This window comes from Elgaria multicarinata, chromosome 3 (genome assembly GCF_023053635.1).
Source record: "Elgaria multicarinata webbii isolate HBS135686 ecotype San Diego chromosome 3, rElgMul1.1.pri, whole genome shotgun sequence".
Classification (NCBI taxonomy): Eukaryota; Metazoa; Chordata; class Lepidosauria; order Squamata; family Anguidae; genus Elgaria; species Elgaria multicarinata.
Window position 1 is genome coordinate 22,143,003 of NC_086173.1, and position 72,089 is coordinate 22,215,091.

The window sequence follows — 72,089 nt, forward strand, 5'->3', positions numbered from 1 at the left end:
TTGAGCCCTTGAGAAAGAGAACAGAAACTGAACAAATTGTCCTAGTCCTGGTGGCAGACCATACTTGCTTAAGGCTGCAACTCATAAATAAATCTCATTAAGTTGAACTGAGCTTCTTCCCACGTAAGTGTATATAGGATTGCAGCCTAATTAAGCTCCGTTCTGTTTAGAAATTAACACTTGGTAAACTCCAGTAGGGAAAACCATCAGACTATGTACATTGATGATAAATAATTCAGCTGCAAAACTTCTCCAATGCCAGGATCCAGAATATAGGGGCAGTGATCCAACCCAAGTTAAACACTTTTAAGCCCCATTGATTTCAAAAGCAGAAACTTAAAAGCACACACTCAACTTTCTCATTCAAATCAATTGGACATAAAAGTCCTTAATTTAGCGGGATTGTGCCCAAAGTGCAAGAATACAGAGGATTGCTACTGTCCCCCCACTCATGGGTAGAGGCGCTTCAAACAGCTATATGATAGACAAAAATTCAACAGGTGTAGTTGTCTTTGGCTGTCAAGTGAACCGCCCAGAGAGTTTCAGCTATTGGGCAGTATAAAAATGTAATAAATAAATAAATAAAGTGGGTTGGGGAGGTAGAGAGGTACAGAAGCCCTTTGCTTCCCATTCCATTCAGGGGGTGGTTAAAAGGTGGCAACCCTTAAACCCTATACGAAGCAACAATGAAGTCGAGAGTGCCTCTGAGCATGTCACGACTAACCCCCTTCCCCCTGCCGACCCCCCCCCCCCCGAGCTCACGGCGCCTCCCCTTTGCCGGTTTTCCCAGTCCACCCTCGTCGCCTGAGATCCGGAGCGCTCGCTTGGTTCCGTTTCCTTTGGCAAAGGAGGCCGTGACCCCTTTCTCTGTTGACAATAGCCTGGGAACTGCCGCTCGCCTGTGTCCCAGATGGGACCGTGCCAGCCGGGGGGCTTTCTTCCTCCTGCTGTCCTTCTCCCCACCTCTGCGTGGGGGCCGAGGCGGGGGCGGCTGCTGCAGTGTGCGAAGCGAGCGCGGAGCGCGGCCTGCCTTTCCTCCTCCTCCCTCCTCTTCCTCCTCCTCCTCCTCCGGCTCCGCCTCTCCTTGCCCATGTGCGGCCGCGGAGCTGATGTCATCGCTTCGGCTGCCTGAAATGTGTGTCAGTGGGGCATGCCTTTGATTCTGTCACATGCAGGCTACACATGAGCCAGCCACTAAGGCACGCCAGATCCGAACTCCCCCGCTCCCTCCTGGCAGGGAAACAGGAGCGGCTAATCCCCGAGTTGAACAAGCAAAAAGCAGCAGCAGCAGCAACCCTCACCCACATATATACAAATCAAGGGAGAGAGGACGCCGAGGGAGGAAAGGAAGGTGGGGAGAGACTCTTTAGCTCTCTGTGTGTTTTTAACCGAGCCTTTGCTTCGAAGCACGTGGAAGTCGCAGTAGGCAGCACACACACACACAAAAAAAACCCAACTCGCTGGTTTCTGGAACCTTAAACCATTTTGCACAGCGGGCAGCTCAGGAGCAAGCAGGCACACGCATCCAAGGGGGAAAGCCGCAGAGGGTTCCCTTCGCGCATACCCTACTCGCTCCCGATCATTCTTCGTATTGATTTCTTGCCTGCTTTCGGGAGTCCAGCCGTATACTCAACTCTGTTTTTTTGCCACCTTCAACGCGATTTCTTTTTTGCAATCCGCGAGAGAACGAGCCCAGGTTGCATTAACAACGGAAGAAGGGCGCAGAAAGATAAGAGACACACGATGGATAACAATTCTGGTAAGCCGCCGACCTTTCCATTCTGCTGCGAACTCATACGTGTAGCTGGAAGTGGGTGGATGGGCGCCAAAAGAGCGAGCGCGAGGGAAAAGAGAGAGGGAGAAGAGAGAGAAATGCACCAGGGGGTGACTTGTAACTCGTCTGCAGCGCTTTCGAATTTCCTTTGCGTTGTGTTATATTATAGTAGGGTTTTGCGTTCTTCGTCTCCTTCTCGCCTAAAATCCTAGCTAGGATTGCTATCCTGTTTCTGCTACAACACAGGAAGAAGAGCATAAGCATAAGTGTGGGATTTAGTTCATTTCCCTTTATATATTTTTTTAAAAAGCTACAGAAAGAAATCCTTTCTTGCGCTATTTTTAGATGGTAGGTATTTTCCCGAAGCGTAAATGACTGGCTTTTGAATGAATTTATAGAGCAGCTTTTATTGATGATGATGATGATGATGATGATGATGATTTGCATGAATAGAAGAAAAGAAAAACAGAAAGATGATTTCTGTTGATATTGAAATGATTGTTTAAGTGGAGAGGGAGAGAGAAACATCCAGCCAGAATAATATGCATGGGCTGACAAAGAAGAAGAAAGAAAATTATTGGTGCAATGTTGAATATATTTAGAAGGAGGCTGCAGATATATCTCCAGGAGAACTGGACAGGAGGGTGGGATGTGTGCTTAACATCACTACTTGTTTAAAATTAAACAGGGGTCACAGTAGTTTTGATAAATTTCATGGATTTACATCACATGGGTGCCACTGGATTTTTACACCTCAGTAAACCCAGCAACATTTGATGGATTATTCTGGAAAACCGCCACTCATTTCTATTTTATTCTCAGCTGGTGTGCAAAGAAGAACAATTGCTGCATACCACTTTCATTTAGTACCAGGTTTACGTGTGTGTGTGTGTGTGTGTGTGTGTGTGTGTGTGAGAGAGAGAGAGAGAGAGAGAGAGAGAGGGAGAGAGAGAGAGAGAGAGGGAGGGAGGGAGGTTAGTTGGGGTCAGCAAGTCCCAAGAGGGTTGAGTGCTGTGGAATGTCAGAGAAAATGGTAGTGACTGATATTTTAAATGGGAAGTTGGGTTTGCTGCTCAGCACTGGGTTAAATGCTCATTTGAACGGAGGAAGGTGAGATCAGGTGAACCACCATTCCCAGGTAAACCAGGGATGTGGCCCAATTCAGACAACCGCCTTTCGATAAGTAAGAGATGAGCAGTCCTCTGGAGACCATCCAACCTGGACTGGTAGGGGATTCTTTACAGAGTAGCTTTCCCCTCCATCATACCCTCTTAAATGTGTTGGACTATTGGGGATGCTGGGTGTTGTAGTCCAACACGATCTGTCTGGGAATGCTAGGAGTTATAGTCCAAAAATCTCGAGGGCACCAGGTTCAAGAAGGCTGCTATAGAGCCTCAGGTAACGATCTTTTCCCAGCAGCTAGAGTTCTTTTAACTGAAGATGGTAAGAATAGAACCTGAGACTTCCTTTATGGAAATCCTTTGCTTTATCCTTTTACAACCAGAGAGCTGTGTTTATTCCACCACTGCAACACACAAGTGCAGAAACTGAAATCTGACACAGAGTTTAACATCCTGAAAATATTTGCTTTCTGTTTTAAAAAAGACAAGTTTCTAGCCCTTAATGAAGATAGGCTTGTTGGTGTATGGATCAGGAAGTGGGGCTTCTGTCACCTCCACGGCTCTCTTTTTGATTAGCAGGAGTTGATAAATTATGCAGAAATAAATAGGTGCATTTTGCTCAATTTGCATAATTTATGCAGGTTACAAGATATATACCTGTTCTTGGTGCATATTTAGGATTACCTTAACGTATAATCATTATGTATTTATTTATTCTTTCATTTCCATTTGTTTAGTGCAGATTAACCAGAAACCTGACTATGGCATCCTGTGAGGATGTCTTCCATGTTTGGTTTCTCAAACCTGCAACAAACCTATGGAATATAAAAGAGAATTTGCATAAGAAGTCCTCTGGTCCACACAATCCTTGTGGTGGTGGGGTGACTATGACCCTATGACTCTGATTGGAAGGTTGCAAAGCCTCGGCTGCCCTCTGTGTTCTTCTTCCTCTTCCTAAATCGTCTGTAAGAAGCTTTTACACTGTAGGGTGGGGGAAGCATTTCATAGCATTAGAGTGCAACAGATCCGTTAACCCCCAGACATTCCCTGATGGCCACAAGACCCAGTGTGGTGTACTTAGCTGAGGGCTAGAACAAGCTGATTGAAGTTCAAATGTTGCTCGGGAATGAAGAGAACTTGTGAAAGTCACACTCTCAACCTAACCTACCTCACAGGGTTGTCATGAGGATTAAAGGGAAGAACCCTCTCCGTGTCTTGAGAGAGGAATAAATAAATAATATTTCTTGTATTTTATACAATATAAACACACACACACACACACACGAATATCGGAAGCTGCTTTATAGTGAATCAGACCATCGGTCCATCTAGTCCAGTACTGCCAACACTGACTGGCAGTGGCTCCCCTGGGTTACAGGCAGGATTGTTTTCCTGCAGCCCTACCTGCAGATGCCAGAGATTGAACCCGGAACCTTCTGCATGTAAAACAGGTGCTCTACCACAGAGCCACAGCTGTTCCCAATACATAAATATATGTATTTATGAATGAAATCATAAAAAGAACAGGGGTGTCTCTAATCCCAGGAGCACTTGGCATCACTGGTGAAAAGGAGGAAGCCACCACTATTCTAGAGCCACTTCAAGTGTGAGACAAAAATATTGTTAGAAGCCAGCATATTCGAGTTTGGAGGCAGTGTGCAAGGCCATGCGGTGACGTTGCACAAAGTCATGTTGACTTTGAAATTGCTGAAGTGTAACATCACTTTGGAGAAGGAGATACACCATGCCTGTTCAATCAGGGCAATGCAGTGTTCAAACACAGTGGTCTCCTTACAGTGTGTTGTGCTCTGACATCACACTGGCCTCTTGAAGTTCTTTGTTATAGCAGGAGGCCACTATGATGATTCATTGTGAAATGTTGACATTGCCACTCTCTTGACGCTGTGCTGCATTTGCAGAGAGGTCACTTCTATAGTTTGGTGTTAACATCATGTTTGTGCTACAGTGATAAAAACATCTAAGCTTTATCAAGTGCCTAGAGCAGTGTGTTTGTGTTGGGGGAGAGGTGCAACTTTAAATGTGTACCATTGGAGTCTTTGGGAGCAATGCCCACTGAGGACTAAATGAGACCTGGACACCCATTACAGGTTCTTTCCCCACCCACCCCCACACACTGCACAACTGCAGTTAACATAATTACCCATGCTGCAGTGTGAGTTGCCATGTCCTCCAACTTGCAGTAGGGGGTTGTGGGGTAGCTGAGAAGTCACCTCCACCACTCCGGGTTCGGAGGACACAGCGACCCACTCTGCATCGTGGGTAATTATGTAAATCACGGTTGCGCAGGGGTGGGAAAGAACCCACGATGTGGGTTCTTTTGCCTCTGCAATTGTCCAAATGCATTCTCTCTCTGTGTGTGTGTGTCTGCCTTTCCCTTTAAGGCAGGAATGTCCAACTTTGGTATTATTCAGGACATTCTATTCAATCTAGTGCCCTCCAGATGTTTTGAATGACAGCTCCCATAATCCTGAACCATTGGGTCATTCTGGCTAGGGCTGATGGGCATTCTGCAAAACATCTGGAGGGCACCAGGTTGCCTACCCTTGCTTCAAACAGTGGGCTAGGAGCTGAAAGTGCATCTTACCACGTAAACCAATTCCATCATAAAGCTGCTTCTACCTACGAATAAAGGCTTCCCAATTATGGAGCATGATACTTATCATTATTTTTGCTAAGCTGGCTGACTTTGAATTTGTTGTTGTTGTTGTTGTTGTTTGTCATTATTATTTTGGATTTTTTGTAAGCTGACTTGAGTTGGCCCATGTATTTAGAAAGGTGGAGTATACCTTTCACCTCTGAATGCAACCAGTCAATTAATTAAATCATTCTTCCACAACCTGGTGCCCTAGATGTGTGGGACTGCATCACCCCAGCCAGCATACCCAATGGGAAGTGCAGTCCAGCATATCTGGAAGACATCAGGTTGGAGAAGGGTAAATCGGATGCCTTCAGGCATAGCCGGTGGACTTTACATACAAAACTCAAACCGAGAGTTAGCATTAAGAACAGGAGTATCTGCATTTCTTCTTACAGCATTAACAATTTCACTTTTCCTTGTAACTGTGGTTAGATGCATTTTCCTTTTGTTTCTTTTAACCATACTTCAAACTTGAATTTCCTCGGAGGGGGAAGTATGGCTTATTATCCTGACACCCACCCACCCCCACTGCTCATCCCAGCCTGCCAAGCATCTGAGGTTGCATGCTGTGAGACGTTGGCTCTCTCCTTCTGCTGGCCACATGGACCAGCATCCATCTCCCTAATCTGTCTGATGGGAGTGACAGTCCTGTCGGGTCCCTTGCATGGATGATCCTGGGTAGGCCTGCCTGTGACTGCTGATTGTGTGGTGCTAACCTGACTGTGCATTCTCCGTACTGAGCCACTGCAGCCCTTGCAAATGCAAGTGCCCAGGGTTTTCTCCAGCTAATCACTGCTTGAGGAAGATTTCTGGATGACTTGAAAGCCACTGACAAGGAAGGTTGCAAAAAGTAACAGGTGGTGTTTTGCCCATCACTGCTTCATCTCTTGGTTGCTGCATACTATTCAGCTGGCAAAAGCCCAGAGCCCCTGTCCGTAAAAAAGCTGACAATCGCAACTGGCGTGCATGCAAAGGAATACTCTGTCCTTAAGTATCTACAGTCTGGCTTCTGTTTAGTAGGTCTTTGTGCCATTACTCGCAGAGGTGTTGGATTAGAATCTTCCTGAAATCAATTAGCAACCTATGCTCTGACAAGCGGCATGAGGTATGTTAGCTAGCATCACTGGAGAATTGACCGCCCACTGCCAGGGAAATTGATCAGGTAGAGGACAAGCATGTAGAATTGATTCGTGTCTCATCATGTTCAGTTTAGATTAACTTCCTTTAGAGCTGCGACAAAATTGCGGGGAACCAAACAGCAAAGGCCTTGGTGCGATGATCAGCAACTAGAGCCATCTGCAGCCCATTTCAGGTGGAACACAGGGGCAAGGGGCCAAGTAACTCCTCTGCCCTCCCCTTTTCTCATTTGCTGCCTTCTGGGGTGAATGAACATCCGGTGGCTGTCTTATAGCAATTGTATCTGTGGCCCTATGTTGGGGTGGGCAACTTGGTGCCTCCAGATGTTTTAGACTACAACTTCTATCAGCCCTAGCCAGCATGGCCAATGGTGAGGGGGCATGGGAGTTGAAGGCCAAAACATCTGGAGGCCACAAGGTGCCCACTCCTACACTATACTCAATTTTAATTGAGACACGATCATTTTTTGGCCTACAGCTTCACTCATAAGAACAGAAAAGGTGCTTATCCCCCCTTCCTTGGATTTTTATGTGACATCCCAGCCAATGGCTCATCGGGAAGTTGATCATGCAGCCTTACTACCTGGGGAGGGGGCATGTATGGGGAGGAGGTGTTGAGTTGTGTAACAAAATACACTTTGGGCCCCAGACCATAGTCTGGAAAACATAGCAGCCCCTGACAATGTAAAGGTTGGCCATTCAGTGGTGAAATGTTGCCCATTTTTAACCAGAAAGTGTTGCAGCCGTTAAAAAAAAATCTAAACTGTGTTTTACTGACTCAATCACAATGGTCATTACCCTTCTGCATGCCAAAGAAATATACAAATTAAATTGCATTGTTCTGGCCCAGCTGTATTTTGCACCAAGGGTTCTGCACAGAGTTCTTGTTTGCACCAGGGCTTCCCCATTCATTTCAAAGGAATCAAAACTGCCGCTCCAATTGGAATTAATGAAGAAGCATTTGAATCACAGGACTCTCATTCAGAGCGCCTATGCTTAAGATATGTCCCATTTGTGTCCAAAGCATTGTTTTCTGCATTTTATTAGTGTGTGAAAACCTGTCTCATAGGCTGTGCTATTTTGGGCATGCAGCCAATGATCTGCTGCTGTGTTTGCATATCCTTATTCACTTGGAGACATCCAGGTTGCCATAATCAGTTGTCTCCGTACACAGCACTCATCTCATGATGAAAATTAGCTAGAGGTTGGCCCGTTGCCCATAGATACCCGATCACCAGGTGATAAACAGTGCAGATAAATAGTCTTTATATTAACCAAGCTGAAGAGAATTTGAGATGCAATACTAGATTGCAAAAAGATAATTGAAGCCCCTCCAACTACTAGAAACTACCTAAAACTATGTGATTTGGCTTCGGTTGGCTTTTATAAACTAGTACAGCATCTAAAATTAATTTCCAGCTTGGTTAATAGTATCTCTCTGTGATCCACTGGGAGAAGGGACCAGTGTGTTTCAACCAGGATGGAAACAGGTCTAAGTAACAGCTGTATTTTAGATTTCCAAAATGTGGGATTCAACTTTCCCCCTTTCTCGTTCCCAGCATAAATCTGGATTTTGAAGCTAGTGTTGTTTGCTTCTGTGTGAATTATGCAGACAAGGACATTGATGGACTATATTTCGCAACTTCCCTTTGAATACAAGAACCCTTTGTTTTTCTGCTTTTCTCTTGGCCATTAATTTTACAGCTTGGGGGTGCTTCCAGATGGAGGGTTTATAGTACTGACAATTAGAAGGCATTGTGCAGTTCTTCCATCCTTTTCTTCTTGACAGATTTTCCACAGGAAGTAAAAAGACAGAAGAAGTGGTGGGAAAACACAGAATTACAAGCGGATGACAACTTTATCTGGATCCCCATATAATTCTTGAATGAGGCACGACAGTATCATGATAAAAGCCTCATCTGAAAGAACTTCTGGAGCTGGTGCTGCAGTAGTTACAGTGATCAGAGGCAATAATAGATGGAGCTTCTGTATCTTTAATGGTTGTGTGGAAGAGGGAATTTTGCCACCTGCAGCATATCTCATTCCTGCTGTATGATGTGTAAAGGTGTAGCATTCCTGTACTCTGTTGTTGGGCTGGGCAGACTTCAGGCTTGCAGATCTACTTTGTTTTTATTAGAACCCCAAGCTTCACCAAGCACAGCCAGCTGCAAAAGACATCCACTAGGAATTAAAGAATTCCGAGCCCAGGGATTTGTTTTGAGTACCAGAACTGAACGGAGCTCCTTGCAAATATCCTTGCCTTGTTACCCCCTACTCCCAGCTTTCTTCATTCCAGCAATATAATTTAGGATGGAGAGAGGAGTCATTTTCTTACTATTATGTTAAATAATTTGGAGTTGGAAATCCTTGCCAATTTACTGCAAATTACCCAGAGATCTACTAGTAGATCAAGCACACTCCTGCTCGGTTGTATCTCATCAAATTAGTAGCTGGGTGTGAACAGATTCTTAATCACAAGGAAGAGTTGAGAAACAAGGGCAATCCGTTTTGATGTTTGTACATTTCTGTAATCCACACAAAATCCCCAGTCAAGAGGGCAGGGCTCCTGCAGCTTTAACTGTTGTGATGAAAAAGGAATTTCACCAGGTGTGGCATGCATACAAATGACACCTGCTGAAACAGGTAATACAAGACCCCTACCCTCATTTCAATATGGTCACCCTATTGTTGTAAGGATAAATTGAAGAAGATCAGGTATGCCACCTTGGGCTCCTTGATGGAAAAGGCAGAGTATAAATAGCTAAATAAATATCATGACTTCCCCAAAAGAATCCTAAGAATTGTAGTTTGGTGAGGGTGATGAGTATGCTGTGATAGAGAGCCTTAGCCTATCTCACAAAACTACAATTCCCACAGTTCCCTACAGGGAAGGAATGATTCTCAAACTAGGTTAAGCCTGGGCTATAGATATCCAATTATCACGTTGCAGTTTCCAATGTTTGCCTGGTGAGAATAAGATCATCTGTGTATTTGTAATGGCTGTACCTACACAGAGCACTCCAACCTGAGGCGCTCCTTCTTTTTCTTCATTTGCTAAGTAAATTTTACTCTGTAATAGCCTACCCTGCACTGGCTAAAAAATAATGCATTTGCACAATAACTCTTTCTTTCTTAAATACAAGAGTGTTTAACAGGGCATCTATATAGTGCTGCTTTTCCTACTGATACCCCTGCAAACCCTCAGCATTGCTGCTGCAAAGCAGCAATGGTAGCGTTATATGGCAGGAGTGAGCCTGGAAAATTCACCTATGGCAAATAAGTATCAAGTCTGGGTGACAAGGCAGGAAAGTTTCGTAAATTGGATGAAATTTATGTATTATTTATTGATCCAACAACCCTCTTCAGTTTACAAAACTTTCTCTGCCTGGTTGCCTGAGCTAGACACATATTCATCATAGGTGAATGACTATTTATAAGCCTTCCTTGGTTTCTCATTCCCATTTGGGGCTAGGAGGAGTGGGGGTGGGGGTGTTGTACAACTGAAAAGGGAATTGGTTCTGCAGTAAAAAAATTCCCCTCCGAACTCAGTCCTTCGCCACCTCATCCTGCCCTTTCTCCTGTTGTGATGACTTTGACCTACTTCACTGTCTGCAGGCCTCGACGGCACTTTCACAGGTGCCAGAGAGACTGAGATCAAAGCTAAAATGTATTGCAGCAGGCAGGAAATGCTGGTCTAGGAGCAAAAGCACAACTCAGATAGGGCGTGGGCTTGTGGCTTGGCTGAGTTTCTTTGATTGTAGAGCAGCCTCTACCTTTGCAGGAGATGCTTTCACTTCTTGATCCCTGCCAGTGTTTAGGCATTAGAAAATAGCTTTGCTGGAGGTGGAGGTGGGGTGGGGATAGAGAGGGAAAGGAGTAATTATAACCTGGTTTTTCTCTTTTGATGCCTGCTACCTGTTGGACTGAACCTTGCCTATTCAAACAAAGATATTACCTGTCCATTTAAAAAACAAAAACCATGGGGTGCATACAAAGCTGTAGTTCTCAAACCCTAATTTGGAAGCAGCAAAGTCTTTTGGGTGCAACACCAGGGTTTACAGATACAAGACCAAGAGACAAAGGGGGTGGTTTGCCCAAGTCCACTCAAGTGGTGAACACATTGCTGAGGGCCAAAGTACACATTACAGACAGATATGCATAATATAACCCCAATGCCTGCTTCTCCTAGGTCATCCTTCCACAACCTGGTGACCTCCAGATATGTTGGGTTACAACTCCTGGCACTCCCAGCATCTGAAGGGCACCAGGATGGGGAAGGCTGTTCTAGGTAAAGCAGCTTTCTTTGCGTGTGTGTGTGTGTGTGTGTAATTTGTAGTAGGGAAGGATAGGGCAGGGGTGCTTAACCATTTTCTAACTTCCAGTTTTCTGCGGCAGCCCCCCTGCCCCACCGAAGCTGCTTCCCCTGCCTTGCTCTTGGCGGTGGGTGAGAAAGAGGCAAATAGATTGTGTGTATGCGGGGTGGGGGGGATTAAAATCACAAAATCAGCAGTTAATAATAAAATATGTATTTCTTACCCACCTCTCCCTCTGGATCAAGGTGGGGAACAACATTAAATACAATATAATACATAAAACTAGTTAAAAGAGCATATAAAACGAATACAATATTAAAACAACAATCACAACATCTTAAAATTCATAGGTTTAAAATTCATCTGGGTAGGCCTGCCAGAAGAGAGTAGTCTTTATGGGGAAGGGTTAAATATCCCTGTTACTTCTGCATTGCAAATCGCCCCCTCCTGAATCTGCTTTGCCTAAGAGCAGCAGTGGTGTGGATTTTATTACACATGCTTCTGTACATGTAGCAATGTGTTCACTGTCAGGGTTTTGTTTTTTAATTTTCAGTTTTGCCCCAAGGATGGGGCCTGGATAATAATGTCGAGCTGACCCAAATCTGCATGTGGTGAATCAGTTGCCTAGATGGCTCATCACAAACTGAGTTTGCCAACAAACCTGCAATGCAGTGTGTGAAATTTCTACCCACTGCATCACGGGACTAGTCAGAAAACAGGTTAACCAGAACCAGATTCAAACCATGTTGAATTCTTCTCTCCCCACTCTCTGCAATTGGTCTAAAACCAAGCCCAAATATTAGCATTGGTGATGGACCCTCTCTCTCTCTCTCTCTCTCTCTCTCTCTCTCTCTCTCTCACACACACACACACACACACACACACACACACACACACACCACATCACATCACATCACATCACATCACATCAGCAGTAGAGGGTCCCATATATAATACCTGGTATCCCTAAGTAGGGCTGGGAAAACCCTTGTCTGAAATCTGGAGAGCCACTGCCAATCAGTGTAACCAATAAATGCTTAGCTCGATCGTCTGACTCAGTATAGGACAGAATCTTATTATGTAACTCTTAATTCTGAAATGTCCCAGTTTTTTAGGACTGAACAGAATAAACACTACTGTTTTGGGGTGATGTGGGGATAACCCTGGCTTCTGGCACTTTGATCTAGCCTTTAGAATAAAACAAATCAAAACAAACAAACACTGAATCCCGAGAAACCTAGATACTTCTAAATATGTAACTTGACGGTTCTTTGGCCCTGTTTGTGTTCTGTCCCTGTGCCCATCTCTTCCCGCTCACCCCCACCCTGCTCTCTGCGAAGCAAACAAATATTTTTGAGATCACATTCGGTATCTTTATTTCCCAGGCTCCTGGCCTATTCTGGGAGCGCTGCTGCAGTTCCAACAAGCCCACAGATGCACTCTGATTTGTTTAACCTACTTAAAGCCAAAAACCCCGAGCTGCTCTTTCCTCTCCTGCCCCTCCCATCCCTGTTCCACTGATGAAGGAACGTGCAGGCAGATTAAAGCCTGCACGAGTAGCTAGTGTCTCCTGGCAGGCTCCAGCTAAGACCCTAGCTAGACTCGTGTTCCGTTTCTGGGTAATCTTATTTATTGACACATCATTTTGCAAAAGAAACATCAGCTCCTTCTCATTATGGGAGCACCGCTCCTTCTTCTGAAGGACATTACCTGGGGCCCAGATGTGCTGGTTCTAAAGTGTGGGGAGGGGAGAGGGAAAGGAAATGGGGGGCATTTAGATGTTGTCCTCAATTCTGTACTGATTTCTCTTGGCTGGGTTTTGCTCCAACTAAACAATGATAAGCAAGGCAGCACCATGAATAGCTATGAGGTTTTTCCTTCCACACGGGAAGCATTGTGTGCTTGATCAAATATGGATGGACTTCTCTACTAAAAACAGCTTCCCCTTGTTATTGGCCGGAATTGTGTGGAAGATCCATCTCTCTGTACGTTGCTTCTAGTGAGTCTGTTGTGACTCCATACAATCAGATTACTAATGTCCCCTTAGGAAGGTCAAAGGTGTTTTTTGTTGGTTGGTTTTGGCAGGAAGCACCTGCCAGTGTAGCATGGCGCTGCTTTGTAGGTTTACAGCAGTCCCATCATGGGTGGACAATAGGTAGGACTTGTAATGCTTCATTCAGCACCAAGCAGTTTTTCCTTATTTGAGAAAATGTGTGGTATGAGTGCCTTTTTTGGCTAAAGGGTGGGATAAAAGTGCTAATAATAATAATAATAATAATAATAATAATAATAATAATAATGGATATCTTAGATATAGGGATCTCTTTGTGCATCAAGAAATATGGAACATACGAGGGGGGCGGGGGAAGGACTATCTTTTTTGTAGCTTATCCCAGTGTAAAAAGGATACATGGATTAAAAGGGGTGCATTTGAATTTTGTAGGTTTCCATCAAAGTTGGGTGGCCAATCTTTTCAGCCTAGCCCCAAAGATTAGAAAGCCTCTCTAACACAGTACAAGAAAAGTGGACGTTCTCCCAGTTTTGGCAGTCAACGTTTTAATCTGATCTGCCAAAGCTTTTGCACTTTATTTTGTCCGCCATCAGAGCAATCCTGCCACTAAGTAGGTCATTATATTCCCCATTTTACATAAAGGAGAACTGCGGCTCAAAAGTAGTGACCCGTCTAAAACCTAATCTGCCATACTAAACTAATTTGCAATGTTTGATCCTTCTGATAGAAACCAGGGCCAGCATTAGAAGCTCAAGTTCACACCTGCTCCGGTTCTTAAATTTGGAACCAGGAATTTCCCTCTTAAAAATTGGCTGGGGCTGCCTTTCCTATAGATCAGCTATGCAGGCAAAATTTGAGTCATGTTGACTGACGGAGATAGAAAGGATTTATGCAGTCAGCTTCAAAGTGATTCTGATAAGCAAGCCCAAAATAGGGTCATTGCTTGTAACTTCAGAGGGAGGAGGAAATTGGGTTTCACTGCTTTTCCAAAAAGGGGGGGGGGCAGTGGGTGGGAGGACAGCAGCTTCCTGGCCTGGATTCTGAAATATACCAGGACTCCCCCAGCTGTTAGCTGCTTCATAGGCAGCACAGAGCTTTACAAAACATGCACAAGAGCCAGTTGCTGAATTCGCTTTTGTTCAGGTGAATTCAGGTCACCAGGTACAAGCAACTGCAGCAGTCGTTTTCAGCACAATGGTTCTGGAGGGTACCTTGGATTGATTTCTGGAGCGCCTGGGAAATGCGTACTGCAGCAGTTCTTCCTACTACAACACGTAAAGTGGCACAGCTGAAATCACTGTTTGGTAGAGGTTCAAGGATTGCCAGTGTGGGCTGTGATTGCCTCTCCACCCCCACCCCGCTGCGGAGAGAAACCAACTGCAGTGTCAGCAGCATGGACACGGTGACAAGTGCTGATGGATGAAGCTGCATGCAACGCAGTCGCTAATAATGCCACTCTTGAGGGGAGGGCTGTGCAGTGGGAGGTTGCTGCTGCTGATGGTGCCAATTTGGCTGCAAATAGCTGCCATAAAATAAAACTTCTGATTTTAAAACTCTTGCAAGTGTGTGTGTGTCATGAGGAGCTGTTAAGGCACAGGAGAAGCAGCATCTGTTTCTATTCCTCTGCCACTGACCTGGAGCATTTAGCTTGTTTTAGGCATTTCATATGAACTGGAGGTTTTCCCAGACCAACACACAAACCACTATGCCACATTGATTCTGGCTTAAGAGGTCATAGGAACACAGGGAGCTGCTTTTTAATGAGTCAGATCATTGTTCCATCTAGCCCAGTACTGTCAACACTGACAGGCAGCAATGGCTCTTCGGGGTTTCAGGCAATATTCTTTCCTCGCCCTACCTGAAGATGCTCAGGATTGAAACTGGGACCTTCTGGATGTAAAGCAGGGGCTCTACCACTGAGCTACGGCCCCTCCAAAAATGTTTGAATTTCACCTCCCTGGGCCTGATTCCAGTTCCATATTGAACACAGGCAATTGCAAATGTGGTACTGCAGGTGACAGGAAAAGCCCTCTTTTGCATTTCCCAAATCTGTAATTTAAATGTAAAGCTTAATGTTGGGCTAGAATGTATATTTGATTATAAAATGATGCAAGCAATGCAATGTACAGACACAGCATGAGAGAGGCTCAGAGCTGTTCTAGTGTCATGTGTAAAAAAGGCCTTACAGCATACACTGTCTCTGCACTATCACACCACATAGGAAGAGCCTAGTTTGAATCTCTGCCTTTCATCTTACAGCCGTTCCAACCTCCTTTCCCCCAGCTCCATGCTTTTTGTTACATCTTGCCTGATGAAGAGATCTCAAACACTTGCACATTTTTTTTGTATCCTCTATGTTGGCCTTATGAAGGTATTGCCCTAATAAGGATTTTGGCATTTTTCTTATGGCCAACACAGCTACCTTTCTTTTTTGTCAAACTGGTTTGACTCTCATAGCTGCCCCCTGAAGGGATCCTGGAAACTGCAGTTTTGTGAGGTGGTTCAGAGAATTCTCTATTAATGCCCAGCCTTTGCAATAAGCTACAATTTCCAGAATTCTTAGTATGTAAGGTGGGCAAGTTAAATCTTTTTAAAACCTCCCAGAGAACTTAGCTATGGGACAGTATAAAAATGTATTTAATAACAACAGCTAAGCTAACAATTGAGGTTGCAGTCTAGTGAAATATTACTATCCAAACCACTCAGGCTGCTTCATAGGAAGGTGCCTTATACTAGGTCAGATTATTTGTCCTTCTACTTATTTATTTATTTATTTATTACATTTCTATACCGCCCAATAGCCGGAGCTCTCTGGGCGGTTCTACTCTGGTTTTCCCCAGGCTCAAGCAGAGAGGTCTTTGTCACCTTTCTGCTACCTGATTATTATTTTTTAACTGGAGATACCTGGGACCTTCTATATGCAAACCATATGCTCTACCACTGAACTAGGACCTCTCCTCATCAAGCTTTCAGAATTCATAAGGTTTAAAGCAACTACTGCCTTTAAAGAAGAAGCAAAATCCATTAAAATTGCTGGGTCTGACACATGGAAAGGTATTTAGGACCAAGCTGCACGTTTGTAGCACAGAAGCAGAATACTCAGCACAAGTGGTCTGCATTTTCATCTTGGGGTTTAGTCCCCTTTCTCCTAGAACTGGTGCAGTAGCCAGACTAGCACTTGATCAGTAGGCACCCATTGGTGGTTTCTCTGCTCTAGGGCTAGTGCTTGGGAGCAAGTATCCCCTTATAGGAGATGGGAAACAGAAGCATACCTGGCAAGCTTTTAAACTTAAAGCTCTCAAGTAAGGGGCCAGGCCTTGATAATGGGACCGTTTACATGTAACAGTGTGGGCTAATTAAACTATGGTTTGCTGCAGCGCATGCTAGGGACATTCTGCAGCCATTTTGTATATTATTCACTGTCTGATTGGAGGTTGTTGCTATGTGATGTCTGAACAGGACATTTTAGGTTAATCATGAGTTAAACAACCCACTGTTAACCCAACTACTAATGTAAACTAGCCCACGATTTGCTGCTGTTACGTGCAAACCGGGTCAATGTGAAATACACTGGCAAAAATTCACTGAGAGTAAATTTAGTAGTAACTTAGGTTATTGTAGCAACCATTCCTTCTGTTGCTGCTGCCCCCTTACTTCATTTTTGATTTTTGTGTTTTTTGTTCCCCCTACCTCCCCCCCACCCCGGATATCCTTTGATGAAGTCTCTCTACTGATCTTTCCATGCTTTCTGTTCAAACGTGCTTCCTTGTCTTTAGGCTGGCTTGTTAAACAATAGCACTATTCTTGTAGGCTGGCAGCTTTACAATGATTTTTATAGGTACAATCATTTTGTGGGGTTGCGAAACAGCAGTGGGGTGAGCAAGAGGGCTGTGTCATGATAACAAGCACCAGAAAAAAAAGTTCAGGCTCTGCCTCTGTGAGACCTGGAAGTAGCTTGGATGGAGGGAAAGAAGGACCAATATGAATTGAGGTCTCTATATGGGTGAATAGGTTGAAATGAGCTTATTCAGTATACTTCAAAACCAGTAGTTGGCAACCAATTTTGGGGCTTTGTGAAAAGCTGAATGGTATATGTACAGCTTTTTAATATATCCCATAAATAAAGTTCAGAGTAGGAGATAGTGTCATTTTACTGTGCGCTGTGGTACATATCCAGCCCACTGTGCTTTTGTGTAGTTTTGCCTTGTGTAATAGCTGAGGCAGCAGCATACCACAGCATAGCAAAGGAGGGCATGACAACAGGCCCTGCCTCCTGTTTCTGTCAAAGTGCAGCACAAACCCCTGTTGCTCGTTTTACTTCTGGCACCCACGCTGCACAGTTTGGCCATGTTTTAAAACAGTGGTCTTCAACCTTCAGGAAACCCAACTTTGGAAGCTTAAGACTTAAAAATTACACTGTTAGCATAAATTGCCACAAATCTATATGAGAGAGAGAGAAATATGGCTCCCAAATAGAACCATGACAGAATCTCCAAATTTAATATCTGCAAGAAAAATTCTTAGGTGATTTAGCAGAACCAAAAAGCTACATAGGTAGTCCTGGAGGGTAGCCAGTACAAATCTGATACACAGCAACAACTTCTTTTCATGCAGAGGAAATAGGTACTGTACTTATTAAATAGATGAAGTTGAAAGATGCAATGTAGCACCACAAATTGCATAGATGTACCATGAACTTTCCAGAGAAATGTTGACCTGGTTATCTAGAAGCAATGAGGACAATGGGGCATACACCAGAACTCTAGGGTACTATTTCCAGCTCTGCAGGGAAAATGGAGTAACAATACTTGGAATTAAGACTCCTGAATTCTCTCTCACTGCTCATTCTCCTTGTATATGTACAGTAAAGGTGAATGTTGTATGTTCAGTAGGAATGGGGAGGGAAGGCTTTTTAAAATGGGTGGGGAGGAGAGCGGCTCCATCTTACCCGTTCCTTGTTTGCAGCTGCAGTCTGAGCAAGAACTCCTGCTGCCCAGACTTAGTTATGAAATTGCTTCTTCCAGAAGTTGTTGCTAGCTCAGTGGGGTGGGGGACATACTCATATACAGAGTACAGTGTTTCTGAACGTTGCAATTACCACAACTGTTTAGCAAATTAAACACTGCAGCAGTTAGTTTTTGCCTAGAGAGGACTAATGTCTTAACTTGAACAAGTGCTCAATAGGGTTTTGACCAAGCACTTCATTTCAATATAAACCCGAGGGCTATATTCAGTGCAGTGCAGTGCAGTGCGTGCGCGCACACACACATATGTGTGTGTGTGTGTGTGTGTACACACAAAAACAAATGTGCACCACCTGTTAAACGCACACTCAGTAGCAAACTCGGGTTTCCTTAAGGGGTGAAAATGTGCTCTTCAGACAACCAGGGTTAGCATGAGTACACGGCCAATCCCCTGGCATTTATGTTCACAACAACCCTGTGAGGTACACCCAGCTGAAAGATGGCAAGTTGCTCAAGGCCTCCATAGCAGAATGGGGAATTGGGCCTGGCTCTCCCCAGTCCAAATCTGACACTCAGAGCTTTCCCCAACTTGGCACCCTCCACAAGCTTCTGGCTACAACTCCAGCCATCCTAGTTGAGGATGGTGGAAATTGTATTCCAACGCATTTGGGGGGCACCAAGTTGGGGGAGGCTGCTCTACCCTAATATCTCTCTATATTCATATACAAAAAAAGAGCATGTAAAAAAATAATGATCATTGGCCAGCATTAACATTCCTGCTTTTTTAAAAAAACCCTTTTTTGCTTTTACCCAATTCCTAAAAGAGGTTTCCCCTTACGGCTCTGGCCCTCCCCCGCTTTGAAACGAATTCCGGGGCACCGTGACCTGGTTCTTCGCAGTGGGGCGGGAGGTGGGGTTGCCCAAAGCCGAAGATACCCAGAACTGCCCCACTCTTGGCAGTGAATCTGAACCAAAACGCACAAGCGTTTATTTTTAGCGCCTGCCAATAGCTGCAGGAGAAAACATCGAGGCGTGGGGGGGGGGGGGGAGAGAGAGAGAGAGGAAGGAGGGGGGGGGAAGAAGAGAGCTCCGGTTCCCAGCTCCGCTTCGCCTCCAATGGGGTCAGCGCCTCACGTGTCCGCCTCTCGCTGCCGCTGAACGAGTGTCAGGAACAAGCAACGTGCTGGAGCGCTGCCAAGGCGGGGTGGGGAGACACCTGACTCGCTGCTCACATGGCCCGGGCGGCACAGATAATTCTGGCTGCAGGCGGCAGCTCTTGCACGCGAACCGCCGGGGACGCGAAGCATTGCAACCGGGGGGGGGGGGGGGGAGAGACCCGCCGCACCCTTTCTTCGCTCATTCGGCCGCGGGGTTGCATGGCAGCCAGGAGGCGGGCCTGTTTACACGTTAGCCTGTTGAAGAGAATCGCCATTCCCAGCCTGCAGCACTTGCAACATTTTTTTTTAAAGAAAGGGCGCCTTCGAGCGTGTGCAGAGTGTCCTCCGCCGGAATGATGACAGTCGTCTTCCCGTAAACGTATATTTACAGGAATATAGGGGGAGGGGTAATGAAGCAGATAGAAACATACACAGCAGCCCATTAAATAACAATTGGAAGGTGAAGGTGACAATTATGTATAAACTCTCCCAGCAGCTATAACTGACTAGGAATCAGGCCCAGAAAACTAATGCCAGTGTAACTTGGGATGCTTCCAGATGTGGCTTTTATTGTGCAATTGGCTTCCCTTATTTATGAAATTTTACGGGTGGTCCAGGCAATGTTGTTTTCAACTTGTAATTCTCCTGTGTTTTCTCATGGCTGCTTCTGGGGTTTTTCTTTCCCCCCCCAAAAAAAACATAAAGGAGAGAAAGATGGAATAGTTGCACAATGCCTTTTGATGGGTAGTGCCAGGAGCCCTTTTTCTGGAAACACCCTTGGTTTCGTGCTCAGCTGATGACTTTATTCCTTACTAAGAAGAAAAGGGCAGTGCAATCATGTGTAAATCAGAAGTAAATCCTATTAATTTCAGTGGGACTTACTCCTGGATAAGCTTGCATTGAATTCACACAGCTGAAAGAGGTATGAAGGAGGTGGCAGAGACACAAGATGGTATAATGGACTGCACTGTACCACTTACATTTAGAGATGAGAAGAGCCTCCCCACCCCCACACACATTAAAAATAACTGCATTAAAAATAAGAACCCATAAAGCAATTTTATTATCTTTTCTGCACTATAACTTAAATGCCCTTGATTTCAGTATGCATATGCTTAATGCCCCCATTGGAATAAATGAGAAAAGTGCTTAACTCTGGCTGGGCTTTTCTTTTGCGAAAAGTAATATACTTGTATGTTTTCAGGGCATCATTCAATGCCCTTTCCCTGCATTTCTTTTTTGAGGGAGGTTAATATTTATTTATTTATTTATTTATTTAGAATATTTATATACCGCTCCTCATTGAAAAAATTTCGGAGCGGTGATATACCAGGCATAGCCATAATGAGGCTATGCATTTTCAGTTTTCAACCTATTTATGCTGCCTACTAGCGCATGGCGTTTCATAGCAGAAGGGCACTACGTTTTCCAGTCCCTCTAGTGTCAGTAGTTTTTAAGCATACAAGGTGTCTAAGAGTCAATGGCTCTTGACTGAGTGAAAGTGCCAACAGTTGTTTTTGCTGCTAATCGATAGTTCAGTCCCACTCCCCAACCCTCCAAAAACCCTTGAGGGCATTGCAAGTATTCAAAAGGAGTTATAAAAGGTGATTTATGACTGATATTTCTGAATCTCATTTTGAGTATATGAAGCTTTCTTAAGGCAATATTCTACCCCGCCCAATACTATCTACTGTGACTAGCAGAAGAACATACGTACATAAGAGGAGCCCTGCTGGATCAGACCAAGGGTCCATCTAGTCCAGCACTCTGTTCACACAGTGGCCAACCAGCCATCAGCCAGGGACCAACGAGGCAGGACATGGTGCCACAGCACCCGCCCACCCATGTTCTCCAGCAACTGGTGCATATAGTCTTACTGCCTCTGATACTGGAGATAGCACATAGCTATCAGAACTAGTAGCCATTGATAGCCTTCTCCTCCAGGAATTTATCCAGCCCCTTTTTAAAGCCTTTCCTAGCTTTGCTATCATTTAACTGGACATTGCCAGGGATCAAACCTGGAACGTTCTGCATGCAAAGGACGTGCTCTGCTGCTAAACTATCTCATCTGACAGAGGTGGGATTGACTCTGATATGGTACTAGAGCACACATCTCTCCACATAGCAAATGCTCTCCTCTCCTTCAGATGGTGCAAGGAGGAGAAAAATAAGGCATTCTTGCATCTTCTGTTGTAGTAGCATCTTTTGGACATCCAAAGTGAGCCTGAGTTGCTGGGAGGAGGAGAAGGGGTTTACCTCATTTATCAATACAGGACTGGGAATATAATCCAGGACTGGTACATGGAGTGGGCCCATGTATACCCTGTTGAACTGCTTGCTGAGGACAGGAGCTAACAAAATCCAGTTGAATTTTCTGGTTGTTGTTCATTTGGGGAAGTTTGGGCAGTTTTTTGTTTTTTGTTTGGTTCAGTGTAAAAAGTTTGAAATCCCTGTGAACAAGGGCCGCCCTAGGCCAAAGATCAAATGCAGTCCAAGAGCAGGCAAAGTATTCCCGGGATGTCCCTGGAGCGGGACAGCAAAGGGCTTTGAGTGTGTTCTTTCTGGATAATAACCCCTCTCCCCGGGCCAAAATTTAAGGTTGGTAGTGCTTGCAGCTGGAACTAGCCGCTGTTGCCCTTATAAGCCTCACAAATGCCCACGAATATATAAAAGAGAGGCGGTTTATTTTGGGCACATGTCTTTGAAGCCAAGGGTTTTTGCAGGACAGAGCTGAGTGACGATGATTGGTCCTTGCGGCAAATTAAACTCATTCTGTCACCAAAAGACAGACAGAACGAGAGAGTGGGCATGTTTGCTTGGAAAGTACATCTCCTTTCCTGATGTAGGTCACATGCGGATGTGGCGCGCGAGTTCAGGCACACAAGGCAAAGAGCGGGGGTGGGTGGTGGGGGTGGGAGAGTGTGCCTCCCGCTAAGCTCCTGCGTGGTCCACTTCGCAAAGTCCTCCCACAGTTGAGCACATCCCAGACTTTTTGTGTGGGTGGGGGAGAGAAAATGTTGGGTAGCAAAGGAAGGTGCAATATATATACAACTAAGGGGTTTTAGGGCTAGGATAAAGGGATGGTAACCCGTTAGGGAAGGACTAGAGCTGAGTTTTGTATGCTGCATATCCCAGATTCAGTCCCTGTTTTCTCCAGTTAAAGAAGAGTCAGATAGCATGTGATATGCAAGCCCTCTGTCTGCGTCCATGGAGAACTGCCTCCAGCTACAGCAGACGCTGCTGAGCCAGATGGACAAACAGCCTGGCCAGCTTCCACTAGAACCAGCGCTAGGAGCAGCCGGAGTGGCGTCTTAGTTGCGCAAGCCAGCCTGACCCAGAAGCCTTCATCACCCAACCTGACCTGGCCTATTTTTGTAGAGAGAGGTTTCCTTCTTTGGTCCGAGTCCCTTCCCTCTGGCTGGACCCACGTTCATGGGCTGAACCCCGTTCTGATAGCCCTCTGATTCCAGGCTCGTGACCTGCTACAGCCTTGAGACCTGATGCTATAAGAATGTGAAAGAATGTCACGGGGTCATTCGCGGAGCGCTTTTTCTAAATGTGCCCTTTGGGAGGCCAGCCTGGGAAGTCCTGAGCCAAAAGCATCTCTGGTTTGGCATTTGCAGCGGCCTCTTGAGGGGTCTGGGCCACTGCCGCCGCTGTCTCCTGCAACAGCTTTCAGATGGGCCGCTTGGGTTTTGTGCCACCCACTTGCCCTACTTTCCCCGCAGCACGTGCCTCTTGGGCCACATTCACTGCTGCTTCCCTGGCTTCGTCCCAGAGCCATGTGGAGGCCGCGTGCGTTCAGTTGGTCATTAGCTTCTCACCTTCAGACATGGCTGCCAGCCGTACTGCAGATCAGTGCCATTGCAAAAGGGGCGCTTTGCAGGCAGGGCTGTGGTGGGGATGATGGTTTGCAGTAGCAGTGACTCTGCTCAAGGCCAGTTCTCGCCTCCTCCTCCTGACCTCTGTATACAGAGTTTGGCAGGTCAGACAGCTGGCACACAAAAGGGAGAGCCATTGTTTGCTATATCAACCGGAGCAGGCAGGACGAGGAGCCGTGGCTTTAAATCCCACAAAAGTAGATGTTGGATAAATATTAGAGGTGCAGTTTAGCCGTGTTACTATGCTCAGGGGGAGTTTTTACCGTTGCTTTCAGTGTGGGATGGAGTCCATCTTCCTAAGAGATGTTCCAGCAGAGAAACACGCAGCCTGTGTAGACTGCAGAATCGCCTTCCGTGGAATTTTTCAGAGGAAGGCTGTGCAGCTTGGCAGCACGCAGCTTGGACTGGATCGGTGCCCTTCAACCTTTCCAGACCTATGAAGCATTTTCAAGGAAACAGAGGGGGACATTATTATTTTTTCCTCTATTCTCTAGTTTCTCTTTCTCAGCAATGCCCAGTGTGGTAGTTCACAGCACTTCTTGGGGGTGGAGGGAGGGAGGCACTCCCAAATGGCAGCAGAAAAATGGGTTAATTTGCTTAGAGGTATTGGCAGCCAGCCATTTGGTGGCAACAATAGACTCCGTCCGAATAAGCGCAGGTGTCTGACAGAAGCCGTCAGTGCCAGCCCGTTTGAACCAATGATAACTTTGGCTTGGGCAGACTGCTAGAGTTTTCTGTGAAGGCATAACCAAAGAGGACTGAACTAGAACATGTGTGGCAGTTTTTAGAACCCAGATTAGTGCAATACTTTTATTAGGCCAGCCAAAAGATCATCCCAAAATTGCGCAAGCTTTTGAGCACTCCAGATCTCTGCATCAGGCAAGACGTTATAAAAAATAATAATCTTGCCTGATGAAGAGACCTGGGGATCTCAAAAGCTTGGACATTTTCAGAGGTGATCTTTGGGTTGGGCTAATAAGGGCATTGCACTAATATGGATTTTGGGATTTTAATTATGGTCCGCTTGGCTAACTTTGCTTTTTGTGCGTTTTTAGAATGCTGCTTTAATTCCTTTGTGCTGTGCAGAGCTCCTGTGTTCATCTTCCCCCTGGCTCCTTCTCATCCCACAGGTGGTGTGATCCTGTACGTGGGCTCGACAGCAGGCTCTAGCCCCACCCCAGGCAGCCCTCCCAGTGGATACCTGGTGCCTTCACCCCAACACTCACTGCCCTCCTCCTTGGAAGAGCTGACACTTACTGAGATTGGGGCCATCAAGCCGCAACGGGCCAGCTCCCCCTCCTCGCCCAAGGTAGCTTTCCAGTTCCCGGAGGGGATCCGCTACCCCAGCAAGGGCCAGTCACCCCCGATGCAGAGCCGGGTGCCTGCTGCCAAGCAGAATGGAGCCACCGGCACCTTCACAAGTAAGTCACCGGCTGTTCTGCCACCTTCTTTTCTAAGTGGGGGGAGGCAGGGAGGGAGAGGGGGGGGAAATGGAAACAACTCATTGTGGGCACTGGACACATTGGCTGGGGGTGATGGGACCTGGAAGGCACCAGGCTGGAGAGGCTGCCTTAAAGAGAGGTTAAAGTATTACTCTCCCCACTCCTCCGACTGCTCAGTTTCACATGCCTATTTATTTAACCAACCACACCTTGAATGTTGGCTATTGCTCAACCCTTTGGGCTGAGCTTCTGGCAAAAACAACAAGAAGTCAAGTTGGCCACCCCAGAGGGCATAAAGCTGCCTAGTTAATTGATCCTGTAAAACTCCCCAAGGCTCAAGGCTGACAGCAACATTATCCTTTAATTTAAGGTATCATTACAGCAACTGTATGTGTGGGAGTGTGAACCCATTGGCACTCCCATTTTAAAGAAGTTATTTTATTTAAAATTATTTTTAAGCTGCCTTTAAGGGTAGAACCTTAAGATGGGAAGAGATGAGTTTGGTTTAGTCCTAGCCACCTTTTCAGCAAGTCAATTATTGTGCTGGGACACTAGCTTCAGCTTCTGTAGGGCTGGTGCCCTAAAGGTGCGATCCTATATATGTTTAGACCAAAAAAAAATAAAAAGTCCTACAACTCCCAACAGTACCCACCCAGCCACGCTGGTTGGGGCAGGCTGGAAGTTTATTTATTAAAACATTTATATCCCGCCCTATATCACAAGGATCTCAGGACGGCGTACAGATAAAATCGTACATATAAAATAGAACAATAAATATACAATTCTAAAACAAATTAAACCATTAATATGTTAAAATCAGTATGAAATTATAAAACAGTAAAATCCAATTAAAACAAGCTGTATGTGTAGACTGGGGGGGGAAAACCCTACAGTTCCAAGCGTGCTCCAGCCGGCATTGTCTGAACATACATAGGATTGTGCCCTAGTAGGACAACCTTCTCCAACCTGATGCCTTGCAGAACTGTTGGGTGACAATCCTCCTTGTCCCCAGGGATGATGGGAGCTGTAGTCCATCAACTCAGCAAGGCTATAAAGGTCGGGGAAGGCTGCTGTAAGCCTTCTGGAGTTGCAGGGGGGAAGGGACCAAGGGCAGAGAGGAGGGCTCCAGGCCTGGTGGAGGATTAACCCCAATTCCTCTCTTCCTCAACAGAGGCAGGCGGGATGGTGCTGCTCTGCAAGGTTTGCGGCGACATTGCCTCAGGCTTCCATTATGGCGTCCATGCTTGTGAAGGGTGTAAGGTGAGGGTCACCCTTCTTCTCTCTCTCTTCCCCCCTCTGCAGTTTTTTTAAAAAATATCAGGAGTGATGATAACTAGAAACCTTTTTTAAAAAGTATCAAAGCTGAGATTCTCAGGGCACTGAATTTGGCACTGGATAATCAAATTTTGCACTCGTATGGGGGAATTGCAGGTATGCAGAGTTACACACAATTCTGACTCTTGGGAGTGCTTTGCATCTACCTAATAATAATACTAATATATAGGCTGCCTTTAAGGGTGGAACCTTCTCTTTTGCATCTTTCTCCCTCTCTGGACTGCATAGTAGTGAATCTAGTCCAGTGTGAACTCTGCATTACCTAGCTTATTTCTAAAGTGCCTTGCAGTAGCAAGTAGTCTTGATTCTTTTCTGCTCTTCTCCCTATTTCCATTGATTGCAGGAATGCTATGCTATAATAGTAAAGTAGGGCAGGGCCATTCATGGTGGCAGTAAACATAAAAGAAACAAAAGGGATGCCTCAGTTACGAATTTTGGTTTGACCAGGCTATACAACAACGGGATTGCTCCTCATTGAATACAAACCCGAATTTTCGTTGATTCGAATCTAGGTAAAGAGCGTCACACTGCAGCAGCAACAGCGATTTATCTCCTGAATTTTTTTGTAGTGCAGTTATTAATGTGCACATGCGCATATACACTGATATGCAGGAGAGACGAGGGAAGCTATAAATTTTATATGCGGAGCTCCGCAGATTCATAGAAGAGACAAATCAGGAGTGGGGGAAGGAACAAGGCAGGAGAGGGAGACTGAACACGACTCCTCCCTCTGGCTGCCTGTTCCCCCCTTTTTGTTTTAATAACCTCTATATGCGGAGCTCCGCAGAATCATAGAATTCAAATGGAAAACGGCGGGAAGGAACGAGGCAGCAGATAGATGGGAAGGCAGCAAATTGGCCAAGCAGTTTGTCCTGCCCTCAAAGCTATGCCCACATGTCAAAATGTGACTTAACTCCCCCAACATCACATAACCATAACGCAGTGCAAACTTGGTGGTGATCCAAAAGTCACGGTAAACCGCAAATACGAATATGCGCATTGTCGCGTTAAAAACCCGGCACTATGGTGAATGGACAGCTGCGTCATGTGTCCTAAAACGCTAATATGCGCATTTAGGTCAGGGTAAGCAAGCCGTATAGACAAGCCCCAAGCTAGTTGGTGCCTGCTGTATTGCTGACCAATGAAGTGGCTGGCTCCAAGGAATTCAGGGTATAATAAACTTCTTGGAACTAACTGTGACACCTTGAGTTGCCATTTGGAAAAAGACATGTGCAACACTTTAAGACTAGGTGCAATTTCAATACAACCCTAAAAGCAGAAACAAAAAGTTAGAGTCTGTGTGAACAGTGTGTGTGTGTGTATTGATTCATGTTCGTTGATCCAGTCCCTATCTGCTTCTGCCCACCAGGGGTTCTTTCGCCGGAGCATACAGCAGAACATCAACTACAAGATGTGTGTGAAGAACGAAAACTGCATGATCATGCGGATGAACCGCAACCGCTGCCAGCATTGCCGGTTCAAGAAGTGCCTGGCAGTGGGCATGTCAAGAGACGGTGAGCATCTGGGCAGGGCCAGACCTGGTTCCAGGTGGGTGGGAGGCTCAGGGGCAACTGTAACGAACTGCAGCTGAGGGGCAATCCAGATGCATCTTAATAACGGGCCCTGTGGCTTTCTTTTAAGCTTATTTGGAATTGAATGAGCATCACTAAAGAGCATTGAAGTGCACAGTGCACTTTAACAGCGCATAGGCAGAGCAGTTTGCTTATTCTGTGTCTTTGTCTATTACATTTTAAACTGCCCAGTAGCCAAAGTTCTCTGGGCGGTGTACAAATTAAAAACATAAACACAAAGTAGCGATAAAACAAGTTGGATAAAAGCAAGATAAAACCACCAGCAGCCCATAATAAAACCAAAGGTAGAGCTGGCTGACTCTATAGAGTACACTCTGTTAAGGAATGGCAACCCTGGGGCCAAGGCCTCAAAATGACTGGGAGGGGAGTGGCGAGAAGGGGCAGCTCTACTGCTTAGGTATGCTCAATCGTTAATGTACCCAGTGGTACAAAGCCTAAGGCAGAACCAGTTGGCTGGCTGCTGCTGCTGCTGTTCTCTTGAGGGCACGTAGTGTCAGCAGATCCTTGGTTGATTAATGGGAACCTTGGCTGATTTATGCTTCTGAGCCAGGATTTCCAGAGCAACAGGGAAGGATGTGGGAGGAGCCACTCATGCCCAGAGAGCAAACAGTGTCCATTGATTAATGGTCACAACAGCTCTCCTGAGTACATGATAGATGTCCCCGGAAGCCCAAGAAGCTAGTTGCTAATTTTGGCATTGCAGTGGTGCCATGGATTGGAGGAGGGGGCAGGCTTGGATCTGGCCCTCCCTGTTTTTTCGGGGGAAGACAAATATGCCAAAATAATCAGCAGTCGCCACCATCTCCCAGGTTGCCAAAACAGCATTGCACATGTGCATGTATGCATGTACAAGGCAGTGTACCTATTCTCACCGGTGCCTGTCCCGTCTATATTTTCTAGCCAGGTTTGAGATGATGCTGAAGGGCCACACAGCTGTCTTCATCTCCCCACCGACCCCTTTGCTGCCAGGTTCAATGAAGGGATGGCAGGGAAAATTTTTGAAGATGCAGCTTCTCCCATAATAGCATAGGGGCTATGAGAAAAGCTGCCCTGCTGCCATACTGCTTATTAACTGGTTGTCTCATGGAGTCCTTCTCCACGGTGCTCACATCTCCCTGCCATTTTCTCCCTTCCGCAGCCGTGCGCTTCGGGCGCATTCCTAAGCGGGAGAAACAGCGCCTCCTAGATGAGATGCAGAGCTACATGAACAGCCTGAATGAGGCCCCGATGGACGTCAGCCTGAGTCCGGAGGCGGATGCCCCGCCCAGCCCCAATGCCCAGGAAGAGGAGGCGATTGGCGCCATCTCGAGGGCGTACCACGACATCTTTGTGAGCGGGCAGGACCGCCTGGGCAAGCAGGGCGGATCCCCAGGGAGTGAGGCCTGTCCCTTGGCCAACTACAACGAACAGCAGCTCAACCCCTCTTACGGCTATGGGCAATACGAGTCTGCCACCCTGCGCCTGTCCAGCTACAGCCCTCCGGAGCCGGCCAGTTACGTGGACAACAGCCCTCGGTGCTTCGGCAATGACATCTTCCAGGCCCAACAGACTGGCTATCTGCACAATGCTGGACGTTACCCAGCCTTTGAGTACAGCTACCCGGAGGCCAACCCCCAGAGGAGCTGCCCCTGGCGGGGGACAACCAGCAGAGGCATTGTAAGTACCTAGCAATTACACTGGGGAATTAGTTGCTGTAGGATGTTGCAGTAGCCACTAGCCCAGCCTTCTCCAATGCTGTCCAGATGTTTTGGACTGCAACTCCCATAATCCCATGCCATGCTGTCTGAGAATTATGGGAGGTTACAATCCAACACAACAGGATGATGCCAGGCTGGGGGAGGCTGCCCTATTATATTAGCAACTTTTGGGAAGGATTTATGTGTATTGTGGAAGATAGGTCTGTTGATGGCTATGAGCCATGATTGCTAGGGATGGAACTGCTGTGTCAGCCTTCCTAAACCTGACGCCTTTCAAATGTGCTGCACCACAACTCCTGTCATCCCCAGGCAACAGGGCCATGCAGTCGGGCACATCTGAAGGGTACCAGGTTGGATGAAGCTGTTCTATGATCAGAGGTAGTATACCTCTGTGATTGCTCTAAATGTTTGGGACAAAACTTTCCCTGTTTCTGTGTTCTCTGAGGGCTTTTCTGCCCTCAGATGGGATGTTTCTTTTTAGAAACATGTTTCTTATGCATGTTTCTTTTTAGAAATTGGGCATTGACTAAGCCGTAATTGAGGAAGGCTGATAGACTGCAAAATCACGTGTCACTACCTTGGTAATTCTGCTGCAGGTTCTCCCATGGAGAACCCCGGTTTTCAAACTCTTGAGTTCCCTCTGTCGTAAAATGATGGTACTGTAGTGGTAATAAGCGATAGGACTGGATGGGCAGATAGTAATTTTTAAAACTGTGAGCCTTTTCAAGAGCCGAAAAGGCTAGTAAAATAGGGCTCCTCATCGCTGCCAGGTTCAACGCAATAACATCAGGGAGAATTTTGATGGCTGCAGCTTCTCCCACAATAGCATATTGGGAATGAGAAAAGTTGTTCCTGCTGACATCCTCGGTTATTAGATTTTAAGAATAAGTAATGGCATCCAGCCCGGAAACGTTCCTTTTAGATATTACCCACTTGAAGCAGGGCAATATCATTCAGAGGTTTAGTAGGCACACCTGACACATCGTTCTGTAGGGCCCAGGCACCTCCTCTGTTTGCCTTGCTCTAGAAGTGTTATACTACCCTCATTATCTTTGCAAGCTGCTGACCTAGAAATACCTCTGGCTGAATCTATACATGCAGCAGAATACGGAGATCAAGCCCTGATGTCATAGACTAGAATGTACGACTTCAGACTGCAGATGGAAAAATACACTGCCTTATATTAAAGAAAAAATCTCTGCAAGCAGCAAACTAACACATGAGTACAAACAGTTCTAGTCCAACTCTCTTCCTACTATGCTAGTTTTCTGTACCTGCAGAGAGGTTGTTTTTGTTTTTCCTTCAATTCAAAATGTGTTTCGTCCTTGTCGTCTGAAGTGGCACAGTCCATTCTGCTACCTCAGGACTCTACCATATTGTCCCTACATCATTCTGATTCATGAATCGATCCAGCCATACTTCTTGAACAATTCTGAAGTTAAGGCTGCCCTCCTACACCCACTTATCCTAGAATAAGCCCCATTGAACTCTATGCATCTTACTTTTGGTTAGACATGTATATGATTATACTTTCAAACCTATTAATACTTGGCCCAGTATTTCCTCCCCTTCCCCACCCTCCTGCCCTCTCCATCCAATTTTGCATCAGAGTCCATTTTCCTGTCCTGCTACCATATAGGGTAGTCCACTAGCCAACCACTGTGCTCAGTTCAGGCTGCACAATCCAGAGTACCGAGTGCTACAATCAGATAAAGGCAGCAGATGCCACTAAAATAAAATAGCTCCAGATGACTCAAAGCAAGCAAATTTGGCCGGGGCCCCAGTTTTACAAGGGGAAACCAAAAAGTAACAATACTGTCATGATGAACGTTACTTTCCCGAAAATTTCCATATTGATTCATAAGAAGTTTGGTACTGCTGTTATTTTAAGAAGAAATAGCTTTGAACTGACCTATTGTTTTCAAAGTTTTTAAACCTATTTGTGCCTTGTTAAAAATTAAGATGTGATGATGGCAGATTCACATTCACAATCGAGTCTGTGACCAAATTCATATAAAATGGTGGGGCAGGAAAGAATTTCAAGTGAAAAAGCGGGGGTAACCCTGCTCATAGTCTCCCACTCCAAACCATTTTTTAAAAAGTCATTTTCTCCCAGTCGGGCTACATGGTTGGAAGTAGCCCCACTGGAAGAAAAAAGCAGTTACAGATAAGCAGTTTTGTGTGTATGTGAAAGAGTGGACAGCGTGAAGATTGCCTGCTTGGTTGAGTTTTTGCACTCCCCCACGCCATTTATACCTTATCATTACATCTAGATGCACCCTTGCTTTGAAGTGAATTTACTGTGTATTTTGATTACCCAAGTCAGGCTGGTGCCCTCCAGATGTGCTTGGAATGATGGGAGTTGCAGTCCTGCACATCTGGAGGGCACCAGGTTGGGGAAGGCTGACACAAGCCATCCTTTTAGAGACTGGGGAGAACATTTTTTTTAAAAAAATAAAATCGTAAATAGTATTGCTTGTGGGTTAGAACAGGTCTTTTGTGAGGGGTTCTGGTTTGACCAAGCTTTCCTTCCATGTCTGCCTGCAGGCCTGTCCTCTGAACGCCACCCCGTACTGTAGCAACGGCAAGAGCAGCCAGCAAGTGTGGGAGGAGTTTTCGCAGTGCTTCACGCCGGCCGTTAAGGAGGTGGTCGAGTTTGCCAAGAGCATCCCGGGCTTCCAGTCACTCTGCCAGCAGGACCAAGTGATGCTGCTCAAAGCAGGCACTTTCCAGGTCAGTTTGTTTGTTATTACGTTTATTTCCTGCTCTTTTTCCTCTTGCAAGGAACACAAGGTAGCTTATATGGTCCTCCTCCTCTCCATTTTATCCTCACAATAATCCTATGAGGTAGGTTAGGCTGAGGACCAGCGACAGGTTAAGTCGCCCAGTGTGCTTCAGGGCTGAGTAGGAACTAGAACCTGGATCTCCCAGGCCCCAGTCCAATACTCTAACCACTACGCCATGCTGGCTTTCAGTTGCTCTTGCTGTATGTGTCCCTTCACGGATAGAGCCAAGTGCAGTCTTTCTTTAGGCTACCTAAATTCTGTGCAAAGGATCACAAATTGAGCTAATCTGCATATTGTTGCTTAGGTCACAATATTGTTTGTTGAAGTTGATTCCCACCCCCCAAAGGTTTTCTGTTTTATGTGAGGAGGTGGGATGGCAGATGGCTAAGGTAGAGAGAGCAAAAGATCTGGGTTTTAGAAGTAGGTTTTCTTCCATAATCACAAGGGCTAGAGACTTGCTTCCCATTCTTAAATGAAATTTTGCAGCATGGTTTGATGAGAATCAGTCACATTGGCAGAATTTCAGGTGGGGAGGGGGGCTCACACATATAGGCCCCCGTTCAGAAGACACCTTAAACCACAGCTTTAACTGAAGTGGTTAAGGCAGAAAGCCGGGCTGTGTTCAGAAGACACCTTAAACCACGGCTTTAACCACAGTGACTAAGGCAAAAGACTAAGACAGACATTTTTGTCTGTCTCTTCTGCCAAGACGCTTGTTCACGCACTGGTTATTTCTCGGTTGGACTACTGCAACCTTCTTCTCTCTGGCCTTCCTTCTTCTCACATCAGTCCGTTGGTCTCTGTCCACCACTCTGCCGCTAAGATCATCTTCTTGGCTCGCCGCTCTGACCATGTCACTCCACTTCTGAAATCTCTTCATTGGCTTCCAATCCACTTCAGAATCCAATATAAACTTCTCCTGTTGACCTTCAAAGCTTTTCACGGTCTAGCTCCTTCCTATCTCTCCTCTCTCATCTCACACTATTACCCCGCTCGTGCTCTTCGCTCCTCTGATGCCATGTTTCTCGCCTGCCCACGGGTCTCTACTTCCCTTGCTCGGCTTCGTCCCTTCTCTTCTGCTGCCCCTTACGCCTGGAACGCTCTTCCAGAACATTTGAGATCTACAAGCTCAATCGCAACTTTTAAAGCTCAGCTAAAAACTTTTCTTTTTCCTAAAGCTTTTAAAACTTGATGTTGCTCGGACTTTATACTGTTAGTTTTACCCTACCCTGTGCCTGTTTACCCTACCCAGTGCCTGTTTGCATTCCCTTTCTCTCCTTATTGCTTTACTATGATTTTAGTAGAATGTAAGCCTATGCGGCAGGGTCTTGCTATTTACTGTTTTACGTTGTACAGCACCATGTACATTGATGGTGCTATATAAATAATAATAATAATAATAATAATAATAATAATAATAATAATAATAATAATAATAATAAGGCTTATTCACCGCGGTTAAAACCATGGGTTAAGGTGTCTTCTGAACACGGCCTGGCTTTCTAGCTTAACCACTGTGGTTAAAGCCGTGGTTTAAGGTGTCTTCTGAACAGGGCCATGGACACTAGAAGCACTCTTTCCCTCAGCGTAGGAGATGGGGAACTCTGGCAGAGCTTAGTAACACCGTCGCCTCTCACCCCCAGCCAAAGGATTTGAGAAAAGTCGAGACTCTAATAGTGCTCCTGTGCCTTCAGCAGGTGCATAGCAGGGAGAAGTTTAACAAAAGGCAGCTTCAAAAAACAGAGAAATGTCATACCTGACTCAATTCCCTGTCCCATGAGACCGGTGCACTTTTCAAGGCCTAGCACTGGCGGTGTTACTCCCCAGATGTAAAACCCCCCCACCCACAACCCAAGTGTTGATGGAGATGGGCTTTCACACTATTAATCTGTGCTCCATTTTAAAATACAACCAAACAAACCTGGTAGTTCTTCAGCATCTTCTATCTTCTGATAATAGGACATTTCGGCAGGCAGCTCCAAAGCCTGGATTGGGAACAGATGAATGGTTTCGCCTTTGCTTAAACCCTTTCCCTCTTCCTTCGCTCCTCAGGTGCTGATGGTGCGCTTCTCCTCCCTGTTCAGCCCCAAGGAGAAGGTGGTGACCTTTTTGAGTGGGGAGACGTACTCACTCTGCAGCCTACGTACCATGGGAATGGGCTCCCTGCTGGACGCCATGTTCGAGTTCAGCGAGAAGCTCAGCTCCTTGGGCCTGGATGCACAGGAAATGGCACTCTTCATGGCCGTGGTCCTTGTCTCAGCAGGTGGGTGTGGCCTCTTATCATGGAGGCATAACTTGGCTAAAGCTTGTAGGGGGGTGGATTGACACATCCTGTCATGGGTAGACGCTTTTGTGCCTTTTGTTAAAGGCTTTCCTTTGTCCCTGAAGTCCTATGGCAGGGAGAATCCTGGGGAACTCCCCGCTGACTCAGAGCACTTAAAAGTAACAGCAGCCAGCTCTGTCCATGATAGAAGCTGGGAGCCTGCATTGGCGAGAGAGGCCAGAGAGGGATTAACTGAGGACAAGTGAGGAAATTATGCTGAACCAGGGCCTAGCACAGCAATCTGGGGTCAGATCTGGAACATTTGAAGTAATTACAGAGGGCCTGATTCCTGGAACTCAATTTTTATAGCAGTTGCTATTTACCTGGGGTTAAATCCAGATTTAGCCATAGTTAAGAGTAGACCCATTGAGATCAATAATGTCGTATTGATTTCAATGGGTCTTCTCTAAATATGACTAAGCACCTAATCATTTTGTTTTGTTTTGTTTTGGTTGTTTCAAACTTGATAGTTTTACATATTTTAATATTTTTATTTTGTTTTTATCACAAGTTGTTTGATGGGAGGGTTAAATAAATAATTGAATAATTCAGTGTCTCTGAACATGTGCAGAAGGCACTTCACTCAACACTCAGGAACCACAGCTGAACTCCACATGCTTGAGACTAGGAGGCAGGGCTTCTGAGCAAGATTTAGCCCTAATGGCCTGTCCATTTACATGGTGTGAGTGTGATACAGGTTACAAAATTCAGCTGTCTTAGAACTCCCATCTTTTAGCAAAGAAGAGTAAATGTTTTGCCTTTGGGGGAGAAATTCAACTAGGCCTGGTGGAATCCCTGTAGCTGAAACAGGGATTTCCATTGGTCAAGGATGAAGCTTTCCTGCCACTCCCCATCTGTTAGCGAAGTAGAATAAATTGTGTATCATAGTAAAAATCACTTGAAAATCAACTTGGGACTTTCATTTTTAAATGTCTTTTATATCTGCATGACAATGTCAGGACATCTCTAACAACTGAATTTGATACTGACAATCAAGTATACATTGCAAATATGTTAGGTTCCCTTTCCCTCCACCCCCCTCATACTTTTTCCGTGGAAATAAACCCCACAGAAAATTCAATCGAGTATGCATTGCAAATATGTTTGATTGTATCAAGTATACAATCAAGTATGCAGTGTATACTTCAATCAAGTATACATTGCAAATACGTTCCCTTTCCCTCCCCCCGCCCCACCCCTCATGCTTTTTCTGTGGAAATAAACCCCACAGCAAATTCTCCGCATGTTTCCTGTTTCTGTCAGTTTTAACGGTTTTGCTTTGGCCTTCAGATCGCTCTGGCATTTCTGATGTGGATGCAGTTGAAATCCTTCAGGAGACATTGATACGGGCCTTGAGAACTCTAGTAACTAAGAAGCACCCAGACGACTCCACGCTTTTCCCCAAGTTGCTCCTCCGTCTCCCCGACCTGAGAACCCTCAACAACCAGCATTCAGAGAAACTCCTTGCCTTTCGGATCAACCCTTAAGCCCACTGGACCAGCTTCTTAAAACCTAAGAGTTTGGGGAAGAAGAATCCGAAATCAACCATCAAGCAAATTGAATGCATCAGGACTAAATTTTGCTCTTTGGAAGAAGACAGTGTTGATGAAAGAGGAACAGAAGGGATCCGGCAGGAGCAGGGAGCACATAACCCATCGCAGCTGGGATCTGCTAGAGCAGATCCCTCCCTGGTGAGGAGATCAGATACAGGAGGAAAGGGTGTGTTTCCCAGATAGCGCTGTTCGCGGCGCTGTGCAGATTGAAGATCATTTATTTGCTAGGAGAGATCAAGCAAATGAACTGGACACACATTGGACCGTGTCATTTTTAAATGTGTAAATATATCTGTATATATCTTTCCATATGATATTGTCTTGAGGTTTGGTACTGTACATAAAAACACTGGGCATATTGTAAATAATAATAATAATAATAATAATAATAATAATAATAATAATAATAATAGGTAGCTCTCGAGGACAGGAAAATGCAGGCCACAATCCTGATAAAGGTGATGATTGCAACCTTAGCTTCCTTCCTTAATTTGCATGCTACCATTAGCCCCAGGTCTCAGGCTTTTCTTTTCTTTTTTTAGCCTCTATTCCCTTGCTGCTGTCTCCTAAAGAAGGGATAGCGCATAAGGGCCTAGGTGCTACATTGTCTTAAGATGTCCAAGGTGTCCTACAGGTTTTACTGGGGTAGCTGTTATCTTCACATGTCAAGTAGAACTGCTCACGTTGGGCCTGTTTTCCACCTCCACCTCATCCCTGTGCTTGAGCAAGTGCAGGGCCACAATCCCCTTTGGTCTTGTCCGGTGTGGATGTCTATATCTATAGAATGTGTATTTTGTAAATGTCTCTAACAAAAACACACACAAAGGGGCTTCCACCAGCTTGCAAGGAGGGTTGCACTCGATTCTCCAAGACGGCCAGAGCATGCTAACAAGGCCGTAGGTGGAGGAAGGCGGTGGAGAACACTACGTTGGCTAGTTTTTCTGAATGGTGGCAAATGGAAGGAGCAGGAGTACAGTTTGAAGGTGTAGGTGGGGTCGGGTGGCATGTCAAAGGAAGTCTGGATTAGTCAGGGTAAGGTTCAGTGAAACAAGCAAAGATTAGTTCAACCATTAGGAAGAAAGGGCTAAACAAAGCAAACACTCCTAATACCCTTCAGCCCGACCTTACTAGTACTTTCTGGGCAATGGTGCTTTTTCCTCCTTGAACATGGAAGCTACAAGTATTCCCTCCCAAGCTGCCTTTGTTATATTCAACCCCATCTCTATTCCAGATTTGCAAATATAACCCCAGATGTTTGGCTAGTCACTGTCTCCTAACTATCAGTAGACTGCCTTCTCCAGAAGGGGACAAAATGGAACCAGGGAAGGCTGATCTCCCCCACAACTATTCACTATATTTGGGCCTGCATATACTCTGCACTTTATGCTAAACAATAATATATATATATATTTTTAAAAAGCAGCCCAATTCTGTGCCAAGAAATGCCTAAATCTGTGACCTGGATAAATTTTGCAAATTAAACAAATGTCATAGGTTTGCTTATTCTGCACAATTTATTCCGCTTCCACTAGTAATGAAAGGGGTAGGTGCGGAGGCAAAGGAAGTTACGTAGAACACATGAGGGTGCACAGACCCATTGCGTCCAAAGCGTCACCTTCCTTCATGGCTCTTACTGCCACAGTTCTTCCCCCCACCCTCACCCCAGTCCAGGCTCCTATACCAGCTGAGGAAAAAGTGCCTGGGAGAAGGAGCTCTGGAAATGGCATGTGTGAAACAGGTTCAGCAATCCTCCTTGTGTGCTGCTGTGGCACTTTAAATGGCACCCCCTCCTATTACCAGCTTTACATGTGATCGTGGCACAACTTTGAAGAATTGGCTGTGCCATTATCACACGTAGTTTGGCCCTGGAATTTCACTAGGGAAATCCCAGTGATTTCAAGATTTTCTCGTCAGCCATAAGGGCTAGAAATTCATCTTACATTTAAAGCAACAAAACAAAATGAAAGCTGAGATTTGCAGATTGCTGAATTCTGTACTAGATACCAAATTCCATAGTTAATGCAATCCAGATACCTGGATTACACACAACCTTGATGTAGATCCAGAGATCCCAGGAAACGTTTTTTTTCTCAGCTGTTGAACATCAGCCTGTAAGGAACCAGTCCTTGAGGGGTTGTTTTTAGAACTGGTAAGGGAGGTGACCAAAAAGGGACCCTGGGCTCCCTCTTCTCCCCCAGTGTCCCAGCTTGGCTGTGGTCAGCCCTGCCCTGTTCTCTGCATTGATACATATCAGATTTTTCCATCCCATTTACAGGAGCTTCTCATAGCACGTTTTGATCACCCTCCTGTGTGCATGATGTGGGGAATATTTGTGTTCTTTGCAGGGTGGGAGGGACACTGTTGCTGCTGCTGCTGTTGTTCAACACTGCTTTTAAATAAAACCAAACATTGCACTTTTCTTAGAAATCTAGAGGAAAAAAATGTATGTTATAACAAAGAATTCCCTCCCTAAACCGGAGTATATTTGCTGCAAAGGGACAATAGAGAGGGATTTATTTGCTGCTGCTGGGAGTCCAAAAGACTCACAAAAGATGCCGACAAGGAAGAGAGAGAAAGAGAGAGTTTATTTTTTTGTCTAATATTGAAGTGCAATAAATATATTAAAAGATAAATAAAATAAAAACTTGCTTAACAGTGAAACAAGCATCTGTCCTTCTTTGTTGTGAAATGGTTCAGGGCCAGGGCAATAATAGACCGTAGCTCATGCTTTAGCCATATGTAACAGCCTCCCCCTACCTGGTGCCTTATAACTCCCATCATTACAACTCCCATCATCCCTAACTATTGGCCATGTTGGCTACGGCTGATAGGAGTTGTAGGCCAAAACAACTGGTAGGCATTCGGTAGAGGAAGGCGCTGTTTGTGTGTAATGTCCCATGATGTAGCACATCAACATAAGAGCCCAGCAGGATCAGATCAAAGGCTTTTCTAATCCAGCACCCTATTTCCTGCAGTGGCCAACCAGGTGACTCTTGGGAAGCTCACAAGCAGGACATGAGGGCAATATCCCTCTTCTGCTGTTCCCCAGCAAATGATACTTGGAGACATCCCTCTACGATCTGGAGCCTGCATGCAGCTCGTAGCTGTTGATAGATTTGTCCTCCATTAATTTGTCTAATCTTCAGGGCTGGGAGGAACTTCTCTTTGCCTGAAAGAGGGCTGGAGAAGTATTGCCTATCATAGCAAATAGCTCTGGGAAAGGTCAGTCAATGGCCCAGCTCAATACAAAATGTTCTTAATGGCATGGGCTCTGCACTTTCTGAACCTTTGTAGACATGCTGGATGTGGGGGCCCACTGCTTAATAGCAGCAACAGAAGTCAAATCACAAGCTCACACGGATACCAATGGGCTTCAAAACACGATCGAGCCACAGGAGTGGGGATGGGGAGTTATATTGCATGGCCACTTGCGCCAGGTCTTTGGCTGGATCCACACAGACAAAAGCAAGCACTCTCCAATATTCTTGTAGAGATGATTTGGGAGAGTTTGCATAAAACTTTGCTTTTGTTACTGTCCACATACACGCGTCTATTCCCTACCTTAAGCAGATCCATGTTCTATACTAGGATGTTCTAGAGTTCCTGCGCTTAGGGTGTGCAGATGGCACCTGACGAGGTGGAACAGCCCTACTCCGGTAACCTAGTCCTGAACTGTCAGAGTGGCCACCTACATATCTCCTAAAAGGAGGACATGCGTTACCCAAAATAGAGGACACCAATTTACATAAAACTTGTATATGCTAAATGATCTGTATAAACACACCTTTAGAAAGCATTATAATTGCAATAGAAATGCAATATATCTCACCATAATGGGAAAGATTGTGACAAGGTGACCTGTGTGTCTGCCTGTTGGGTCTGCCATTGAGGTTCTAATTGGAGAGCCAACTCCAAGCCCCCTGGTTTCCTGGTTTCTTACAGTTCCTTATTTGACTATACCACACTCAGACCAAACAGTTCTTCAAATAGAGGGCTGTTCTCTGTAAAGTGGAAAACATGGCCACCCTATGAACAGCTCTGACATAAGGGTATGTACTCCCCTTTTTTCAAGAGTAATCCACACTCCTCTTCCCGCCCCATCGTAAATCTCAGTGAGAACAACAAAACAGGCTTAGAGCACATTCTGAACAATGACAGGTGTAAACGTTTTAAGAAAGACAGTGGTAGTTTGATAGAACTGCTGGCATCCATCAAACAAGTACATTTTTCTGCCCAGGGCCAAGCTGTTTTGGAAATATCCCCCCTTCCCGGCTCCCAGTGTGTTTTAGTTTGAAACGGGTAAATGTAGGCTGTGATGGGCGTTTATTGACTAATGCCTGTATTACTATTGACAGGCACTGATCCTAGGAGGAGTTTTGCAATTGTGTGTTTTTTTTTTTTAATTGCTAGGGTGTAAGGTGAAGAGAGAACATAGATATATGCCTATATAGATAGCATTGTGTGTCTGCTGCCCCCCCCAAATTGTACATGGGGGGGAATGTGATGACTGAGTCCTAACACACCTCTTTGCCATGGGAAGCAATTTGTCAATCCAGTGTTTGGTATGTATATCTGTAACACAAATTTTAAAGATGGATTCACACTGACCATTGTAAGAAATCTATGTCTGCCATTACCCTAAGGGTGTGTTAAACTGTGCAAACATGGAGACATTAAGACTGTTTTCTTGATTTAGGGATAACTCTATGACACCCTTCAATAACCACTATTCCATGGATCCTATGGATTGCTCCTCCATACATCTGTTCCTTATTTCTATGTGGTGATGCATATAATTTTTTGATCCTCATGGTAATTATTTTATGTGTTTAGCATCCCCCCTTTTTTACAGCTGTAATGGCCAATCCTTGCCACTAGAGGCCAGTGAAGGCCACAATAATCTCCCCTTCTTTTCTTCCCCAAGTCCTGAAGAGCATGGTAACCATGGGGACATTCTGCACATGCCAAGTTTGAACTCATGGCTGTACAGCTATGTGTCCCTGCCACTGTGTAGGATTCAGGTTCTGATGTGCCACTGCAATTGGAAGGAAGATAAAAACATTGGTGGGAGCACTACAAAGTGCATGGTGATAGATGGACATGACTGGCTGGCTATGAGTATAAGAACGTAAGAGCCCTGCTGGATAAGGTCCATCTAATCCAGCACCCTGTTACCCAGAGCCAGCCCTTTCCCCAAGGCAATTTGCTGCTTGAGGTGAAGGACAAGATGGTGCCCTGCCCCTGCAATTTCAGGTACGGAAGCCCACCAGCCTGGCAGTTGACGCTTTCTTCAGCACTGGTGATGGCACAGCACAGGCTGAGTGTTACACCCAGAGTTCTGTCTTCCAACACCTCCCTGTCACTCACTCACAGCATCTGCCGCCTGAAGGGCTGTCTCACTCCTGCCCACACTGACCAACCAGTTGTCAATGGAAGTCCACAAGCAAGTGGAAAACGTACAGGAATTTTCAAACACACTCCCTATAGCTGTTCGACCTCACAGGTGACATTTCCCCTCCTGTGTGTGAGTGAGGAACAAATGACTGCTAAAGAGAGTGATTAATTGGGGGGCACTTTTTCAATCACTCTATTCAATTAGGCGAACCGATTAATTGACTAAAGCTGCACTCCTTTGCACACTTTGTTGGGACTAAGTCCTATTGAACATAGCGGGGCTTACTGCTGAGTAAACGTGAACCTGCCTGTACTTTAAGATCAGCTGTTGTGCTCCTCTTGCATGTGCCATTGCCTTCGGAGGCATGGTTGGTGACAACACGTCAGAGGATGTTCTCAGTGGCAGTGTCCCATACGGGGAACTCCCCACTTCAAGGGTTTTCATCAGCTTCCTCTTATCTGTGTTCCGGTAGAAAGTGAAGACATTTCTCCTTAAACAAGTATTTGACTCTGCTGTTGCTTAATTGTGTTTATTGACTGAGCAAACTTCACTGAACACAGGGGGACTTATTTCCAAGCAAACATGCATAGGATTACTCAATAAATGTAGCTGTAGTGAGGTGCTATAGTGCTACCCCAGTTGCCAGACTAGGGTGGCCGTGTGTCCTCTTTTACAGAGGACTGTCCTTTATCTGAAGGGCTGTCCAGTCCAATAGTGGTTTAAAGATAAAGAACCATAAGAGCTGTTGAGTAGCAACAGTGAGCCCCTGGACAGCAGGCTGAAAAAGCAGGCACACAGGTCATTTTGTCACAGTCTTCCTCACTAATATGAGATGAACTGTATTTTTATATATATTTTTTAAAATTTATACATATAAATTAGCATATACGTTTTATGCAAATTGCTGTCCTTGTTTGTCCTCTTTTTGTGTGTGTGATACATTCCCTGTTGGCCACCCTAGGCCCTTGCGAAGAGCAGAGTAAGTAGAGGCAGCAGGGAGAGGCAACCTTGTCTCTTTAATATATCCATCTACCTATTCCAGTGTTATTTTTGCGCATTCTTCCAAAAGCTATGGCATGGGTGAGTCAATTTCCGCCGCCCCCCTTCCCTCAGAATATGGTGCCCATTTCTGCACACGTGTCACCTCACTCGTCATCAAACCCCCCCAGTCAGTACAATCTGGCATGGAGCAATGTTTCTGCCTCACTGAGGAGGTAAGGCCCCCTTCCCTCAATAGGCCCGTTGTTCCTGTGCCGCCTGGCTTGGCCCTGCAGCCCCCGGAATCACCTCAGCTTGTGGTAACCAGCCATCTACTTTGTTTGACTTGAGACCTAGCCAAGAGGCCTGGACAAGGCAAGAATTGTTGAGAGTTTGGGAGCTCGGAGAAGAGAGGGGGAGACAAGTCTCCTGAAATCTCTGGGATTCTGTGACTGGAGTTTACCTTCTCTCCCCTCGTCCAGGGCCTTGTCCATCACCACCACGTAGGCAGATGGAGGAGCAGTGTGAGTGATAGGGCAACACTCCTCCTCGTGTAAAGCCTACAAGTGTGAGTGGATTCTTCTAGATATTTCCAGTATGGGAGCCATCATGGTGTAGTGGTTAGTGTGTTGGACTAGGACTGGGGAAATGCAGCCTCAGATTCTCACTCATCCATGAAGCTCACTGGGTGAAGTTAGGCCAGTTGCTACCTCTCAACCTAACCATGACAACAGCGTTGTCATGAAGATAAAGGGAGCTATGAGAACTGCATAGACCATCTTTGCCCAGTTGTGTCCTCCAGTAATGTTGGACTCCAACTTCCAGTATACCTGACCATTGAATGTGTTTGCTGGGGCTGATCAGAGTTGAAGTCCAAAACATCTGGAGGGCACCAGGTTGTGGAAGGCCTTGAGCTCCTTGGGACAATAAATAAGGCAAAAACCTCTAAGCTCCCTCCTTGGAGGCTAGGGCTGGCTTCTTGTTTGAGTCACAAAGAAACTGAAAAGGGCATAGGTCAGTGTACACACACGTGGCAAGAAGCAGCACCGTCTATCCACAGAGATGGTTATTGTGATACAGCAAATGTCTGTCATCTCCAGTTCAAAGGATGTTAAATTGTAGGACTGGGAAAGGCTGCCCTCCCTGCTTTCGACTTTGTAGAGGTGCTGCTAGTCTCTTAAGACTGCAAACATATCCAGATTTCCCCTAACTTTTGGGGTTGGTGGGCACATTTCAAATTTTGAGAGTGTCATGGGGATTCTCACAAAATGGCTGCCATAGGGGAGGAGGTTTGCTCATTCATAAAATGTTTGCAATGGTGGACATGGCCAGTCACCAAACACTCATTTCCCAGAAGGCAAACTGGCGAGACTAAAAGAAGAGTAACTTCTCCAAGACCCTACGTACAAAATAGAGGCGGGGGCTGAGCTCCGAATCATAAAACCAGTCTAATGGACCCAATTAAAAATGGTGCTGGAGGGAAGCACTTTGCTTTACAGCATGGCAACCTCTCAATTAAAAAAACAAATCTTCAGAAATAAAATCAACATTGAGAAGGGCACAAAGCCCAGTGGGCCCCGAGGGAGATGTTCACCAGCACATTGGTGCCTACCGGCTCCATGTTGGAGATCCTTGCTATACACACTGCACTAGGAGTACATCCTGTTGAATTAAATGATAGTTACTTCTGCGTAAACATGTACAGGATTGCACTGTTAGAGAATACCTGATGGACCAATAATCACACTCTGTATGTGACAAGGTATATTAAGAATCCAGTCATCTATTAAAAGATAAGAGGGTCTTGGCTCCCTGGTAGAGTATGTGCTATGTGTGCATACGGCCCCAAGTTCAAATCCCAGCATCTCTAGCTTCAAAAAAATCTCAGATTACCATATGCCCCCTTGTTTTTATAGGTCATATTCTGTATCACAACCTTTCCCAAATTGGTGCCCTCTAGCTGTTTTCAACTATAGTTCCCATCATCCCTGAGCATTGGTCATGCTGGGTGGGGCTGATTGGTGTTTCGGTGCAAAACATTTGGAGGGCTCCAGGTTGGGGAAGACTGTCATATCTGAATGAGAGAGGGGGCGGCTAGCATTATTGGCTCCACCTACTGACTACTTCCCAGATGAACAGAGACACAGAAATTTTCTACATGAGGCATTTATTGCCAGCTTATGATTCCCTACTCACAGTTGTTTATGGTTCTTTAGAAAATGTCATGATTCTCCAGTTTCACTTCTGTTTTTTAAGAGCACTTTCCCTGGGTGTTTTTTTTTAAAGCAGTAAAAATGAGGTATTATTTCTGAAAATGAAAGAAACAGTAATTTTCTACTTGTGTAATTGCAATATTCTGCTAGAACACAGCACCATCTGGAGGTTATGTAGCAGAAAAGCAAGAAAGGAAAAGCTCTTTATGTATTGCTCGGATCTCAATTGCCTGATGAACCTAAAGTAGATACAGCAATTAACAGCCTCATGTAGAGAGGCTCTGTTGCTGATTACATTAGGGGAAACAGGGTTAAAGAGGCCTTGGCCTGTATCTCGCTTACATGGGAGAATGCTGCTGAGGCATATAAGCAGGGGGAGGCCTTAAAGATCTGAGACTATGATGGGGGCCAAATTAGCAGCCCCCAGAGGCTAGATTGAGCTCCTATGGTAACCTTCCCCAAGCCCTACAGATGTGTGAGAATGTCCTCAACCTCAGCCAGCATGACTACTTGCTATGCTCATTGGGGGTGATGGGAGTTGTAATCCAACACAACTGGAAGACACGAGGTTGGATGTGGGGAGGCTGCCCTCTCCAGTTGCCTATCTCTTATGACTATAAGTCCAGTGTGCTACAAGCAGAGTATAAGCACACTGCAGCCTGCAAAATGGTATTTACCAAGCAAATAGCTCAAGATGAATCATGAAAATGAGCCAAACCACATGCTGCCGGGAGTCAGGAACTCTTTGCCCTCCAGTGATACTGACTGTTATGTGCTGTATACACACACACACACACACACACACACACACACACACACACACGCATGCAACTAGCACCTTTTTGACACTGGATAAATCTGTACCCAGTAAAGCTACCCACACTTGTGTCCCATAATCCCCTGGGACATTGCAAGGGATGATGGGGCTTAGCTCTTGGCTCTTGCATGGTATGGGCCACGTGGAAGCAACAGCCAAGATGGAGGTGCTGATTCTAGCATGGGTGGTACTGCACATAAGCTGCACTTCAGCAGGAACTGCACCTTAATGTCCTCTACAACATTGTGATGCAGAAGGCACAAAGGTGGTGCTGGAGCTCTCCTATACACCACCAGATGTGGGGAGTGGGGGATAAACGGTACTTCATGTACTGTCTGCCTAGGAGCACAAGCTCTTGCTCTATCTCTTCCAAATCACTGTTTATTAGAGGCTAGATATCTACTCTCTAAGGGCGCAATCCTATGCATGTTTACACAGAAAAAAGTCCTACAATTCCCAGCATTCCCCAGCCAGCATAGGAGCTGTAGGACTTTCCCCCCTGTCTAAACGTGCATAAGATTGTGCTCTAATTCTCAGCTCTCTTAAATATGTCCCCAAAATTGTTCAGGAGCAGGCATTCCTATGACTCCAGATGATCTGGATGCCTCATCTGGTCAAGGCCTGACTAGTATTGGGCTTGCCTGTGTTGTAGGATTTCCAAGGCTCTGATAGGCCCCCAACCTAACCTTCAATTGGCTGGGAGCCCAATACAGAGCCACTCTCAGCCCTAGACATTCTGTTAGCCCCAGTAGTGCTGCCATGACCCAGCAGATCCCTGATGCCTGATCTCAGCTATCTTTTACAAACATCAAAACCCATTCTCCTCTGTCTGCTTTATGCTTTCATCTCGACTACACTGACCCCATCTTATATTCTTTTGACTACGGAATTTGAGTTTGGCTCTCCCCTATGCAGGGACAGATATGTACCACCATCACAACTCAGTGCAGCAACTCCTTACCAGTACCAGCCAGGTAGGATGGCTAGGTGTTGTACTTTGCAAAGGACTGTCCTCTATTTGACGGTGTGCTCTGTTTGATGGGCTGCGCAGTCCAAGAGGGAATCTACACGTCGTACTGAAGGCGCATGCAAGCTCCTTCAGTGCGACCCGAAAGCGCGTGTGTAGATCCTGCCCTGGAAGAGGTGCAGGAAGAGGCGGAGAAGGAGGTGGCTGGGGAATCCGGCCACATCCTTGCCGCTGCCCACCACCACTTCCCCGCTGGCCTCCTGCTGCCAGCGAAAGAGCCTCTGCTGACCCCAGCTACTCACAGTGAGGAGGGAAGAAGCCGGGATGGGTGCCGGCAGCAGGAGGCCGGCGGGGAGGTGATGGGCGGCGGCGGCAAGGATGCGGCCGGACACCCCAGCTGCCTCCTTCTCCGCCGCTTCCTGCGCCTCTTCCAGCAGGATCTACACACGAGCTTTCGGGTCGCACGCAAGCGCCTTCAGTACGACGTGTAGATTCCCTCCCTGTCTGGGTTAAAATCAAAGAACTATCAGGAGGGAGAGCTGGGCGAGACCTTGAAGTTGCCCATCAGCACTCAACACCTGGAGATCAGACTGAGCAGGCACACAGGTCACCTGGGTAGTCTTCTCCACTATGGTGAAATGTCTTGTATTTCTATTTAAATTATTGTTATCATTAAAAAATTCGAACCTATAGTATAAATGTGTATATGCAAATGTAATACAAATTGGTATCCTCTTTGTTTTGATGATGCAGTTCTTCTTTTTTGGCGATGCGTAAGTGGGAACCCTATACCCAGGCCACCTCTCAGTAGTTTCCTACTGTCTGGCCTGATTGGTAGCACATAGATTAATTCATTGAAATGTATGCACGTTAAATGTTCCTGGTTACCTTAGAATTGTGACTGAATGTTTGAAGCCAGCCAGGCCCTTGTCTTTACAATTCTGATAATGCTGCGCCCGGCGGCACAAGCCGGAGTGCAGCCGCATTGACGCTCCTTCACATGGGAAGGAGCACAGTTGAGGGTTTCCGGGGCTGCCTGGGAGCATCCGCGCCCCCTCTTCTCTGGTTAGTGGGTTTTTTAATGGGAAAATGGGGCTGACTTTTTTTGGAGGGGAGGGTTGGTTAGCTGTAAACGTGAAGGATCATATTTAGAGCTAACTAGGGGGAGGAATGGGGTGCTCCCTCCCTGGCAGGATTTCCACCACCACCCCTTTACATTTTATTTATTTTTCCTTAACAAGGCTCTTCAGAGGTGCGGAGCCTTGCTCCAGTCTAAAAAAGTTAGTCCCCGACTTCTTTAGTGCGTAGGCTGACCATATGAAAAGGAGGACAGGGCTCCTGTATCTTCAACAGTTGCATAGAAAAGGGATTTCAACAGGTGTCATTTGTATATATGGAGAACCTGGTGAAATCCTCTCTTCATCACAGCAGTTAAAGGTGCAGAAGCTATACTAGAGTGACCAGATTTAAAAGAGGCCAGGGCTCCTGCAGCTTTAACTGTTGTGATGAAGAGGAAATGTCACCAGGTTCCCCATATATACAAATGACACCTGCTGAAATCCCCTTTTCAATACAACTGTTAAAGATACAGGAGCCCTGTCCTCCTTTTCATATGGTCACCCTATTAGTGCGGGGCTTTGTAGATCACCTGCCGCCACTCTGAAACAATCCAGGAGCAAAGCGCCTGTATGGACGAGCCCCAGGTGGGATCCCTTGAGGTGTTTGCTTTACTGGCAGGAAAGCTTCCAGTAAGTCAGAGCTATGGCTATTTACCTCAATGACCCTGCTTTTTGGAGTATATTTTGGTTTCCAGCCTAGAACGCCGTGAATATTTCTCCAGGCCTGGTTCCAGGATTTTAAGTTTCCCCAAGGAATGAGCCACCAGCAAGCCCTCCCCCAGTCCCACTGTAAACTGCTCCTTATATTGTGTGTGCATGTTTTAGAACTGGAAGGCCAAAAATGAGTACAATTCCTGTCATGCCCAAACTGAAAGAAGGGGCGTAGGCTCAGTAGTAAATCATCTGATACCTATTTAAGGCTGTAAATTCAGTCTCAGGTATCTCCAGGTAAGAGAGTCTCACAGAAACAACTATCTCCAAGATAAGGAAAAGCTGTCATTGTCCCTCAGGGCTGATCCTGCCATTAGGTAGAATGATTTTGGGTGTCATGAAAGTATAGCAAATGCATTGTTGATGTATTTTACAGGCAGCGAGTGGGATAAATACTTGTGGGAATTTTCTGCCTCAGGTGCCAAACTAATTTGACTGGCCTTGGGCATTATCTACCATAATGGGGTAGGTGTGTCACCATTTGCTGCTCTGCCTCAAGCAGTGAAATCTCTTGGGCTGTACATAGCAGCTTGCAGGAGGGCCAAGCAGCCGCAGGACTTCAGGGAAAGGAACGGGAGAGTTTAACGCTCCCCCTCCCCACCACCACTGTGTTCCTGACAAAAAATGCCTACCTGGAGCTGCTACTTGCACATGAAAAGAAGCCCTTGGTGTGGGCAGCTCTTACTGAGTGGTTCTCCTTACATCTAAAACATTTTTCCTTCCTACTGCTAGAAAATTGTGAAGAGAGGGGAGGAGGTTGCAGTAATTCACTGGGATGTGTTGCTGCTGCAGTGGAAACTTATGCATCTTTCATCCCACTGTGGCAGATGCAAAAAGTTCTGTTTCAGAGGGGAGAGGTTTGTGGAAGGGAAGAGAGTGCAAGGCTGGTCTAGCTTCAGAAGAGTATGGCTAAGATACTACGGTGGCCAGAGTGATGACTGAGTGTAGTCATCCAAATAGTAGCGGCAGGATGTCCCAAAATGACAGGGCTATTTTGCCAGAGAGCTGAGGGGGGTAATTCCTGCTCCATGCATAAGAGGACCCACTACTTCAGGCCTCCTGCTTGCCCCTTTGCAAAACTTTTCCAGACACCTAGCTTCTTTCTGCACATCCCCACCACCCTGATCTCCTCTCTTCCATTCACATCTGCAAATAGTTTGAACTGCAAAGAAGATCTGTGTGGCATTGTGAGCTGGCACCAAACTTCCCCACCCCCTTGTTCCCCCCATCCTCTGGCACATGGATGATGAGTCCAAAAAGTTAAGAAAACCCTGGCAATGCGCTATGTTGTGTCAACACCTGGCAGATTAAACTGTAGGGACTCGGGCAAGTTCCTCACTACTCACTTTTTCATGCCTTTCCAGCTCTTCAATTCTTGTCAAGTATCCTTGGCTGGATTCTGGTTGAACACAAGTAAGGGCCTTGGATATGCAGGAAGCACCAAAGCGTGGATGTGGTGGTGTGTGCTTCCAAACGATGCTTTTATTGTGTTATCGCCCTGCCTCATTAATGGCATTTTACAGGGCTGTTGCAATCCTGATGATGTGGTCTTCCACTCATAACCCTCCTGAGTTTTCCATCTTTTTCTTTGTCACAGAAAATCCATTAAGGATGTAAAGACAGAATAGCTGCACAATGTCTTTTGTTCTCCAGAGCATCCTGAAAGTTGAAAAAGAAGTTCAGTCTCTGTACCAGAGGACTGGAAGATGGCCAATGTAACACCAATTTTCAAAAAGGGATCCAGGGTGGATCTGGGAAATTACAGGCCAGTTAGCTTGACATCTGTTCCAGGTAAATTGGCTGAAAGCATTCTTAAAGACAAAATTAGTAAGCATATAGAAGGGCAGGTCCTGCTGAATCAACATGGCTTTCGCAAAGGCAAGTCCTGTCTTACTAATCTACTAGAATTCTTTGAGAGTATCAACAAACATGTAGACAGGAGTGATCCAGTGGACATTGTTTACTTGGACTTCCAAAAGGCTTTTTATAAAGTTCCCCACCAAAGACTCCTGAACAAACTTAGCAGTCATGGAATAAGAGGAGAAGTCCTTTTATGGATCAGTAACTGGTTAGAGAACTGAAAACAGAGAGTAGGAATAAATGGTCAATTCTCACGATGGAGGGAAGTAAGTAGTGGGATCCCATAGGGATTGGGATTGGGACCAATTCTTTTCAACTTATTCATAAATGATCTCAAATTAGGAGTGAGCAGTGAACTTGCCAAATTATTTAAAATTCAAAGGGATTGTGAAGAGCTCCAAAGGGATCCCTCCAAGCTGGGAGAGTGGGCATCCAGATGGCAGATGCAGTTCAAGTAAGCAAGTGTAAGGTGATGCATGTTGGGGCAAAAAACCCCAACTTCAAGTGTAACCTAATGGGATCTGAGCTGGTGGTGACCAAACAAGAAAAAGATCTTGGGATTGTGGTGGACAGCTTGATGAAAATGTCCACCCAGTGTGCAGCCGCTGTAAAGAAAGCAAACTCCATGTTAGGCATTATAAGAAAAGCAATTGAGAATAAAACTGCCAGTATCATACTGCCCTTATACAAATCTATGGTTCCACCACACCTAGAATACGGTGTACAGTTCTGGTCACCACACCTAAAAAAGGATACTATGGAGCTGGAAAAAGTGCAGAAAAGGGCAACTAAAATGATTAAGGGGCTGGAGCATCTCCCTGTGAGGGAAGGTTATATCAACTGAGATTGTTTAGCTTGGGAAAAAGGAGGCTAAGGGGAGACATGATAGAGGTGTACAAAATTATGCATGGTGTGGAGAATGTGGACAGGGAGGCATTTTTCTCCCTCTCTCAAAATACTAGAACCAGGGGACATCCCATGAAGCTGATTGGTGGGCGATTCAGGACAAATAAAACTTCTTCACACAGCGCATAGTTAAATTGTGGAATTCATTATGACAAGATGTAGTGTTGGCCACCAGTTTGGATGACTTTAAAAGGGGGTTGGATAAATTCCTGGAGGCAAAGGCTGTCAATGGCTACTAGCCCAGATAGTTGTGTGCTATGTTCAGTATTCAAGGCAGTAAGCCTGTGTGCACCAGTTGCTGGGGAACATGGGTGGGAGGGTGCTGTTGCACCATGTCCTGCTTGTTGGTTCCCGGCTGATGGCTGGTTGGCCACTGTGTGAACAGAGTGCTGGACTAGATGGACCCTTGGTCTGATCCAGCAGGGCTCTTCTTATGTTCTTATGAGTTGCCACTCACTTACACTTTACACCAATTTTCACTTCTAATAAACAGGTTTGGCAGATTTTGGTATTGATTCCAAAACCTGCCTGACCTGTTTGATAAGAGATAGCAGTGGGACATAAAAAAGTATGTATGTACACACCTTTCACAAACCACTTATAGCTCTCTTAAGAACTATTTTCTGTTTCCAGAGCAAATTTGCATGCCTGGCATTTGAATATACTGCCCTGAGATCCTCGTGATATAGGATGGGATATGACAATGGAACCAATGACCTAGGGAGGCTGTGGGCTCTCCCACACTAGAGGCATTCAAGAAAGCAGCTGGACAGCCATCTGTCAGGTATGCTTTTAAGGTGGATTCCTGCATTGAGCAGGGGGTTGGACTCGATGGCCATATAGGCCCTTTCCAACTCTACTATTCTATGATTCTATGTTATTAACACTGATCAAGTACGTGCACAAAAACAGTGATAGGGAGGCTTAAAAGCACTTTCAGGGTCTTGTGAAAATACGTACGGTAATTCTAAAGTTTCCTGCATTCCTGCTTCAGTGGTAAAGCACAAACAGGGAAAATAATCCTCTGTAAAGCATAGAAGAAAATTCGACATGAAAGAATTCTGCAGAAGCATTACTCTTCTGAAACTACAGACTGTTGCCTGCTGTGTTGACCTCGCCTTCACCCCTAGTGAGCAATGTAGGCTAGTAAGAGGCCTGTGTGAGCAGAATATTGTCACAGTGTCTTGCAAAAGGGCCAGAGGTGCATCTGTTACACACATACCCCACATTGGCTGGACCCTTGAGTGATGAAGATAAGTGCAATTGCCTGAGCTAGCACACATCATGGCCGTAGATGCAGGTAGTTGACCCTGAAAAGGAGCTGCTTTATGAGGCTGGGTTCAGTTCCTCACAACAACTGAGGGACTCAAGCAGCAGTAGCAGCACCAGCAGATCTCCTAGCCCTGATGAGGTCTATCCCTCTCTGTCTACAGCCTCATCCGGGAATGCTTTAACAATTTCTATTGCCTGAAAGTCAAATTCAGCACAAATGAAAACTCTGCCTAAATCTCAGCATTCAATTTTGATTTTTAAAATTTGCAGTATTCTCTCCTGACAGTGTCCCTAGAGTATGGTAAGTGGATAGGCGTGAGTCTGAGTGTAGTAACTCCTCCCCTGGAGGCTGACCCCCAGGGAGGCCCCATGATCCCTAGAGACTGTGAGCAAACCTTAAGATTGCTTTTTACTGCATTGGAGGACAAGGGCCTGGCAGGCAGTCTCAAAAAGCACTCCTGGCTTCAAAGTTGTCCTGAACCAAAGAACTATTTCCACCCCAACCCCCCATTCCTGATGTGTGGTGGTGTGAGGATTTATATGTTAATCCATCACACACAACGTAGAAGCCAGGAGTAGATTGTCCCCTACGTAATCTCTCTGCTGGGAACCTGCCTTTATGGCTCTTTGGGCCGATATTGGACTATAGATCTCCATCGAGCCGACAGGCCTTTCCACCCTGCGGGCCATGGGCCCGGCTAATGAAATCATGAGCTGGCACAATGACTTCAAATGTGCCTGAAATAAATTCGATTTGGAAAAATGAAGAAAGTCTGAAGTGAGCTGTTTATAGAAGGGGACTGAGGAAAATGGCCTGGCTTCTGGGAAGGATCTAATCCAGTTAGGGCTGCAATGGTGGTGCTGATGTGTTTGGAGAGGGGGACAAGTATTTTTGCTCCCAAGTCAAATTTGGGAGGTGGGTTGACAAGTGAGTCCAATCCATGGCGCAGGTCTCATCTCAAAATGATTACTGGATTTCCTGCTTGCTGTAAAACGAGTTGCCAAGGGCTTCTTCGTGTTATTGGCAGCCATTGTCTGATAATTAGTTGTTTTTGAAAAGGTGACATGAATGTACATGTCACGCAGAGAGCCTAGGCGGACAAGCAGCCCTGAAATTCCCCAGTGAAAGCTGCCATTTTCTGACAAAGACTAAAAGGTGGATGGAGAAGAGCAGCTTTCCCATCCGCATTTTAGTCTTGGTCAAAAAATGGCAGCAGCTTTCACTGCATCTCTATGGTGCTCTGCCTTGTTATCATGGCATTGGTTACCCCATACATTGCAGCATTTCCATCCTACTGTGCTGGAACCCTATTGATGTGTGTGACCTTTTGAAACTTCATGTCAGGGTTGATTTTGCATAAGGTGTTGGTTAGGTTGACCATATTGAAAGGAGGACAGGGTTCCTGTATCTTCTAAGAGTTGTATGGAAAAGGGAATTTCAGCAGGTGTTATTTGTATATATGGAGAACCTGGTGAAATTCCCTCTTCATCACACCAGTTAAAGCTGCAGGAGCCCTGCCCTCTTTTGTATCTGTTCACTCTAGGCAGGGCTCCTGCAGCTTTAACTGGTGTGATGAAGAGGGAATTTCACCAGGTTCTCCATATATACAAATGACACCTGTTGAAATTCCTTTTTCTATGCAACTGTTAAAGATACAGGAGCCCTATCCTCCTTTTCATATAGTCACCCTAGACATATCAGAAGTCTGGATGCTTGCTAAAATGTGTTTGATTGGAAGAATGGGCAGCTGACAGTTTCAAGCAACTCCACCCCGCTCTCTGTCCCTATCTGCCACTGTTGCCTCCATCTGACCTGTTCTGACTACTGAAAGTAATTCAAATTGGTTCTGAACTAGTAACAAATGAGCAACAAATTAATATAGGACATTTAGAACTCAGTAGTTGACACTGAAATTTGTTTGTTTAATGATAACGAATGAAATGTAAAGGACCCATTTTTTAAAAATCAGTTTTTCATTCAAGTCAAAACAAATGGTTGTCTGTAGGCAGGAAAGTGCACCTCTAGAAGAAGGTCACACCATAAACCTGGGCCACCATGGAGAAAGCCATTGCTCCTCACCACAGATGCCCCCACTTCCTGAACTAGGAATTGGTGTGTGTGTGTGTGTGTGTGTGTGTCAAAGATTACTATTATTTTACTTTATTTTATCTTGTACACCGCTCTGAAGGTTTGAATGGGGAGCTGTATATAAATATTGTAAATTATAGGGAGATGGATTTACATGGGAAGTGAAACTCTCTGAGGTAGGGGTGCACAACCTGCAGGCTGCATGTGGCTACCAAGGTAATTTCGGTGTGCCCCCCATGACCCCTTTGCCGCCAATTTTACTGCTGCCAGTGGTAAAAACTCCTCCCTGCCACTCTGGTTGTACCAAAGAGCTGGCTCACATGACTCAAGAACTTGAGACCAAGGCAATAGCTTTTCTGTGCCATGGCATGCACACATGCCTGCTCCAGACTTCTTTTCCTTCATACAGGCAGTAAGCCCCAACAAAAAGGGGATGGTCTGATACAGCGCAAGGACAACAATACACTGGACAAAGGAGCGGCTTTACTGTGCACAGGTGTGTGTGGGGAAACCAGACTTGCCCCACTTCAAAATAAGATGAAAAAATGGAGGGGGGGAGGCGAGATGAGTGCAGGACAGGGACACTGTCATGCGAGTCCTGCGCTGCAAAAACACATACCAAGCATGGCGAGAGTGCAATAAATCTCTGGTGTGATGGAGCTCATGGTCTCATCCCACAAGGAGGCAAGTTGTGGCATTACTAAACCATTTCACATGTGATAATCCCTCAGGAGCACTTCTATTTCTGGCTGATAGCCTTTAGAGGTACAATTGTTACAATTGCTGTTGCGCCGTGTCCTACTTGTGGGTCCCTGGTCGACAGGTGGTTGGCTACGGTGTGAACAGAATGCTGGACTCAATGGACCTTTGGTTTGATCCACCATGGCTCTTCTTATGTTCTTATCTTTGATGCTGCTATCACCTGCTATTTGAGCACCATCCTTAAGTGCTCTTTGTAGTTGCATCTGTATGGCTATAGCACCATTCCATTTTCTTAAAAATATAATACTGGTGATTGTTTAACTTGTGTTGACAACAATACTCTTCTTATACCTCATAAACAGTAACAACAAACAGTTGTTCTACAATACATCCCTTCCTTTTTGAGTTCTTTGCAATTAAATCTTTAATGTCCAAGAGAAGCCCTTTTCCTCAGTATTAAAATCTGAGATGGCACCCTGGCATAGTGATGTGGAAAGCAGAAAGTGGGGAATGTTATGGAGCACAGTGACCCCAAATAAACCGAGGGGGGAAATCCTGTCAGGATATCTTTCTCCTTGACTGCGAAGTCAAAGAGGAAGGTGCCCCACTCCTACAAACAGCTCCAGACAACATTACTCCACTATCCTGAAGGGCTACGGATAGTTCTTCAGCGGCTGTGCTAATTCATCTTTCTCCCATCATTCCCCCCCACCCCCCACCGCACACACAGCTTAGTGATGCAGGCAGAGAGTTCGAGGCCTCGGGCCACATTGGTAAAATGACATACAGGGAGCGAGGCTTCAATCTTTGATTGGGTCAGGGCCCTCCAATGACCTCGGCTCTGTCAGGACAGTAAGACTAACAAATATAAATAGACAGAGTTTCGGCAGGTGGCAGCATCCCTTGGGATCTTCCAGGTAATCCTATTACCCATTCATTACCTGGGAGGCTCCCGGCAATGGACCCAGCTTGCCGCAATATCTGCTGCCATAAAGAAGACAATCAATCCCCACCCCCTTCCTTACTGCAAAGCCCTTCTGCTCAATCTGACAAGACAGGGGTGGGGTGGGGGAACAGTGGCTGGGAGAGAGAAGTGGAGCTCTGTGACCACCTATGCTGGGGGCTGAGTCCAGAGGGAAATGCTGTAGCCTCAGCACCGAGTAGCAGGCCATCCTATTGGCTCTCCCAATAGACTGAATGGAGGGAAGGACACTGTTTGCACATGCCCTGCTTCCCTGGGCAGAGATAAGTTCCAGGAGTGGTGCAACCTGGGTTTGGCTTCCTTTAGAGGAGAGAGAGAGGGCAGTGGAGATTTACAGTGATAGCCAAACCCTACTGCCCCTGGCCGTACCACCCTTTCCCCTGACCACGATCATTAGGTGGTTTACCAGAATTTGCATGGGTGTGGTTTTTTTGGTTTTGTTTTCATTCTAAAATATTGAAACACCTCTCCTAAGGCCTAGTGACTGGCATTAAGAGCTTTAAGCTAAAAGAGGTTGGGACTCTTGGTCCTGCCCTTTTACCTTCGCCCCCCGGCCCCACCAACAGGATGTGGCTCCCAAGAGCTCCAAAATTGGATTTGGCCCTCGGACTGAAACAGGCTCTGCACCCCTAATTTATAGTGCCTTTTCGATACTTGCTTTATGTACACTTACATACAAGTACAGCCTAAAAGCTCCATCTGACGAGTGTTTTTTTGCTCGCTCATTACTGGGCACTCACAGAGTTTGCTCAGGTCCCTCACATGACGTCGTCTGCCTCCTGCGCGCCTTCCGCCCCTTCTGGCCATTCTTGCGCGAGAAAAAATCTCTCAAGAAAGTCTGATGTATTTTTAAACTCGGAATTGCTGCTCTCTCCTGCTGCATGCAAGAGAAGCAGCGCCATTAGAACAGTGGACTCAATGGGCCTCGTGCTCAATGTGTACTTCCTCTTTTGAAAAGAGGAAGTAACTGAAGAACGAAAACACAAAGGTAGGGAGTGTGTTTACCCCCCGGTGTGATGGAGCTTTAAGTGTGGGCAAGCAGCAGGACACCCCTAGAGGCAGCAAAACCCACCCACATAAGATTGCCCAGAAAGAAATACCTGCAGCCACAAGGTGCTCCCAGCTGTCAATCAATCCTTGATTGCCTCAAGCTTGGGGCATATTGGCTGTTTTTCATTTTGGAGGCTTCTACCCCACAATCATCTTTGGAGGTGTCTACCCCACAAAATTTAAAGGTTTCAGCCGACTCGGCGTTGCGTTTTTGCTGTAGAAGCTATTGCGTAAACAGGACAAAAACCTGGAGGCCTGTCAAGTTCATAACGCTGACAAGAACAAGGAAATAATAAACATAATCTTAGAACAAGAAAATAATAAACATAATCTTGTATTATAAATATATGTATAAACAGTATTACACTGATGCCATTACCAGCACTGTATTGTGTCTAAAAACTGTGAATGTGGTTTATGTATTTATTGTAAAAAGATGATTCTCTCAGGAGTAAAATTCATGCACAGTGTTGTTAGGCAACCAGCTGTTTGCTATTGATAACCATGCAGGTGGATGCATCAGGTATATTTGTGAATAAATAAGGTTAATGATCACTATCTATCACTGTATGTATATTGTGTAGTAGTGTACTTTGGGCATTTTCTAAACATTAGATTATTCTATCACTTAGCTACCATCCCTCCACATGGTTAACAAGCTAGAGGTTTAAATACATGGGTCTACTGCCGTCACATCTAGGGGCTGTCCAAACGCATGGAAAGCCCCAGAGTGGGGGAGAGCAGTGGTGCGGCATCGATTATACAATGCCGCAGCCATCGCGGACCCACCCTTGGGCTTTCCAGTGAAGCTGTGGAGAAAAAAATTCGGAGACTCACCCTGACTTTTTTCTCCAGAATGACATAAGTATAGCATCGTGGTGGAGGTTGGCTGTCCGGATGGTGACCCCTGATTGGTTGCCATCTGCCTGGGCAGGGGGTGGGTCCAGTGAATTTAATGGCTGCTGGAAAAGCCCACACTGCCTCCCTTCATGTAGATTACTTGTTGCGATTCTGCACCAGCAGTACTGCAGAGTTTGGTGGTGGAGCGACACCATCTCAGCGCTGTGAAGACAGTCCCCTAGTTTCATATTGAGGCTGAAATAATAAATATTGGCTTCTACCCAATGGTGGCTGTGTATTAGCTTGTTCAAGGCACAGCATTTAATTTTTGCCATGCCCCGTACATGACTGTAGCCCTTTGTTCCATATCCCATACTGTTCCAGAGGATCCCCCAACCCTCAGAAGCAGCTTTTGAGGGGGCATGTGGGATTGTAGAGGATTGGGGATATTGGTGAAATTCAGGTACCCTGCATTGCACAAGTAGAACTGTTTTCCATTAGAACAAAGCCATAATTGCATACAGCCCATTATTCATTAATAAAAGTAACTGATCAATAATTATTCATAATTATCGTTATTCAGGAATGATGAAATAATGGTTTGCCCAAGGCCGGATCTACACTATTGCTTTAAAGCGCTTTATAACAGTTTTATAGCTCTTTAAAGCAGTTAAAGCGCTTTATAACTGTTATAAAGTGCTTTAAAGCAGTAGTGTAGATCCAGCCTAAGACCTTCTAGTGAGCTCATGGCTGAGATTCGAACTAGGGGCTTCCTGGCTTGCAACTCCTGTGTTTGACCACCACCACTATGCTGACTTTTCCCCTTCTATGATATTCCTGCTAGCAGGATTGAGCTAAGAGTTGTGGGAGAGAGAGGGGTAAACCCGGAAGTAAAATAAAAGCATCAACCTCTGTTTTCTTTCAGCAGCTGAGGAATCCTGTGGCGAGTGTCACTCAAGCCTGCTTTGCATCCCGATTGAGAATCTGCAAGACAACTGGATTTCCCCCCTTAACCCTCAAAAGAAACTTGGTGCCGTCCCAAGCTCAGCATTTGCCCTCTTGCTAAAGGAGCACAGAACATGTCTACTACACACCCATGAATTAATTTCTGCACAGTTCCTCCGAAGCCTCCAGTTTGGGCTGCTATTACTAGGAACAATGTGCAGCTAGATCAACCATGAGCGGCTTGACGTCTCTTGTGCCATCATTTCTGTGAACCTAGGAAAGGGTTATCTTTCCCCAGATGCCAGCCTCTGTGGTTTCTTTGCAACACCCACTTGGCCCAAAAGGGAAACTGTGGTCAAATTTCAACGTCACTAGTATTTGTGACTCAAAGGCCCATTGCAAAAGACAATGCAGCCAAACAGATGCTGCAAACTTCCCTGTCCTGAACAGTCCCTTTGGGGAATAATTGGTGCCCCCTTGCGGTAGGGAAAAGGAGGGTGCCAATTCATTAGAGGACCTTCTTCTTGACTCTGGCAGACCTTACAGTTTATCCTGGCTTCCTAGCTGCTAGTAGTCTGAGCTGCTGGGAAAGTATTCCAAAATCCCTGGCCTGGAATATGCAAATGGCAGGGATTCCACAATGCACAGGCAGAGAATCAAAGCCTTCACTGGATCTGGTTGTCTCTATACAATGATCATTATTGGACTTGGACACATTCAGGCTGCAGTATATCTTTTATTTATTACTCATCCTATCTCACACATTTTGGACTAGCCGGAGTAGGCCTCCACTTGAATGTTAAGTAGTGAAAATCCCATTTAGACTGCAATCCTATTCTGCTTACCTGGGACTAAGTCCCATTGAACTCAATGAGATTTACACCTGAATAAACATCCATAAAACTGCACTGTAAACCAGCAAAATGTGCTAGATGAAAGGTCCTGTACTGCAGTGCTCTTAAGAAAAAGAGCTGCAAGGTAGGAACATCCCTTATTTAAATATCACCTGACTGATGAGCTTTCTAGTTGGCCTTAGGCAAACCTCTAGACAGCTTAACTTCGCACAAGATGATGAGGGCTAGTCAAACAGGCCCCCCCCCCATGGTTTATTTAAGCCACAGTGCGCAGTGGTGTGTGTGGACAGCCATTTTAAAAAATCATGCCATATGTATCCAAGCCTGGCGGGGAGAGGTTGTGCGAGTGTTAAAATTCCTCACATAACTCATGGTCTCTTTTAGGGTTATGTGAGGCTCCGTAGAGGCATGGTCCATTCCAAGTCATTGTTATGTGGGTCCTCTCAAATGACCTTAAGGAGCACGAAAGAACATAGGAGGATTGTGGTCAACAACTGGCAGCCTGCAAGCCAAATGTGGCCAACAGATGATGACCAGTTGGGTTATCATTTTCCTACACCATTCAGTCACTGAAAGAAATCTTTTGGCCCCAGCCAAATCCTCCTCATAGCTGGCTTCAAAAAACTTAAACACACTGGCTGTCCCATCCATGGGTTACTTGTAGTTTCCCTCTCCCTTCTCAGTTGGCCACTGTGGCAGTCCGATGCTATCCAGTATCAGAAGTAGTAAGCCTATATACACCAGTTGCTGGGGAACATGGGTGGGAGGGTGCTGTTGCACCGTGTCCTGCTTGTGGGTCCCTGGTTGACAGCTGTTTGGCCATTGTGTGAAGGAAGTGCTGGACTAGTTGGACCCATGGTCTGATCCAGCAGGGCTCTTCTTATGTTCTTACTGGCCATTTCTACACCAGCCCAAAAATGCGGGCTGGTCACGGCCAAGTTCCTGTGTGTCCAAATGACACACAGGGACTCCCAGGAGGAAGGAGGGATGAGAACGGGTTTTCCCAGGGATAAGTACTCCCTGGGAAAATCCAATTCTTCCTGAGGTCTTGGGATCATCCCACAACCGCAGGAGGTGTGGCCGCCTGTCCCGGCTTCTACCCTCTGCCTGCATTTGGACTAAGGGGAGGAACTCACGATGAGGATATTGTGAGATCCTCCCCCTCCATCCCTCCCTGGTGTAGAAATGGCCACTGTCTCAACCAGCTATAGGGATGCTGGCATAGTCAAGTGAAAAAGGAAGTAGGAGAAAGAGACTTACCCCTTAGAGCTATTTTATACATTCTAGGAAACAACAAAAAGACCCATGTACAAGGGACTCACCCTTCTGCTTTTTGCATCTTTGTTGTAACATGTGAAGATTATCTTTCACACATCTTTAGTGCCCGAGGTGCTCATGCTCTCCAAGTGCAGGAGGAGTTCATGCATCCTGTGTGTGTGTGTGCGTGCACACACACACTACAACCAGCTGCAAGGATCAATAAGTTCCCAATATGTTTTGAAGACTTCTTTATCAATGGAAAATGTTCATATTGCTTCTTAAAAACAAGAAAACAGCTCAGTAAACAGCTGTTTGCTGCAGTAACCTCAAAAGAGGCTACGTCTTTGGCATTTGACTGTTTTTGATCTTTGTTGTTCTGAAACAAGCAGGTTCCCCCTTCGTGCATTATACCAGTATCACAAAATACTAAAACCTTTAGTGCTTGATTTTTCAAAACTAGGGATCAATCAGAAAACTACTTGCCTTGTTTTCAGCTTATTTGGTGTGTGTGCCAAAAAGCAGCTCCCAATTTTAGCAATTCTCTTCATTCATTGATGCAAAAACACATTACTTCAATAATTCTTCCCTGCGCCTTTTTCCTGTTTGCTTTCATTGCTCCTGTCCTCCTTTGCCAAAGGCAAAAGGTTAGCTGTGGCTTGACTTGCATGTTTTCACAGACAATGTCATTGAAGAAACACTCAACGACCTTGCAGAGTAGGCCAGTCTGCAAAACTTCTTCCTTATTGTCACCATCCCATCCCCCAATTCAACCCTAGAAGGTTTTTTTAAGTGAGGGGAACTCCAAGATCTATAGGTTTTAGCTGGGAAAGCACAACTACCAGATAAAAGTCTCCAGTCACCATTGAGTGAGACAGTCCTTTTGCCTCCTCTATGGTCAAAGCATCCAGCCTGAATGAGCAGTCTGGCACACAAGACAAAAATTCTTCGATTGTCAAAACTATACACTCAAACCTCTGGTCCCAAATTGGGAAGCTTCATGATTAAGGCTAAGGGAAGAGTGAGCAATCAGGGAGGCATAAAAAAGGAAACATTTAAAACTCTAAATAGCCTATGATCCAATAAAAATAGTAAACTTACTTGCCAGGAGCAAGGGGCAGTCATGTTGTTCAGGGAAGCACAAATTTCAGAGGCGTGCCCCCTATTTTGTCCCTGTAGGATCAGGGGTGCAAAGTGGCATGGGGTGAATCCTCCAATCAACCCTCTCTCCTGATTCTACAGGGACAAAAAATGGGGCAAAAGCTCTGCAATGTATCTCCACTGAATACAGTGTTGGCCTGTATGACTAACACATTGTCAAGGAGTAGCTGGCCTGTTAAGGTTTTATAACCTCCCATGAAGGTAGATGTAAGAGGTGTGAACTGGTACAGATTTCCTATTTACCTTGACCCATGGGTGTGGGTGTGTCATGGGGAAATCTGCACTTTGTATGTGAGAACCTGACAAGAAGACTAACTATACTGTGGATTTTTAAAGAGACAGGTGTTTTCCCCCTCAAGCCTTTCTCCACAGTCACAATGCCGCAGCTGATGTGATTACATCACAGACACTCATAAACAAAACTCACATGGGTCACCACAGCCAATCAGATTAAACAGCAATGTGGGGAAATCAGGCTAAGAAGAAGGAAAATGGCACCAATCAGCAGCAACATTAGCCAGGGAACAAAATGGCTGTCAGGTGCTCAGGCCTGAGGACAAGTGAAGTATCTTTGAGAGGAAGGCAACTCAGAGCGAGAACATGTTGGGCTGCCTCAATAATAAGTTGCCCAGACTGAGAGAAGGCGAAATAACTTTTATATCTATGGCACCCAATTGGCCCTCTGGCGTCACCTTGGTTTCCTAGGCTGGGGGTGTGGTGTGGTGTGAATCTCCCACCTGGAACTGCAAGTAATTCCCTCCTCCATCCATCTGACTGGTGATGTGGGGAGCAAGGAACTGGTACTTGACCCACAGGACACACACTTCTGATACTGAACACTGTGTGGCTGTTTGGTGAGTTTCCCCTCAGTAAATAATTTGATTGCATAGAATGTGCTAATTACAAGATGAATATTGAAATGAGAGAATACATAGTATCACCTGTATCAAAGCCAGCATGTTGAATTGGACCCAAATAGACAAGAATAGGGAGCCAATGCCAGAGTTCAGCTGTAACAGGCTTCCATGTTCTCTAGCTCCATTACCAGGTGAGTGCTAAACAGCCTCATTCTGTTACACATTTAAAACAATTATCAAATAATCTTGTCTTGCGATTAGGAAGATATTAATCATTGTTGCCAGATTCTCGCTTAATAACTTGTATGTATTTATTTGAAGTATTTTTATGCTGCTCCTTAGCCAAAATGGCTTTCAGAGCGGCTTACACGTGGAGCTTTTCTACACGAGGTTATTAATCACCTCTAAGTGGAACTGTGGTATAGCGGAATAGCGCAAATACATAAGAGGTCATCACAGTTTCTTTTGCAGACACAATTAAATGCCGGATTTCCCCTGCTCTAAAAAAATTCACTGAAAGTGCTGGTTCAACACAGAAGCATAACTAGAGGGTCATGATGTCATCTAAAGAACCTGTAAACATCTGTGATTAGGGAATGACGAGCGCACAATAAATGATTCATATAGAAAAGCCCATAACCAATTGAACAAGATGGTCCTTACTAAAAGTCTTGCAATCTAAAAAGACACGACGCACAAAAGGAAGAGGGGAAAATAATTTATTTCAGCAGGACTGGTGGAATAGTTCTGCCCTCCTTCAACTCAGCCTGCTGGGAGCTAGGGCAACAGTAGCGTCTTATCACACAGAGATAGTGAAAAGCATGCCTGGTCACTCTTGCATCCGTGGTAGGCAGCTTGATGGATCCATAAATATTCCCAGGCTAGGAACCTGAACAAAGGAGGACGAAACCTCTTTTAACAGCAGGTGTTGATCCTCCCTCAGCTCACAGGGCCTTTTGTCCATCATTACTTTGGTCTTGACTGGATTCAGCCATGGCCAAAGACTGAGGAAGATTCAAGCCCACAAGACACGAACTGCAGGAAAAGAAGAGAAAAGGCTGAGTTCCATCAGCGTATTGATGGCACCAAAGCCAACACCTTTTTACAATGTCATCCAACAACTTCGATTAAATGTTTGGCTCTAGCTATGGCAGTTTGGTGTGTCATGGGGTGGGGGAACGCCACAGCTACGTTTAAGGAACCACCCTGGCTAACTATCCCACTGCTGCAGGGCTAAGAGGTGCCAGGTGTCTTATTATGATATGTGGTGGGCTCCCCAGTGGTTAGAACAGTTCCCAGGTGATTTGTAGGCTGCGACTATACAGTCCGCTGGCAGGAGCAACTGCAACTTCTGTTGCTGCTGTGGAGTTTCTCTCTGGTTGTGTGGCCATTTCCCCCCACCTTTTCTGACCGAGTGGCTGTTGGGAGCCCTTTTGCACCGCAACGGAGGCTGGGACGCACGGTTAACTACGAGGAGGTATGTGCCCTAACAACAGAGGGGTGGGAGCAGAACCACATGTGCTACGTAGTTCCGCAGTCATGTGGTGGGCCTGCTTGCAGTGGTTTTGTTACTCCTCCCCTCTCCGATGTTACCCTAACCACTACCCCTCCTTGTGCATGTAAATGGACTATTTTTCACTATTGAGATAATTGACTAACACCACAAGTACAATTGCAGTGGCTTGCTCAGGCTGAAAGCATCAGAGGTGGATGCTGGTGGGCCATCTCTCATGTGGTAATCTTCCCCAATAACGGAAAGTTGGGAGATGTAATAATAACTGACTGGGAGGCCGGGGGGAGGGGGGCGGAATCAGCAAACAGCCGTAGGTTTTTGGTCAGGAGGTTTCAGATGTTTGCAGAAGAGCCAGCTCTTCCTGAGCAATGCACAAGATAACCCTGACCATCAAAGGACCCAGCTTCTCCCAGCTGACTTTCAACAGGCAGGATGAGCAAAGGCCCAGCTCACAAGTGGACATCTGTGCTGTGTGCCTCCAAGGATATCCTCTGTACTGGCATGTGAGGCTGATTGAAAGTGACTCAGATAAACAGAACAAGACTGGGCCTCTGACGCCTCACGGGCTGCATAAATTGAGATAAATACAAGTGCCTTGACCAAAAGTAGTGACAAAATAGGTGCCACTTGTGATGGATGACTCAGTGTAAAAAAATAGACAGAACAATGGGGCTGTTCTGGAACCACCCTCTGCTTTCAGTCTTGCCTCCACACAAGTTATGCAGGCTCCCTGGTTGTGTTTACTACGCTTTTCTTCCCTTGAACCCCAGCACGTCCTGAGCTTCTGTCCTCCTGTGTTCCTTTGAACTCTGCCTTCATAAGCATCTTCTTCCTCCTCTGGAGAAATGTTTTACACGATTCCGGAGATGCAGCTCTGTGCAATAGCTACAACTAAAGTGTGATAAAGCCAGTTGCAACCACATGGCCTGTCACAACTAGGCTGGCAACCTGCTCCATATGTGGATGTGTGCAGTTGCCGCCTCGTGGGATTATATGAGCCGCAGCCCCCAAGTGTTGCTCTGATATCTGAAAACGCCATTTGAACCTACTCCTTGTAACTTTTTAATTGAACGTACTGCTAACCTTTGGAATGAAAATGGACACTCACTAACGTGTATATCTGCCACAACTTATCCCATTGATCTTAATCTCGTAAGGTCTCATTGTAGCCATCACTGACAGGTGATGATAGTAGGGGGAAGAGTGAGAATGTAATTTTGGACCAACCTGGTTCTAGCACTTATGCTCATCGATTTTCCATCTTCTCTTGGGGCTTGTCTATACGCCCTGTATACTTTGTTGTGGCTGCGCAGTGGCTCTGTGTTGTTTATATGATGTAGCCGCCAATTCGCAGCCACATCGAGCTTCTTCCCCCCACCCCGAAATGGAGCTTTTTCCTGGTGTCGTTTTGCTGCAACTTTTTTCAGTTGCTCCGAGGTTACCATGTTGTTTTTCATCTATCAGTGGTGGCCTCGGTTCCGGTTAAGCAAGTGGGTCACTGGCTGCTGGTGCTGCAGTTTTGAGCCTGCACTCCCTCCTGCCACGTGACTTTATTGATTCTACCTCGCAGCAGCGATGCTGCGAAGTTTTGAGGGTATCATCTACCAAAGGGCATCGTATAGACACACCATTGCACTACTTTCCTAAATTCAGAAGCAGAGAAACAGAAATGTGTGCGTGTATGCATGCACACAGAAACACACACACAAATTGTGATAGGTGGGGCAAAGTCACATTGAGTTTGGAATGGATGTCCAAGAGAGGAGCAGAGCCCAGGGCTACCAGCAGACAGTCCCATGTCTTAACCACAAGGCCCATCGTCCTATGAGAGAAAGACCACAGTCTTTATTGCTAGGGTTAACAGCTGACAAGAGGGAAGAAGAGTGTGCTTTTCATGTCAGGTCACATGGGAGTAAAACATGACAACAGGACAATGCAGCTCAAGTTGCTTGAAGCTATAGGCATGGAGAGACAGAGCAGAGATGACCACTGACTACCTTGAGTTCCAGGGAATGTTTCTTCTTGCATTTCCGGCTGCGTACATCTGCCATACAACCCAGAGATGGCTCTACTATAAGCTTGAGAGGGCCGGCAGCTACCTCAGGAGGCAGTTTTGGGGTACCGCTAAGGATAGCAGAGTAGGAGATGACACTTCTGATCCAAAAGGTGCAATCCACACAGCTCTCGTTCATTTAAATGAGGTTTGCACAAAAGAATGGACTGATGAATTGTGTGTCTTAGGCCAGCCCCTGGATCTCCTGAATATCTTTCCTGGAGGGGATCCACATGTCGCTCCCAGTGCGCTTTTATGTGGTCCCAGTGCACCCCGAAAACTATAGTGTGACTTCCCTGTAAAAGAAACGACGAAGAGCCGTCCATGCCGCCGCCGCCGCCGAGGAGAGCTCTCCGCCGGCGAGGAGAGCTCGGCAAAAGAAGGTGGGGTGGTTATCATTTCTGCATGATAACTCCCTTTGCTATGGCAAGGCTATCAGCTATATTATTATTTCTATACTGCCCAATAGCTGAAGCGCTCTGTATATAGTACAGGCAAGGTGTTTATCGGAATGTTCCAGAGTGATACAAGATTTGCCTGAATTGTTTTGGGAAGAAAAAAAACCCTGTTTCTCATGGTTGGGGATAGGAAGAGGTTTTTTTTTTAAAAAAAACTGTATAGGCTCTTAGGGTGCCTCTTTCCTCTGGGGCATTGCGGTGATATCTACAACTATAGGAAGGATACTGGGAGATATTGAGCTAAAATAGACTGTATTATAATGCACTAAGGCAGTAGATTCAAGCCTGATAGGTTTGGAGGAACCTTTTCCACATCAATCTGTCTGCAAAGAAACCCCTTCCTCAGAAATGCTGCATGTTGCAAAACATTATGGGAGATGTTCCAGGATGACAATTTGCAGGCCCAAAACATTTTGCTGCCTGAGGCAAAGGACAAGATAGGGCTTAGCCCCATTCCATATACAAAAGCAGACCAGACTAGCAGCTGAGTATTACTTCAATACTGGTGAAAAGATCCCACCCTCCACTGCACCTGAGATCAGGAGACTAGCTTAGGGGGTTCAGGGCAGCCCATTTTGCCCTCAGAGCTCTGTCCTCCAACCCCTTGCCACTGCTCCCGACCCTTTACCAGCTGCTGCCTGAGGCAACTCACTTGTCTGATGAGTTCACTGCACTGCCTGAACTGAGAACAAGCCCAGAGGAAAGGATAAGGTAGATCAGGATGTACTGATCCAATAGATCTCTGGAGGCTCATCTACACAAAGCAGGATATTCCACTATGAAAGCGGTATGAAAGTGGTATATAAAAGGCAGGAGCCACACTACTGTTTCATAGTGGTATTGAAGTGCATTGACAACTGTTGGGGCCCATTGACACACATCATATACAGCTTTCATACCGCTTTCATAGTGCTATATCCCGCTTGGTGTGATGTGTCAATGGGCCCCAACACTTGTCAGTGCACTTCAGTACCACTATAAAGCAGTAGTGTAGATCCTGCAGTGCACTTCAATACCACTATAAAGCAGTAGTGTGGCTCCTGCATTTTATATACCGCTTTCATACTGGAATATCCTGCTTGGTGTAGATGAGCCCTGGGTGATTTGCAATAGACTTCCACATAAGGCTTCTGATTCCCAGTTCTTTAAGAAGAGGAAGAACAAAAAGGCTCCCGCTCCCCCACAAAGCTGCAACCCTATACACCTTTATTAGGAAGTAAGCCTCATTGAACTCAGTGGGTTTTACTTCCAAGTAAACATGCTTTGGCATGTGCTGCAAATTAGGCTGATGTAACAAAGTTTAGTGAAAATCTAGGAGTGGGTGTAAGCTCTGTTCTGGTATGGAAAACAAATTCCTGGTCTGAGCATGTGCTCAGATGCACCCTTGTTCCCTAATTCTGTGTGCATGTTCGTATCCCTAAGCTACTATTTTGCATTTGGCTGCAGTTGGTGGACACTGGGACTAATTAAAAAAAGAAAGAAAATAAGTAAAGTATACCCCAGAAGTCTGAAGGGAAAGGCTGTACCTTATCCACCTTTACTAATGTTTGAGGAACCTCTGATAAGCTTCCAACGATTTTTCGGGCTCCCTGGAATATAGTTCGAAACAGTGGGGCACATTTGGAAGTGCACTTGCTCATCATGACAGCCCCCATATCCATGGCCTCAATGAGAGGCCACAGTTGCAGGCAGGTGTGTCTGATCCATATCAATAAACCAATTCCAGTCATTTTCTTCACCAGGAGCAGATCTTTTGTAAAACAAATAGATCTTAATTGCCCGTCCAAGCTCAAGCCATCCCAAAATATTTTACATTACAGTACATTTACAAATACAGTAATATTTTATATTACAGAAACAATATATTGTTGCTGGGGGAAATTCCATCCCCCAGCTACTGTGAGGATCACAGCTAAGCTCAGAAGGAAGAGCAAAGTCTGGGGGAGGAAGATGGCAACAGCTAATCAAACAGTGCTGGCAATGTAACCCGGTGAGCCTTGGCTCCACGACATCACTGGGTTGAAACCCAGAGCACTACCTGATTTTGTGATGACCAGAAGTGGGAGGGTGATGATGAAGCCTATGGCAGTGATGGCTGAAAAGTTTGAGGGGAGACATGATAGCACTCTTCAAGTACTTGAAAGGTTGTCACACAGAGGAAGGCCAGGATCTCTTCTCCATCACCACAGAGTGCAGGACACGGAATAATGGGCTCAAGTTACAGGAAGCCAGATTCCGGCTGGACATCAGGAAAAACTTCCTGACTGTTAGAGCAGTATGACAATGGAACCAGTGATCTAGGGAGGTTGTGGGCTCTCCCACACTAGAGGCCTTCAAGAGGCAGCTGGACAGGGATGCTTTAGGGTGGATTCCTGCATTGAGCAGGGGGTTGGACTCGATGGCCTTATAGGCCCCTTCCAACTCTACTATTCTATGATTCTATGATCCCAATATTGCAGCGGGTGGGGGAAGGCAGCAAGATCTCTGGCTCACAAGTTAATGTTGAAAGCCTTTGCTTTGATTAGGCTACGACTGAATTGTTTAAATGTTGCAGCCCTACTAAGAACTCCTTTGGGGGAGAGGCAGCACTTCCACGTCTGTGGTTATCTGTGGTTATGCTACGCATGCCAAATTCAGGAAGTGGCACTAGAGATTGTTCAGCATTTTTCTCTGACATTAACTGATATTAAATTTTCATAGCTCTGTAGGCCCCAAAACGCCATCTAAAGGGGGTACAAAAACCAAGCTGTTCTTAAAACAGCTTGTGTTTGGTTTTGGAAAGAGGGCACACCTGCACTACAAATGTAATCCAGGACCTGCAAATGTCTGTGAGCGGCCAATCACAAGCATGCAAAATAAATATCTTGTGTAGAGAGACAGCCTATATCTTATGGTAGTGTGGAAGACTGTGGCGCGATGAATGGTGTGCCTGCCTGTTTCTGCCCGCTGTCCAGGGGTTCACTGTGGATGGGCAACAGTTCTGATGGATCTTTATCTTTAAACTGGAATAGGACAGGACAGCTTTTCAAATAGAGGACACCTTCAAATAGAGGACTGTCCTCTATAAAAGAAGACACATGGCCACCCTATCTGCCCTTTCTTCTTTCTTTTTTTGCATCTGGTCACTCTAAAAAAGACTCATGTTCCCAACAACCAAACCTCTTGGGTGTTGAGACCTAGGGGTTTACCTCCTGGACATCTTCCTGATTGTCTCGTAGTGCTACATGAAATATGTTGCCTCTCTACCAAAGGCCCCACATGAGAGATCAAGCCACTGTTTAAGGGGAATTGAAGATTGGGAATCTACAGCCTGAACAATAATGCCGTTGGCTCCAGAGGAGCTGTGTTATGTATATACAAATGAAAACAGGGACATGCTGGTAAAACATTCCTGTTTTCATACCACTTCATGAGCCTCACCACCTCCACTATGCGAAGCCAATTCCAACAATATGTTTGTAGAAGGCTCTTCAATGGCTGCCTGTATTCATTTATTCAATAGCTACTTGTGTCCTCCACTGATTTAAAAGCCAAGTGGATGTTGTTTGGGTTGAAGGTAGACTAGAAAAATGTAATTGTCCAGCAGTATGCTATCGACAACTCAGAGCGTGTTCAGAGGAGGGCAACCAGGGGTCTGGAAACAAAGCTCTATGAAGAGAGACTGAAACAACTGGGCATGTTTAGCCTGGAGAAGAGGAGATTGAGGGGAGACATGATAGCAATCTTCAAATACTTGAAAGGTTGTCACACAGAGGAGGGCCAGGATCTCTTCTCAATCACCCCAATGTGCAGGACACGGAATAACGGGCTCAAGTTACAGGAAGCCAAATTCCGGCTGGACATCAGGAAAAACTTCCTGACTGTTAGAGCAGTACAACAATGGAACTAGTTACCTAGGGAGGTTGTGGGCTCTCCCACTCTAGAGGCATTCAAGAGGCAGCTGGACAACAACCTGTCAGGTATGCTTTAGGGTGGATTCCTGCATCAAGCCGTTGGACTCGATGGCCTTATAGGCCCCTTCCAACTCTACTATTCTATGATTCTAACATGCCTCTGCAATTGCAGTGTGTGAAATAGCAGCCATGCAGTGCAATTCTATGCATGCTCACTCCCATTGAGATCAATAAGACTTGCTCCCAGGAAACTGTTTTAGGATTGCGCCTACGGCTGGTTTCATTCATAACACTAATCCTTGGTTGTGCGAACTCATCTATGCTAACAAACCATGGTATAATGCAAGATGTAACTTCTATTTCGTACCCACTATATCTTGCATTTATCGATTAACCCTGAGGAAGGACCCTTAGGGTCCAACATGTGTTGGATTTTAGAATAAACTATATCCTTGGTTTCATCCTTTTGCCTCTGTCTTTTTTAGCATCCCTATTGGGGTTCTCCTTTTTTTGGCCAGAGCAGAAACATACCATGGTCAAGAGGGCTTCCAGTCTGTCTGCCTATCTCAATTAGACAGACAACACAGGAGTGGAGCAAGAGATTGTGAAGGATTGACAAATGAGAAATGAGGGCAGGACAGGGAGGGTCATGGGGCAGTGGGAAAGTGGGCAAAGGCGAGAGGGAGAGGGCTAGGCTGCCTTCGGGCCTGGTCAGTAGAAAGGAAACTCTTTGCTATAGTTGAGTTAATGCTTGTCCCGATGAGAAGCAGCTGGGCTTTTTGCTCCGAAAGGAGCAGTATTAATCACCCTGCTCAAAAGTAATTTGAGAAGTGGTCCCCGTAGGCCTGAAAGGCCTGAGGCAAAAGCGAGGAACCAGACTGATGCCCCCGGATGAGCTCCGGGGCTTGGTGAACCTGTTGTTTTTCTTCGTCGGGGGGCATGATCTCCTTCTCTTTAATGGGGTCTCATAAATCCTGCTGGTGTCACAGGCACACGGCTACACCTCATGCAAAGACAAACACAGCTTGCCACCTTTAACCCCGCTCATGGGAGGAAGAATTGCTGCCTGCGTATTTGTACCTTGACACCATAGGGATGGCTCATTCTTGGGTGGAAGGAAAACTGGTGCTGCCATCTATATATCGATCTGTATGCTTGTAATACCCAGTGTGGCTTCTAATGGTATAAATTAGGGTTGGGCAACTTGTGGCCCTCCAGATGTTTTGGCCTGTAACCCTCATGATCTTTCACCATTGGCTATGCTGGCTAGTAATGGGAGTTATAGGCCAAAGTATCTGGAGGCCCACAAGTTGCCCACCCCTGCTATAAACCCTGATCTGAGGGCACATTATATAGCCACCTTTCTTTCTTCCCCCCCCCCAATTAATACTTTTATTTATTTTCCACAAAAAACAGTCACATAAGGAAGGTACAAAAACAAACAAAAAAGAAAC

General features: G+C 45.7%; 1 protein-coding gene across 1 annotated transcript; it reads left to right on the forward strand.

The window, feature by feature from the left end:
* The first annotated feature begins 1,609 nt into the window (after nt 1-1,609).
* On the forward strand, nt 1,610-36,135 carry LOC134396586 (nuclear receptor subfamily 1 group D member 1-like). Its single transcript, XM_063123108.1, has 8 exons — nt 1,610-1,759; nt 24,147-24,437; nt 25,630-25,718; nt 27,163-27,307; nt 28,524-29,041; nt 31,630-31,815; nt 33,921-34,131; nt 35,482-36,135. Exons 1-8 carry the CDS (start codon nt 1,744-1,746, stop codon nt 35,676-35,678), a joined length of 1,653 nt encoding a protein of 550 aa, XP_062979178.1. The 5' UTR covers nt 1,610-1,743; the 3' UTR covers nt 35,679-36,135.
* The last annotated feature ends 35,954 nt before the right edge of the window (nt 36,136-72,089 follow it).

Excerpts from the sequence above, each read along its gene's own strand:
- LOC134396586 (XM_063123108.1), top strand. Across the intron at positions 27,308-28,523 it reads AGTGGGCATGTCAAGAGACG|CCGTGCGCTTCGGGCGCATT; the intron begins GTGAGCATCTGG and ends TCCCTTCCGCAG. Across the intron at positions 29,042-31,629 it reads GGACAACCAGCAGAGGCATT|GCCTGTCCTCTGAACGCCAC; the intron begins GTAAGTACCTAG and ends GTCTGCCTGCAG.